The sequence below is a fragment of the Oncorhynchus clarkii genome, chromosome 17, assembly GCF_045791955.1.
Source record: "Oncorhynchus clarkii lewisi isolate Uvic-CL-2024 chromosome 17, UVic_Ocla_1.0, whole genome shotgun sequence".
NCBI classification, from domain to species: Eukaryota; Metazoa; Chordata; class Actinopteri; order Salmoniformes; family Salmonidae; genus Oncorhynchus; species Oncorhynchus clarkii.
This window is the reverse complement of record NC_092163.1, coordinates 29,584,174-29,656,262: the sequence shown is the minus strand read 5'-3', so window position 1 is coordinate 29,656,262 and position 72,089 is coordinate 29,584,174. Positions and strand designations below refer to the sequence as shown.

Below are 72,089 nucleotides of genomic sequence, written 5' to 3'. Positions count from 1 at the left end.
GGTTTCATGATGCTTGTATCTATATGGCGGCATGTAGCCTAGTGGTTGGAGTGTTGGACTAGTAACTGAAAGGTTTGCAAGATCAAATCCCCAAGCTGACAAGGTAAAAATCTGTCCCTGAACAAGGCAGTTATTGAAAATAAGAATTTGTTTCTTAACTGACTTGCCTAGTTAAATAAATCTGAAAAAATAAAGAAAATAAACCAAAGTAGATAGTTCTATACATCAGTTGGGGTCTCTATAAGCTTCAATATGAGGTCATAACCCTAGCATGAAAGTACATCCTTGTAGCTGTGTGGGCTAATGTAGTCCAACTGTTTGTCTTGGGGCTAAGTTGAGCAATGGCCATGGGGTAATTTGAGGCAATGGCAAGTTGAGCAAATTAAGTGTTTGCTTCCCAGGTGTAATGCAAGGCATTATTGCTGGGATATGACGTAACAACAGGGCCTGGCCTACGGTAAAAGTGTTTTTACAAAGTGTGATTTTGAGGCCGATCATCAGCAACTTTACCATTTGTATCCCGGGAAATGCAGTTTGGTCATATCAGTAAAATTATTGGGCACCTGTTCACTTAAAAATATAGCATTAGCTTTCTGTGACTGCTCATTACGTTCATTATGTGACTGCTCACAATGTTTTACATAATGAAGCCCAGGCGTCCCCATAAGGTCATAACCTACAGTTGTAAACATTAGATCCTGCAACTCCTCTGACGCATATGTAAAACCCTGTCGTGGAGATGCATGCCCTGGCCCAGTAATCCCAAAGGCTCCTTCGAAAGAGGTCAATGAATTTTAACTGGTTCTCAGCGCGTAGCCATGCATCTTCCCAAAAAGGCTGGCCTGCTTGGTAGACTTCTTTTAGACTTTTTTCTAAAGATGTGGATCCGCCCCTGCCTGATTCCATATCTTAAACATTGCCCGAGCACATGATCTGGCTGGTATTTCTCTGTCGATTAGCAGACAACGAGTGAGGAGCAGCTTTTTAGCCTGCAGGAAAAAGTGGAAGATAAACGTTGTTCCTGTCAATCAAAAACTACAGAGGTAAGTAACTCTGGAAGCTTGAATGGCTTTTCTGTCTTTGAAGGATATGGAAGACAAATCAACCAACAAAAGCATTAGTCATGAAACTGCACATTTGCTCAGCTTTTTTTATATCACTCAAGAAGAGCATTTACTTTAACACTGTAAAAAAGATTGAGTTGTTTCAACTTATTATTATTAAGTAACTGGTTCCACAGGATTTTTTTTGTTAGCGACAATTTGAGAAAACGTTGGCAAGAATTCAGTCAACTTAAAATGCGTTTTTCAAATTGTCTCAATTAGAAATTGTTATTGGGGCATCTTATCAACAAAAAAAAGGCGGTGGAATTCGCTACACACATACAATGTTTTCAACTTACATATTTGACACATGATACATGATTACATTGAGCATGTTCATTTATACAGTAATTCATATTCAACGTGTTCTCACCTGAGATTTGAACTTACAACCTTTTGATTCACGGCAATCCTATCTTCTTGCTACGCCACCATGTCGGTGTCAATGACTGATTTCACCTGTATTGCTACACTTTGCACTTCAAAGTCAATCTCAGCTCTTTGAAAGTACACTCAAGAAAAACAATTGTATTTATCAATAGTGATTAAGGAGTAACATTAAAATAGCTGAAATAGGTCAATAAAATCAATGATGAGAGAAGTAAGATTAACTGATAATTGACATTTCCAATTAAATGAATTTCCAATTAAATGAATTTCCAATTAAAATATTTATGTGGATGTACAAAAGTAAAACCATTAATACTGACAGCAAAATTTAAAAATAGCAAATTTAGCATTGACATGTGACACAAAATCAACGCAGCACTTTTGTCAAATTAATACTACTCCTTAAATAATGTTAATACATCTCTCTAAATCTCTGTAAAAGTCTTCATCCCTTAAACAATGTAAACTAGCTTTGATCCGATTATTGCTCACACAATCTCTATTTGGCGCAAAATTGAAAATGCCATCGAAATGGCATGCCCATACACCAATATTGCGATCTGTAGGGCAGCCTTTTGCATCCACCAATGGTCCAAATATGGCAGCCGTACCCTTGCTGATATCATGGATAGTAATGGTTTAAGAATATTCCATGATTTGAAAGGCACATACACATTACCAGACAACTCATTTTTTCTATATTTATATTTGGGCTCCCGAAAATACTAATCTCTATAATATACATTGAGGGTACAAAACATTAAGGACACCTGTTCTTTCCATGACGGACTGATCAGGTAAATCCAGGTGAAAGTTATGATCCCTTATTAATGTCACTTGTTAAATCAGAGTAGATGAAGGGGAGACGGGTTAAAGAAAGATTTTTAAGCCTTGAGACAATTGAGACATGGATTGTGTATGTGTGCCATTCAGAGGGTGAATGGGTAAGACAAAATATTTAAGTTCCTTTGAACGGGGTATGGTAGTAGGTGCCAGGTGCACCGGTTTGTGTAAAGAACTGCAACTCTGCTGGGTTTTTCACACTCAACAGTTTCCCATATGTATCAAAAATGCTCCACCACTCAAAGGATGTGGGAAGCATTGGAGTCTGTTGTGAGGACAAAAAGTATGGTCCACAGATCTAAGTGAATCTGAACAACCCTTTAATTGGAACAGTATATGGAAAAATATGACCTTGGCATCCAATAATCCGAACCATCAATTTATACATTTGAAGTTTGTTCACAGAATTGATTTAAAACCAATGAAATGTTTTATGGTGAAATTGGCCTCAAATGTTCACTGTGTCCCCTAAATCAGGTAGGCACATTCCTTCATATGATGTGGAAGTGCCCTGCAGTTAGAAGTGCATGAATGTAAATATTCAGTGCGTTGCATCTAATATGTTACTTAACGATGATAGCTCCTTGTATCTAAATTAATCAGAGACGATTACTGCTGGCTGGCAGCACTGCCGCAAAAAAAATATGTTGGCTATTAGAGGGCATTTAACTTACTCTCTCCCAATTCGCCAGTGGATACAGTTACTATTAGAAGTTATAACGTTTGAAATATCAACAGCGAGAATGAATGGCGCTAGTCAAGAAACAATTGAGGCCTGGACAAATACACTTGACTCTAATGAATAATCTCCGCTAAAGCCCAACACATACAAACAAAATATATATATACAAACAAAATATATACACACATTTTTTGCTTTCAGGACCATGGGGAAGGGGTGGTATGCAGAGGGGGAGACATGTTGGATGGGTGGGGTTGGGGGAATGAGATTGGGGGTGAAGGCTCACTTCTGTTTGTTCCTTTAATACAACATTTCACTACATAATATGATCATAATGATCAATACTTTGTGTTTATGTACCTCTACCACCCCAATGAAAAAAAGGCTAAATAAATACATTTTTGGTCACAAAAAATGTACTATTAAACTCTGGTCAAAAAGCTATTTCATCATACATATTATGAATGGTTTAAAATGCTTTTTGTATGGTGGAGACTATTTACGCATTGGATAGTTAAGACTATATAAAAAGCAAAAGGCTTTGCATGCATTCCTTAATTTTTTTGGGGTCTCAAACAGCATATGGGGCAAATAATGCAAATTACCTGCAGAGTAAAGATAATATAAACCAATTAATTTAATTGAAAATTTCACATCTTAAATTGAGCACATTAATTTAACTTTGACATAAATTAAATTCTTATTTTTTAATGGTATATTTTCTTCATATAAATTCATGGCAATACAATTCAAACTGTACAAGGTATTTAATAAGTACCACACGATTCAATTGATTTATGTTAGACAGCTTTGATTTGATTTGTTTGTGAATATTTTACTTCATGATTATAACCCTATACTCACACAGGGTTATAATCCACCATGATCATCCAGATTGAAATGTCTTTATGTTCATTTCCTGTAACTGTTAACCTCAGTCTTTTGTAAATTTCATAACAACTAGGTATTATGATTCCAAATAAAATATAATTTAAAATTAACGGAACTAGGGACATTTAGAGGAAATGCTATTGCTAATCAATCATGACATTTATTCTAGCTTTACAAGTATTGAAGGCACTTAAGGGGGCGGTATCCCAGACACATATTAAGACTTATCTAGGATTTAAAAGCATTTATTTCATGGAGATTCAAGTTGTATTTGTCATATGCACAAGTACAGTGAAATCCTTAACTTGCAAGCCCTACCCAACAGTGCAGTTGCAAAGTTGGGTCGGAGCATGCAAGACGGAAGCGATACAGTACGGCATCATCGTGTATTCTCCATTGAGTTTGATTTTTTGTCCAGCACTCGGATTAATTTGTGTCCTAGAAACCGCCCCTAGATGTCTATTTGAAGACTATTATTGAGACTACTTCCTTTTCATAAAGTAAAGCTCCCACAGAAAGCTTCATCCAAGCTGAAAGAAACCATATAGAGAAGTTATGCTGAGGACAGTCAAAACAATCCAAGGCCTGAGATTGTATTCAAAATGTTCCCATTGTAGCACTTGCATGTTGGATACAATTACAGAATTGATCTAGATATCTATCTTTAAAAATCTATGTAAAGCTTTATTTAAGAAATTGATATGTGCTGATTATTAGATGTTTGTATTTTTTTTTGCTGTGCATGCGGTCAGTTTTGTGCCAATTATATTTGATTTTCCATACAATAACAAGCTTGAACTGCTGGGTAAATTGTGACATTCAAATTCTTTATCTGATATGAATATGTTTACAACCACAATACAATCAAAATGGGCTCTAATAGTCTTCCATAGGCCTACTTTCTAACACTCTGTCCTCACTACAGTCTTTAGGCCGACCTTGCCGACAGAAAAACACAGAGATGAATTCCCTGTTTCTCCTGAGCTGTCTAAGCTCCACCTGGTTTCTCTTGGTATACTCGCACATGGTACTGGAGGACAAGCTATCCACCAATAAGTCTTCTTTCTCGAGTATACAGAATGGGAGCCTGTCAGATGCTCCACCCATCGTCATTGTAGGTCAGTTAATCATTAGGTCTGGCATATAATCAGTGTGTGGAATAAAAATAAATGGGCTGCTAAAAATCACTCCATTCTTTGATATGTGATGATATCTTGTGCCCTTTTGCTGTTATATGCAGGAAATATTATTGTAAAATGCAGATATATTTTGCTTGGGTATTTTAAGTATTCCAAGGTTGACTTCAAAAGCAAAGCTGTCAAAATGACTAACACCAATCTCGTGAAATGAAAATATGAAAATATGTCAAATACATTTGTTTTTCAGAGTTGCCCAAAACGGCAAAGAAAAAAATCAAGAAACCAAGAAAGGTAACTATGTTCTGAAAATAAGTCAAAATTATTAATGTTTGTGTCATATTGATAAGTTGGTGGAAATAAGTCTAAAATACACATAGCCAATAGTGTAAAAAAAGAAGCTTATTGTGACATTGAATGTAAAAACATTTCAGTGTGAATGAAGGCATGTTTCTACTTGACGAAAAGTATGAGTCAAGTGGTAACACTTTACAATAAGGGTACATTATTAAACATGAGTAAATGCAGGAGTTAACACGAATACATAATATATTAATGCATTTACAAATTGACTAGACTATTGCTAAAGACATTCATGACCATATTAGCAAAGAGGTGAAAATTGCTTCAAATAGCTTGTATGCTAATTAAGTTCATGTTATCTAAATATTAGTTTAGTCACTTTGCAGGGCCCTACGTAAAGTATAAACTTTTCTGAATTTACTAAGGAGGGCCCTATTGTAAAGGGAACACTATTAATACTTTGTTGTAGGCTATTCATCATTAATAATGGCATTCATTCATGTTCATTGATGTACCCTTAGTGTAAGTGCAGGCAAGGCTAAATCATTAACCTCCTTTCACAGAACAAATTCAGCGTCAAAAACAAACGTCCACCTCCTCCCGCCAACTGCGTGCCATTGTGGGGAAGCTGCAAAACCCCTAATAATGTGTGCTGTGAGTACTGCGCTTTCTGCCACTGCCGCCTTTTCAAGACTGTGTGCTATTGTCGAATGGGAAATCCGCGGTGTTGAAGACATGAAAGAAACATAACAGAATTTTGGCATATTCACAAGGAGAGAAAATGTCTGAGTAGGCTTATCATACCATCTTGTTTGATGTCTCACTTCTGAGGATAATGGCCAAGATTAATTGAGGACAGAGCCTACATGTGTAGGCCTAAAACCACACAAATCCTTCGACTATCATTCCAAATTTGAGACATTACAAATAATTGGAATAATATTTCTCATATTAGGTAACATTTTTTAATAAAAAGCGGCACCATAATGGTGTACTAGAGACTAGTTGACCCTTTCATTCAAATCTGTTCAATTAAACATTTGTGTCCTTTAAGTAGGCTACCTTTCCATAAATGGAGAAGTTGTCCTAGTCCAAGGCCTATTAAATCATAGCCTATATTAGTGGATATATATTTTTCAATTATATTCTATTAATAAAGACTTTGTTGTGAAACATGTACATGAAGCAATAGCTTCCACATCATGCCAGTGCTGTAAAATAGTTGGATTTACTGTCTTGAGTAGTCCAGGGGCCAAATTGTCTGGCTCTTTGATAAAACATGGCAAGCACCTTAAAAGAAGCACAAATTGTGTTCCCCTACCTGGTTTTCAAAGATTGATGCTGCTAGTGTTCATAACCTCATAATGATCAGCAGTGTAGTATTGCATGCATGTGATCACTTGACCGACAGCAGAAATTAAACTAGCACTGGAGAAATACAAATGTTTTATAGTTCTATATTAATATGACATGTTATTTACAGAAAGACAAACTGGCAAAAGCACTCAAGGAGCCAAAATGTCTGTTCTTAAGTAAAAAAATAACTGTACAATATTTACTACGAGGCATTTACTGAGGGCCATTAGTACTGAATTTTTCTATGGCATATGGCTTGTATTAACACTTATTTTATTGATGTAACGAAAAATCTAATCAACACATATTTTGAAATAAACTTCTATTTACATTTTTGGTAACTTTATTTATGTGCATTGAAGTCATCTTCACATTTAAACGCATTTGAACTGCTGCGCTTGTTTAGATCATGGCTGTGAATCATCATACTGCAGCAGTACTGGACGCCTGGTTTCTATTGCACTTGTGTTGCACCCACGAAAGCGTAAATCATAGTCCACAGACGCTGAAATGGGATAGTCCTGCGTCTCATTGCGACTTAACTACGCAGCTCTGAGACCAACATCTACAGGAGCAAAGGCCAAATGCACACCTCCCCACAATACGCAACCAACGCAGCTCCGGTATGTGTCCTCTTCATTTGAATGTGTAGACAGTTGGAGAAATTGCTTGAGCTGCTCTGAGAATTTGCTGTGCATAAGCATACACGTTTTGGAATATTATGACTACACTTAAAAAAAGCCCAAATGCTACAAAAATATTACCCATCTCATCAGTTTATCCTTAGGGGTTCAAGCAGCGAAGCTGCGAGAAACCTTATTATATTTGTTGGCGTTGGTTATTAGGGTTTCAAGCAGCGAAGCTGGGTTAAACCTTATTGTATTTTTTGGCATTCTTTTTATTCTTCTTCTGTAAGAAGAAATTCCCATGCAAATTCCCATGAGATGGTAAGACTTACAAGGTTGAGCAAAAAAGGTTAACGACCAAGGGCCACACCCTCTCAAGCAATGCTATGTAAATTGGCCACAAGTGATTGAAGATGCAAACTCTGAAAAGTCCCACTGCTCACCCCATGAAACCTAGAATCCGGAAATTTGGTACATAGTTCCCTCTCCTCACAAGGAACACATTTGCCTCAAGGACCCACAAGGTCCGCCATTTAGAATTTTCCGCCATTAAGAATTTTGTGAAAAACATTTAAAACGCTACTCCTCTGGCAGAGAATGACCGATCTGAATGAAACTTGATATATAGCATCTATTAACCAAAGTCTCTTAACACAACATTTTCTAGGCTAGTATGTCAAACAACAATACTGACCAATAAGCATTCAAGTGGGCATGACCTGGCACAAATGTATATGAGGATATTAGTATTGTAACAACTTGGTACACATGTTCCAAACATTGTCAAGACTCAACATTTGCAAGCACGTTCAGATCGACCACATGGAATTTGGCACACACTCAGGGATATGAGTCTAGCTAACCTGTAAAGTTCGTTTCAGTTTGGCTTCATGGTGGCACTGTCAGACAGGCAAAACTATTCATGCAGGTTCACAAGCTCATAGCAGCCATATAGTTTGAGCTAGTGTCCTGGAAAAGACATGGGTACATAGATTCTATATAGAACATTTGGTGCCAACGGTCCCGCGGTTCTGGAGAAAATACATTTAAAGTAGTCAACATCACTGAAAATGGTTCAAAATGCATCAAAAGCAAATTGCATGATCTGTTCGATGTTAAGGTCAGATATTTGGCAAGCGTGATAAGGAGTACAGAAGCAGCTCATCCACGCCCATTTGTCTTGATGGTGGTGCTATGGGGCTAAAGCTTGAACCCCGGTATGAGGATTCAGTATGAGGATAGTATGAGGATTCAGCTGATTATATGTCACCTTTTAGTTTGCTTGAACTTTGAGGTATCAAATTTTACTGTGAAATGCTTACTTACAAGCCCTTACCCAACAACGCAGTTCAAGAAATAGAGTTAAGAAAATATTTACTAAATAAATAAAGTAAAAATAAATAAAGTAAAAAATAAAATAAAAAGTAACACAATAAATTAACAATAACGAGGCTATATAGAGGGGGTACAGTTAAGTTGAGGTAATTTGTACATGTAGGTAAGGGTAAAGTGACTATGCATAAATAACAAACTGCGAGTAGCAGCAGTGTAAAAACAAAGCAAAGTAAATAGCCCAGGTGGCCATTTGATTAATTGTTCAGCAGTCTTATGGCTTAGGGGTAAAAGCTGTTAAGGAGCCTTTTGGACCTAGACTTGGCGCTCCGGTATCTGTACCAGTTGCATTGTGAGAACAGACTTGGGTGACTGGAGGCTTTGACCATTTTTGGGGCTTTCCTCTGACACGCCTAGTATATAGGTCCTGGATTGCAGGAAGCTTGATCCCAGTGATGTACTGGGCCATACACATTACTCTCTGTAGCGTCTTATGGTCAGATGCCGAGCAGTTGCCATACCAGGCAGTGATGCAACCAGTCAGGATTCTCTCGATGGAGCAGCTGTAGAACTTTGAGGATCTGGGGACCCATGCCAAATGTTTTCAGTCTCCTGAGGGGGAAATGGTATTGTTGTGCCCACTTCACAAATGTCTTGGTGTGTTTGGACCATGACAGTTTGTTGGCGTGGTGGACACCAAGGAACTTGAAATTCTCGACCCGCTCCACTACAGACACGTAGATGTGAATAGGGGCGTATTTCCTGTAGTCCACGATCAGCTCCTTTGTCTTGGTCATGTTGAAAGGTTATTGTCCTAGCACCACACTACCAGGTCTCTGACCTCCTCCCTATAGGCTGTATCATTTTTTTGGTGATCAGGCCTACCACTGTTGTGTCGTAAGCAAAGTTAATGATGGTGTTGGAATCGTGCTTGGCAACGCAGTCGTGGGTGAATAGGGAGTACAGGAGAGGACTAAGCACGCACCACTGAGCATTGAGGGCTCTATGGTGTTGAACGCTGAGCTGTAGTCAATGAATAGCATTCTCACATAGGTGTTCCCTTTGTCCACATGGGAAAGGGCATTGAGCTCTAGCCTTTAGCTCAGTGCTGGTGACTGTGGTGGTATAGTCCTCAATGCCATTGGATCAATCCCGGGAACATATTACAGTCTTGTGCTAGCAAAACAGTCCTGTAGCGTAGCATCCACGTCATCTGACGACTTCCGTATTGAGCGAGTCACTGGCACTTCCTGCTTTAGTTTGTGCTTATAAGCAGGAATCAGGAGGATATAATTATGGTCAGATTTGTCAAATGGAGACGGGAGAGCTTTGTACGCATCTCTGTGTGTGGAGTAAAGGTGGTCTAGAGTTTTTTTTCCTTTGCTTGCACATGTGACATGCTGGTAGAAATGAGGTAAAAACTTATTTAAGTTTGCCTGCATTAAAGTCCCCGGCCACTAGGAGGGCCACTTCTGGATGAGCATTTTCTTGCTTGCTTATGGCCTTAAATAAATAGACGTCTAAGAAAAATATAGATGAAAACACCCTTGGTAGATAGTGTGGTCTACAGCTTATCATGAGGTACTCTACCCCAGACAAGCAATACCTTGAGACTTCCTTAATATTAGACATCCTTCACCAGCTGTTATTGACAAATAGACACACCAACACCACCCCTCATCTTACCAGACGTAGCTGTTCTGTCCTGTCGATGCACGGAAAACCCAGCCAACTGTATATTATCTGTGTCATCGTTCAGCCATTACTCTGTGAATGGCTGAACGATGTTAAGATGTTACAGTTTTTAATGTCCCGTTGGTAGGATTATCTTGAACGGAGATCATCCAGTTTATTCTCCAGTGATTGCACGTTGGCCAATAGAACAGATGGTAGAGGCGTGTAACCCACTTGCTGACTAATTCTCACAAGGCACCCGATCTCCACCCCCGTCTTTTCTTCACACGAATAACGGGATTTGGGCCTGGTCTCGGAGAAGCAGTATATCATTCGCGTCGGACTCATTAAAGAAAAATATCTTCATCCAGTTTGAGGTGAGTAATCGCTGTTCTGATATCCAGAAGCTCTTTTTTGGTCGTAAGACGTTAGCAGCAACATTACGTACAAAATTAGTTAAACAACGCGAAAAAACACACACAACAGCACTGTTGGTTAGGAGCCCGTAAAACAGCAGCCATCACCTCCGGTGCCATTGTCCTCCCAGTGAAATAGTTACTGGTATCAAAACTCTTTAGGCACAATTCAGAATCCACAGCCGCAGAGTTGTGATAGACCAGCAGTCCATTATGACATATTGTAACTAAACTCAGCAAAAAAATAAAAATGTCCCTTTTCAGGACCCTGTCTTTCAAAGATAATTCGTAAAAATAATAATAATGGGGAAGATAGGCGACACCTGGAGGGGGGTGGAGACAAGCATATAGACAGGTGAAACAGATCAGGGGGTGACAATGATACACTTTTTGTGTATAGGTAGCCTCAGCAAAAACAAAACGTTCCTTTTTCAGGACCTCGTCTTTCAAAGATATTTGGATTTTTATGAATTAAGTTCACAGATCTTCATTGTAAAGGGTTTAAACACTGTTTCCCATGCTTGTTCAATGAACCATAAACAATTAATGAACATGCAGCTGTGGAGCGGTCTTTAAGACACTAACAGCTTACAGACGGTAGGCAATTAAAGGTCACAGTTATGAAAACTTAGGACCCTAAAGAGGCCTTTCCACTGACTCTGAAAAACACCAAAAGAAAGATACCCCAAATCCCTGCTCATCTGCGTGAACGTGCCTTAGGCATGTTGCAAGAAGGCATGAGGACTGCAGATGTGGCCAGGGCAATAAATTACAAAGTCCGTACTTTGAGACGCCTAAGACAGTGCTACAGGGAGCCCGAACAGACAGCTGATCGTCCTCGCAGTGGCAGACCACCTGTACCAACACCTGCACAGGATCGGTACATCTGAACATCACACCTGTGGGACAGGTACAAGATGGCAACAACAACTGCCCGAGTTACACCAGGATTGCACAATTCCTCCATCAGTGCTCGGACTGTCCGCAATAGGCTGAGAGAGGCTGGACGGAGGGCTTATAGGCCTGTTGTAAGGCAGGTCCTCACCAGACATCACCGGCAACAACGTCGCCTATGGGCACAAACCCACCGTCGCTGGACCACACAGGACTGGCAAAAAGTGCTCTTCACTGACGAGTCGCGGTTTTGTCTCACCAGAGGTGATGGTCGGATTCGCGTTTATCGTCGAAGGAATGAGCGTTACACCGAGGCCTGTACTCTGGAGCGGGATCGATATGGAGGTGGAGTCATGGCCTGGGGCGATGTGTCACAGCATCATCGGACTAAGCTTGTTGTCATTGAAGGCAATCTCAACGCTGTGTATTACAGGAAAGATATCCTCCTCCCTCATGTGGTACCCTTACTGCAGGCTCATCCTGACATGACCCTCCAGCATGACAATGCCATACTGCTCGTTCTGCGCGTGATTTCCTGCAAGACAGGAATGTCAGTGTTCTGCCATGGCCAGCGAAGAGCCCGGATCTCAATTCTATTGAACACGTCTGGGACCTGTTGGATCGGAGTGTGAGGGCCATTCCCCCAGAAATGTCCGGGAACTTGCAGGTGCCTTGGTGGAAGAGTGGGGTAACATCTCACAGCAAGAACTGGCAAATTTGGTGCAGTCCATGAGGAGGAGATGCACTGCAGTACTTAATGCAGCTGGTGGCCACACCAGATACCGACTGTTACTTTTGATATTGAACCTCCCCTTTTGTTCAGGGACACATTATTCAATTTCTGTTTGTCACGTCTGTGGAACTTGTTCAGTTTATGTATCAGTTGTTGAATCTTATGTTCATACAAATATTTACACATGTTAAGTTTGCTGAAAATAAACGCAGTTGACAGTGAGAGGACGTTTCTTTTTTTGCTGAGTTTGCCTCCCAGAGAACTAAGAAAGTATGAAAGCCAATTGTCCAATATTCTAGAACATTGCTGTGGAGACTCAGACACTTTCAATGACAAAACCTTACGGTAAAACAGCATTGCGGAGATCAAAGTCAGACCAGTGGCTCTCATGATAGAGGACTGAGCTGCTCAGAGCAGTGTAATGAGCTGGGCTGTAAACATTGACCAGGCCCAGCCAGTACAAGTCATAAAAGTGAGGAGCCAAAACACATCAACGGGAGGGAGTGACACTTTGGGTACCACAGGCAGCAGCTGTTTCCCATTCACAGGCAAAATAAAAGAATCTTAGAAAAAGGTTGATTGAGCAGTTTCGTGCCCCAGGAAAACACTTTGGCAGCAATTTCAACGTTTCAGTATGTCTAATGGCCCACAGGGTACTTTGGTTATCCCTAAAGTTACCCCTTGCATTCCCAACCTTACAAAAAAAGATTTCAGATTTGAAAGTGCAGTAACTGCAGTCGACTGCAGTATTTTGGACGCAGTAATTGCAGAATACTGCAGTTATACTGCACTCTGACTGCAATCTTTTTTCGTATGTACGTGGTCTTTTGATAGATGTTTAAAATGCTCAAATAAACAACCTGTAACACTTTATATTAAAGGTACCCATTATAAAGGTTGAGGTAAATGTGTATTTACCTCATATTTAAAACCATTTTACCACAGATAGATCATCTTTGATTACACCATGGCATTGTTGAATACTAATTTCTGACTGTCTTGAAGGGCATTCTAGAGTGTGCATTATTTCCCTATTGCATGATGTAATTCAATGGCTAAGTTCTTACATGTTCTATTTGAACTTCTTTTGAAAGCAAAAGTCAAATTGGAAACCTTAACTTCATTGTTGAATTAGATTTTCATAATAGTAAAGTTGGATGATGGTTTGCTTAGCTTAACTAGTAAGTCTATTTGTTTGGTTACTAAGGCAACTACTGTAACCATCTAGCTAGTTGTCACATTTGTCTGTTCAGTGCCTGCCAAATAATGAACCAATATTAACCTGTAGCTGACCTGGTCAGTCTCATGGAAAGAGCTGGTGTTCTTAATGTCTTGTACACTGTATGTAAGGTAATATCGATTTTGTACACAGTCTTACCTAGTTATTACCATAGGTGTGTACATAAGGTGTTCCATATCTGCAGGTGAACTGTATAAAGGTCCCCCTTCACCCTCTGGTGGCATGGATAACTTAATGTCTCTAGAGAAACCTGGGTTTAGATTTTTACAAGAACGACTACCTTTTAGAGAATACGCACCAATACAGCTGTGGGTGTAGATTGAGTATCAGAGTTCTGTGTTGCAGTATTTATACCAGGGGCTGATTTTTATATGCACAAAAAAACAAGTTATTTTAGCTGGGGTCAAAATGACCTGAAAGTAAAAAAATAAAAAAAAAAGTAAAGTCCATATTGATAATTTATATTGCGAACAAGTTGATTGACAAAGTAATGAAACATTTAATAAACCACCTTTAGGTGGTAAGCAAAGGTAAGCAAGCCCTGCGCGATCCAGAACGGTTCATATTTCTGTAGCACGAGGCAGCTTGATGCAGAAATACACCTCCTCGACAGGACGTTAGTCTATTGCAGGGCCTTCCAATCTATATTCTTAATGGTGAGTTCCAAGCAGAGAAGCATCCTGTCCCATTTATACAGTCTTTGGTATGACTCGGCGAGGGATTAAACTCACAACCTTCCAATCTCAGGGCGGACACTAACCAAGCCACTGAGTCGGTGCCAATAACGGAGAAAAAAAACTCCATTATTCAATTAGCTGATGGATCCTCCGGAGCCAAGTAGCATTGAATCAAAAGCAAAATCTGTAAGTTGATGGGAGATTGCAGTGTACATTTGAATTAATAGCGTTCATCCACGCAATCCCCCAACGAATAGCTTTGCATAATTCCAGTTTGGTTCAAACATGGCAATTTTCACCTGTTTGGAATAGACTTAAGCAAAAGGCAGACAAATTGCAGTAATGAAGTGTCCTGGCAGAATCTGTCATTTTCAATTGAGGGGTCCGGCAGGTTGCGTGGAGTTGCCCTCTGCATTGCTGCCAGAATTGCATTATTTCAACTCTTGCATTGCATTTGCCATGCAGTAATCCAACAAAAGTAAATAAAAGAGAATTACAACCCAGTAAAATGTGATCGTTATTGCATCACATTTCACAATAGTACAACTCCTGTATGAAATGCAACACTTGAGATATACATGATGTAACCGCAAAACATGGCAGTATAGTTGACCTGACCACACCCCATTCTCTCACAGCTCACAACACTGGCAAGATAAAGCTAAATAAAAACAGAATAGGGAAGTCACTACAGATGTTCTAGAACTGAGTAAGTATACTTGAAGCCAGGCAAGAACTGCTTTGGTGGTACTTTGGTGGATTTTCCTTAAGACAATATGAAACCAGCACTTATTGCCATATTAGCCACTACATTGTAAACCTGAATAGTACAGGGATTGGTGCTTTCAACTAAAAATAAATCAGGCTTTTAAAGAGGGAATGCAATCTATAACAAGATGGGGGCTTTTAGAAGCCATTTAGCACTTGTTACTTGAAAGGCAATGGAGCTCTGGTTAGAATCTAAAGGCAAGTGCATACAGTGGGCAAGAAAATTTGAATGCAAGTTGAAGCAGGGCATCAGCAAAAATGTCCTAGCCACCAGAAGACTCCTGGGAATCTACCCCTACCACACCATGACTCTGGGCCGCTGCTTGGCCACCTATCTGACAAACTTTTCAATAGTGGTAGTGGTCGGGCTTGAAGGGTCCTTCGCAGTTAAGTCCAGGCATTTGCCTGCTTATCTGACAGCTTAGTCAGCTTGACGCCGAGCTTGTCGAGATGGGCGGTAGCCACCTCCTCATCCAGCTGCAGAAAGAAGAGAAAAAGGACATTACAAGTCAAATTCAGAATAACGTTATCTTACACGGGGAGAAAACGTATTGTAATGGGTTCAATCGTCACGCAAATCACATTTTCCCCTGAAAACAAAAACATGCTTGGCTGCGCCCCAAGCAGTTAGGTCAAAATCGCAGGAAAAATGCCAAAACTGGTCTCAATGCCAGTCTTAAGAACAGACATAATTCAAAAAGGAGCTGTCAAAAAAGGCTGAACAGGTCAAGCAGGAAAAGAATGAGGGATATCAGTGGTGGTTCTTATGTTTGACAGACCATGTACTCTTAAACAAAATAAATAAATAAATAAAACTACATTCTTAAGGCAATAGACTGACCTCGAACCATCCCTGGCTTTGTTCCAAACTTCCCACAAGCATATCTCTTGCGCTCAGCTCTGAGTGTATGGCTTCAGTTAAAGGCCTTAAGATGTTCACCACAACCCATGTGTCACTCAATTTAAAATGACTGCGCAGTGCTCAATTTCAGCTCCAAGTACAAAGAGCCTCATTTCGGTTACCTATTACAGGGTTAATCAAAGCCATTATTCCCATTCAGCCTAGTTTCAATTTCTTTGAATAGTCACAAGACATCATATAATATACAGCGGGGCAAAAAAGTATTTAGTCAGCCACGAATTGTGCAAGTTCTCCCACTTAAAAAGATGAGAGGCCTGTAATTTTCATCATAGGTACACTTCAACTATGACAGACAAAATGAGAAAATAAAATCCAGAAAATCACATTGTAGGATTTTTTATGAATTTATTTGCAAATTATGGTGGAAAATAAGTATTTGGTCACCTACAAACAAGCAAGATTTCTGGCTCTCACAGACCTGTAACTTCTTCTTTAAGAGGCTCCTCTGTCCTCCACTCGTTACCTGTATTAACGGCACCTGTTTGAACTTGTTATCAGTATAAAAGACACCTGTCCACAACCTCAAACAGTCACACTCCAAACTCCACTATGGCCAAGACCAAAGTGCTGTCAAAGGACACCAGAAACAAAATTGTAGACCTGCACCAGGCTGGGAAGACTGAATCTGCAATAGGTAAGCAGCTTGGTGTGAAGAAAGCAACTGTGGGAGCAATTATTAGGAAATGGAAGACATACAAGACCACTGATAATCGCCCTCGATCTGGGGCTCCACACAAGATCTCACCCCGTGGGGTCAAAATGATCACAAGAACGGTGAGCAAAAATCCCAAAACCACACGGGGGACCTAGTGAATGACCTGCAGGGAGCTGGGACCAAAGTAACAAAGCCTACCATCAGTAACACACTACGCCGCCAGGGACTCAAATCCTGCAGTGCCAGACGTGTCCCCCTGCTTAAGCCAGTACATGTCCAGGCCCATCTGAAGTTTGCTAGAGAGCATTTGGATGATCCAGAAGAAGATTGGGAGAATGTCATATGGTCAGATGAAACCAAAATATAACTTTTTGGTAAAAACTCAACTGGAGGACAAAGAATGCTGAGTTGCATGCAAAGAACACCATACCTACTGTGAAGCATGGGGGTGGAAACATCATGCTTTGGGGCTGTTTTTCTGCAAAGGGACCAGGACGACTGATCCGTGTAAAGGAAAGAATGAATGGGGCCATGTATCGTGAGATTTTGAGTGAAAACCTCCTTCCATCAGCAAGGGCATTGAAGATGAAACGTGGCTGGGTCTTTCAGCATGACAATGATCCCAAACACACCGCCCGGGCAACGAAGGAGTGGCTTCGTAAGAAGCATTTCAAGGTCTTGGAGTGGCCTAGCCAGTCTCCAGATCTCAACCCCATAGAAAATCTTTGGAGGGAGTTGAAAGTCCGTGTTGCCTAGCAACAGCCCCAAAACATCACTGCTCTATAGGAGATCTGCATGGAGGAATACCAGCAACAGTGTGTGAAAACCTTGTGAAGACTTACAGAAAACGTTTGACCTCTGTCATTGCCAACAAAGGGTATATAACAAAGCATTGAGATAAACTTTTGTTATTGACCAAATACTTATTTTCCACCATAATTTGCAAATAAATTCATTAAAAATCCTACAATGTGATTTTCTGGATTTTTTTTCTCATTTTGTCTGTCATAGTTGAAGTGTACCTATGATGAAAATTACAGGCCTCATCTTTTTAAGTGGGAGAACTTGCAATTGGTGGCTGACTAAATACTTTTTTGCCCCACTGTATTTCAACCAGGAGTTAGTGGGGTCAATTTCAGAATACAGTGACACTACATTTTTCCCTATTAAACTGCAGGCAAAGAAAACCTAGAACTCTTTACAGGTTGTGAAAAAAGCATATATAGGATACTCACAACTAAATAGCTACAGAATACAGGTCTGTCAATCTAATGATGAAAAGACAAATGCATTTACGTCGCTTCTCTTATAAATAGCTCACCTTTTTGGGCAAGTGGAGGACTCCCAGGGAGTACTTGGTAGTGTTCTTCCACAGCTCAATCTGGTCCAACACTTGGTTAGTGAAAGAGTTGCTCATGACGAAACCGGGGATGGCGCAGCCCAGGTTGACCAGTCTGCCCTCGGCCAGGACAATGATGTAGCGACCGCTCTTCATGCGGTAGCGGTCCACCTGGCAGGAGAACGGTAGTTTAGGACAAAACTGGAGAACTAAATTACAGAAGACAACATAACGTACATAGCACATCTAGGGTGTGTGTGTGTGGGGGGGGGGGGGGGGGGGGTTTAGTCCAACCTGCGGCTTGATGTTGATCTTCTCGGCGGAGTTGGCGTTGAGCCAGTTCAGGTCAATCTCACAGTCGAAGTGGCCGATATTGCAAACGATGGAGTCGTCTTTCATTTGCTCAAAGTGTCTGGGGAGAACACCAGTGCATTCATTAATTCAACTGCGAAAGAGGACAAGTACAATAGAGTGTCTAGTTTGAGAAAGACACCTCACAAGTCCTCAACTGGCAGCTTCATTAAATATAAATATATCATTTTTTTTTACCTTAAATTTAACTAGGTAAATTCTTATTTACAATGACGGCCTACCAAAAGGCAAAAAAGGCTTCCTGCGGGGAAGGGGGCCTGGGATAAAACATTTATACAATATAAATATAGGACAAAAACACACATCACAACAAGAGAGAACACAACACTACATAAATGGAGACCTAAGACAACATAGCAAGACAGCAACACATGACAAGACAGCATGGTAGCAACACAACATGGTACACACATTATTGGGCACAGAGAACAGCACAAAGGGCAAGGCAGAGACAACAATACATCACACAAAGCAGCCACAACTATCAGTAAGAGTGTCCATTATTGAGTCTTTGAATGAAGAGATTGAGATAAAACTGTCCAGTTTGAGTGTTTGTTGCAGCTTGTTCCAGTCGCTAGCTGCAGCGAACTGAAAAGAGGAGCGACCCAGAGATGTGTGTGCTTTGGGGACCTTTAACAGAATGTGACTGGCAGAACGGGTGTTGTATGTGAAGGATGAGGTCTGCAGTAGATGTCTCAGACAGGGGGGAGTGAGGCCTAAGAGGGTTTTATAAATAAGCATCAACCAGTGAGTATTGCGACAGGTATACAGAGATGACCAGTTTACAGTTTGGCAGCTGGGGTGAAAGAGGAGCGATTACAATAGAGAAAACCAAGTCTAGATTGAACTTTGGCCTGCAGCTTTGATATGTGCTGAGAGAAGGACAGTGTACCATCTAGCCATACTCCCAAGTACTTGTATGAGGTGACTACCTCAAGCTTTAAACCCTCAGAGGTAGTAATAACATCTGTGGGAGGAGGGGCATTCGTCTTATCAAACCACATGACCTTTGTTTTGGAGGTGTTCAGAACAAGGTTAAGGGTAGAGAAAACTTGTTGGACACCAAGAAAGCTTTGTTGTAGGGCAATTAACGCAAAATCCGGAGAGGGGACAGCTGAGTAAAAGACTATCATCAGCAAATAAATGGATGAGAGAGCTTCCTACTGCCTGAGCTATATTGTTGATGTAAGTTGAGAAAAGCGTGGGGCCTAGGATCGAGCCTTGGGGTACTCCCTTGGTGGCAGCCAGTGGCTGACAGCAGATTCTGACTTTATACACTGCACTCTTTGAGCGAGGTAGTTAGCTAACCAGCCCAAAGTCCCCTCAGACACCAATACTCCTTAGCCGGTCCACAAGAATGGAATGGACTACCTTATCAAAAGCTTTGGCCAAGTCAAAAAAACAACAGCACAATTTGCTTAGAATTAAGGGCGATGGTGACATCATTGAGGACTTTTAAGGTTGCAGTGACACATCCATAACCTGAGCGGAAACCAGATTGCATACCCGAGAGAATACTATAGACATCAAGAAAGCCAGTCAGTTGATTATCAAAAGTGTTGGAAAAACTTGTCAATAAACAGGCCTATAATAGTTAGGATCAGATTTATCTACCCCTTTAAATAAGGACGAACCGTGGCTGCTTTCCAAGCAATGGGAAACTCCCCAGAAAAGGAGAGACAGTACCTGCAAAACACCAGTCTCAACGTCAACAGTGAAGAGACGACTCTGGGATGCTGGCCTTCTAGGCAGAGTTGCAAAGAAAAAGCTATATCTCAGACTGGTCAATAGAAATAAAAGATTAAGATGGGCAAAAGAACACAGACACTGAACAGTGGAAGATTGGAAAAAAGTATTATGGACAGACGAATCTAAGTTTGAGGTGTTTGGATCACAAAGACAAACATTTGTGAGACGCAGAAAAAATTAAGATGCTGGAGAGTCAAGCATGGTGGAGGCAATGTGATGGTGTGCTTTGGTGGTGGTAAAGTGGGAGATTTGTACAGCGTAAAAGGGATCTTGAAGAAGGAAAGCTATCACTCCATTTTGCAACGCCATGCCATACCCTGTGGACGGCGCTTAATTGGAGCCAATTTCCTCCTACAACATGACCCAAAGCACAGCTCTAAACTATGTAAGAACTATTTAGGGAAGAAGCAGTCAGCTGTTATTCTGTCTATAATGGAGTGGCCAGCACAGTCACCAGATCCCAACCCTACTGAGCTGTTGTGGGTGCAGCTTGACCGTAAGAAGTGCCCATCAAGCCAATCCAACTTGTGGGAGGTGCGTCAGGAAGCATGGGGTGAAATCTCTTCAGATTACCACAACAAATTGACAATTTGAATGCCAAAGGTCTGCAAGGCTGTAATTGTTGCAAATGGAGGATTCTTTGACGAAAGCAAAGTTTGAAGGACACAATTATTATTTTAATAAAAAATAATTATTTATAACCTTGTCAACGTCTTGACTACATTTCCTATTCATTTCATGCATGTTTTCATGGAAAAACAAGGACATTTAAGTGTCATTGTCATGTGGTTAATAAAAAAAGTATATCTAAATGATAGTGACAAATCTAAAAGTTACTTCTATTGCCATCCATGTAGAAATAGCCTACATAAAGTAAACAAATAAAAACATTGCAGCCTGCAGATATAAAAACAGCCTAATAAAAAAAGCCTATAAAAAATTAAAATAAATCCTATATAAAAAATTTAAAAAAACATATTTGCAACACATGGCCTGTCTGCAAAAAAACGTATTGACTTGGTCCGGCCCGAACCTTTCGCTAGGAAACGTGCAGCATTGTATAAAATATTCTAGGCCCTCGTATCCAGTGAGCTCAGGGCAGACACAGCTGTAGGCTATTTGTGCAAGGGATAAGAAGTAAATCAGGTATTTTATGGCGTTTCACCTGGATCAGAGCATAACATTTTTCCCCTTTCATGCAGTGGTTATCGAAAGGGAGAGAGATGGAAATATTGCTCAAGTACATTGAACTACTGTCATTCTCAATGGATTCTATAAACAGACTTGGTTTTTCTTGTGGTTTGAAGTGAAGAAAAAATTACTTTAAGAAGCGCCACTGGTCATTAGTGGTCTTGAGTTAAGACAGATGTCCCAAATGTGCAAACATATAGGTCTACACTTGCGTGCAGGCCAGGTGGCATAGACCTACTTCTATATGCGTAATCAGGTCCGTGTCCTTACTCAACACTGACAGGAGCGCTCCAAAGTAAATACAATGAATACATTGAGAACTTATAAATGGAATGAAACAATGTACTACTTACTGGTGATCTATGTAATGGGGAATTGATAGACTAACAATAAAAGGGCAAACAATTCACACAATTAAGTTATGAAACAATGAATGTGGACAAAATGGCGGGAGAACGAATTCTGAGAGAGACATACCTTGTGCAACTTAGCCACACTCTTCTTATTGGACCGTGTCATCCCCGTGGCCTCCACAATGGCTTAGTCCAAAGAGACAGGAGCAAATCAGACAGGTGTCTTGTGTGCCATGAACAAAAACAATCTATTTGCGACTGCTCGTCCAACAGCCTATTGCCCAAACAAGCGATTAAATGGAGTTAGCCCAACTTGACTGCGTGTGTTTAACATGGGTTGCATGGTGTTCTACTAGACTCCAAAATGATACCTACTTGCCCAAAATGATGTCCTCACAGCCAGTGGTGGTCACAAAGATGTTCCCCTCCTTGCAAGCCTCCTCCATGGTGGTGACTTCATATCCTACAACAATCACAAAAGCCAACACAAAAGCAATGTACAACATTGCTTTTACACTTAAGCTTGATACTACCTCTGCTGCAGTGAACAAATGACATGGGGTCAAACAGAAAATGTTTGCATATTATGTACAGCAATTATAAATGGACTTCAACTTAAAACAAATTCTTCAGATCATATTTGCTAGGCACCCAAGATAACTGAACGCACACCTATAACAAATCTCCAATAATATTTTGAGAATGTAAATTAAATCTGAACAATAACATAATCAAACTGAAAAGGATCCGGACCCTCCACGGCAGCCTGCAGGGCATTGATGGGGTCCACCTCTGTGACGAAGACACGGGCACCGAACCCACGGAGGACCTGGATGCAGCCCTAGACAACGTCACCGTAGCCAGCAACAACCGCCACCTTTCCATCAATCATCACGTCGGTGGCCCGCTTGATCCCGTCAATCAGACTCTCTGCAGCCATACAGTTTGTCGAACTTGCTCTGGAGGGAGAGAGAGAGAAATTATCTATAGAGAGGGAGTCAATACCGCTGCTTACTCAGGAGGGTGATCACGTACAGTACCATTATTTTATGGCACTTTAAGAACTGATGAGTCAAGCATGGCCCTACTAAGGGAGGATGATGGGGTCTACCTTGGTGACTGAGTCATTGACCTGGGACCTTGAGCTCGCTGTTCTTCATCATCTTGTACAGGTTGTGCACCACTGTGGTGGTCCCCTCAGACACCTTGATTCCCAAAGGAGACAATTTGACAATCTTTAATTAGCACTTTTTTTAAATGGCATCCACATGTGGTAGGTGGCGCCATCATAAAGGTCACAAAATTATCAGGGCCTTAGCCTGATCTCTTCTCAGAGAACTAATATGAATGTCAGGTTAACATTTCAAACAGGAGTCAAGACTTCCCTCCTTAGGAACATCATTACCAAGGGACTGTGTTTAAAGTTAAGAGTTCCTGCTGCATGTTGCTTACCAAGCACCTTAAGTTCATCCGCAGTTCTCAGTATTGACTCTGGAGTAATGCCGCCACCTAGTGTACAAGACTGAGAAATACAGCCCTGCTGACAACCATAGCAGTATCACCCTTGCAATTTGGGGGAGGCATATTTCCATAGCTGAACCACACTAAATTAGATCTGAGAATACTAGTGTACAGGACTAGTGTGGAAAGGCTGTGCCTATTAAAATACCTCTAGTGTTTCGCATTGGGGCATAAAGTAAACCAATTTTACATTGCACGGTTACCCCATCACTCATTTATTTAGATTGCTGGCTAAAGTGTGTCTTTGCTGTTTAAAGAAAATAGAAACCATGGATTAGTCTCCCAGCCAATACAAAACTCTGGATGGAACAGTAATTCCTTTAAAAGCTCTTACAGGATGCAACACACCCTAAAATCAAACTTAACTTGCCACACAGCTGAACAAAAAGGCAAACCAACAAAGGCTTGACCGGATAAGGTAAATGATTATGACAAATAACTGTGACAAGTCAAATGCAGGGGCATTGGCTAAATATCAAACCTCATGTTTACATTTTTGTAAGGCGAAAGCAAAATGGGAGCTCCACTACTACACGGTATTTCACTTCAGTACCCTTCGGATCCAGTTAGGGCCAAGGGGGAGGGAGCGAATTGGGACATGTGAATACCACTGTCATCCTTAGCCCTTCAATGTTTGCAGCAATATGGTGCCCTGCTTCTTTAATTAAGCAGCAGTATGAGAGGCCTGAGGCCCTGAAAGTTGTAAGTCAGAGATAGCTAGGTCCCATACCTGACAGCAGTATGGGGTACTTCTTGTGGGTGAGGTCGCCGCTGTCATCCAGGATCATGTTGAGGGGCTGGCCGTCCTTCCAGTAGACGGTCTGCTCAATGCACCACACGTACTCCTCGTCGGTCATCCCCTTCCAGGCATAGACTGCAATGAGAGAGGAGCGTGAGAATCAGGGTTGATGAGCGCTTTGCAATGGCATCAGACACAATGGATGCATTCAGTGAGGATGAAGCAGGATAAAAAAATGTTTTAACAAAGCAGGCACTACCAATTGGGAAAGTTCATTTTCATATTCCATTTTTAAAACGCTATACCAATTGTACCAAATGAATGTAACCCAGGCAATAGGACAATAATACAGGCATTTGAGTGCACACCAGGGCCTGGTTTCCGATAGCGATGGAACTTAGGCTTGCGAGTGTTAAGGATGCATCCTTCCGAAGATGTAACATGTCTTTCCCAAAACACCACTCAGAGAAATGTTCACTAAGTGCGTCGTCGAGGCACGTGTCAAAACTAATAGGATCAAATGAAAGGCAGCGCTGCTCTCGGATCAGCCTTCTCCATTAAAATTGTACCTTAATATTATAATTATTCCACAATACTGACGAGGGATACGCGCAGAGATATCACCTATAGCTCAGTTACCTTAGCTTAAATACCAACATAGACGGATAGTCATGTCTTGAGTTGAAACAAGGTAAAGTTAACTTTAGTGAAGCAAGTTATACATTCTTGGCCTTGAAAATCGAACTATTGTCGTTGACAACTGAAGTGTGAAGAGCTTTCCAACACTTGTTTCACACATAATGGCCACGTTTCAGGCAATTTCTTAGCAGTCACACTGTGCAGATGAAAACTGGAGCAGTGCTACTCAGGAATCAAATCAACATATGACATTCAAGCCGTAGAACAGTGAGTGGCTGAAACTCTGCTATAAACCAAACCAAATAAGCACCCCACTGTGATGAAGACGCTGCTACTCCTCTGGCTTTGTAACTTCTCCCCCAGGACACCACCCCCCAAGTACTACATCACTACATGTGGAAAAATCAGTGTGGCAAGTTCAGGGCCAAATAGTTACTCAGCAAATATCCTCTAGTATTTCACTGATTGAAACACTACAGCAGGGGTAACATTGCGCTCTGGAGTGATGAATGTTTGGCAAGGAATATAGGCCTACTCACAAATTAAAAGGAATTGGACTGTGCAACACTCCCCGTTTGGGTAAACATGTTCTGGTTTATCGAGAGTTCTATAATTAACAAATCACAATACAAGTCCATAGAGTGAACAACAGGCTTACATGCTGACCAAACCAGATGCGCGCATGTTGATTTTGTACCCCCACACCAGACACGATCAGGACACGCAGGATGAAATATCAAAACAAACAACCAATTATATTAAATTTGGGGACAGGTCGAAAAGCATTAAACATTTATAGCAATTTAGCTAGCTAGCCTGCTGTTGCTAGCTAATTTGTCCTGGGATATAAACATTGGGTTGTTGTTTTACCTGAAATGTTTCATGCATGTTAACATCAGAAGCCTCCTCCCTAAATTTGTTTAATTCACTGCTTTAGCACACTCCACTAACCCTGATGTCCTAGTCGTGTCTGAATCCTGGCTAAGGAAGAAAAAAAAAATTTCCATCCCCAACTACAACTTTTCTGCCGAGATAGAACTGCCAAAGGGGGTGGAGTTGCAATCTACTGCAGAGATAGCCTACAGAGTTCATGCTATACAGGTCTGTGCCCAAACAGTTCGAGCTTCTACTATTAAAAATCCACCATTCCAGAAATAAGTCTCTCACTGTTGCCGCTTGTTATAGACCCCCTCAGCCCCCAGCTGTGCCCTGGACACCATATGTGAATTAATTGCCCCCCATTTAGCTTCAGAGTTTGTACTGTTAGGTGACCTAAACTGGGATATGCTCAACACCCCGGCCTTCCTACAATCTAAGCTAGATGAACTCATTTTCTCACACAAATTATCAAGGAACCCACCAGGTACAATCCCAAATCCATAAACACGACACCCTCATAGATATCAGCCTGACCAATCTGCCCTCAATCTGCCCTCAATCTGCCCTCTGCTGTCTTCAACCAGGATCTCAGCGATCACTGCCTCATTGCCTGTGTCCGTAATGGGTCCGTAAGCTTTGCAGGCCTTTATTTCATATGGGTATTAAGCATTTTCCAACCTTGCAATAACTATCTTTCACATGGACACTGAAAAGATCCGCAAATGGCTGTATGTGGTATGGATCAAGGACAGGAGAGGTGTTCGAACAGAGGTGCTTAAAGGAAGGCGCACAGGTAGGTCTAATGAAAAACAATGTTTCATATGCTCTTTTTAATCACATTAATAGGCAGGGATTTGTCAGTCAGAGTGAGCTTGATAAGGTGAAAGAATCATTTTCATAGCATCACTTTCATATACTGTACATTAACGTCTTATGGCTGGGGAGCAGTATTGAGTAGCTTGGATGAATAAGATGCCCAGAGTAAACTGCCTGCAACTCAGGCCCAGAAGCTAAGATATGCATAGTATTAGTAGATTCGGATAGAAAACACTCGGAAGTTTCTAAAACTGTTTGAATGATGTCTGTGAGTATAACAGAACTCACATTGCAGGCAAAAACCTGAGACAAAAAATCCAACCAGGAAGTGGGAAATCTGAGGTTTGTAGTTTTTCAACTCATTGCCTATCGAATATACAGTGTCTATGGGGTCATATTGCACTTCCTAAGGCTTCCACTAGATGTCAACAGTCTTTAGAACCTTTTTCATGCTTCTACTATGAAGGAGGGGGGAATGAGAGCTCTTTCAATCAGGTGTCTGGCATGAGCTGATCACGCGTGCTGCCGTGAGAGCGACCTGCGTGCATTTCTAAAGACAAAGTAATTCTCCGGTTGAAACATTATTGGAGATTTATGTTAAAAACATCCTAAAGATTGATTCTTTACATTGTTTGACATGTTTCTACGAACTGTAATGGAATTTTTTGACTTTTAAGTAGTAGCCATAAGTAGTTCAGAGTTTGTACTGCACCCTCATAGATATCATCCTGACCAACCTGTCCTCTAAATACACCTCTATTGTCTTCAACCAGGATCACAGCGATCACTGCCTCATTGCCTGCGTCCGTAATGGGTCCGCGGGCAAACGACTACCCCTCATCACAGTCAAACGCTCCCTAAAACACTTGAGCGAGCAGGCCTTTCTAATCAACCTGACCCGGGTATCCTGTAAAGATATTGACCTGATTCCATCAGTAGAGGATGCCTGGTTATTCTTTGAAAGTGCATTCCTAACCATCTTAAATAAGCATTCCCCATTCAAAAAATGCAGAACTATTAGCATCTAATAGCCCCCGCGATATGCAACTTTTCAGGGAAGTTAGGAACTTATCGGCAGACTCAATAGCCTTGGTTTCTCAAATGACTGCCTCACCTGGTTCACCAACTATTTCTCAGATAGAGTTCAATGTGTCAAATCGGAGGGCCTGTTGTCCGGACCTCTGGCAGTCTCTATGGGGGTGCCACAGGGTTCAATTCTAGGGTCGACTCTTCTCTGTATACATCAATAATGTCGCTCTTGTGACTGGTGATTCTCTGATCCACCTCTACGCAGACGACTCCATTCTATATACTTCTGGCCCTTCTTTGGACACTGTTAACTAACCATACAACTCTCCTTCCGTAGCCTCCAACTGCTCTTAAATGCAAGTAAAACTAAATGCATGCTCTTCAACCGATCGCTGCCCGCACATGCCCGCCTGCACAGCATCACTTCTCTGGACGGTTCTGACTTACAATATGTGGACAACTACAAATACCTAGGTGTCTGGTTAGACTGTAAACTCTCCTTCCAGACTCACATTAAACATTCATCTCCAATCCAAAATGAAATCTAGAAATCGACTTCCTATTTCGCAACAAAGCATCCTTTACTCATGCTGCCAAACATGCCCTCGTAAAACTGACCATCCTACCGATCCTTGACTTCGGCGATGTAATTTACAAAATAGCCTCCAACACTATACTCAGCAAATTGGATGCAGTCTATCACAGTGCCATCTGTTGTCACCAAAGCCCCATATACTACCCACCACTGCGACCTGTATGCTCTCGTTGGCGGGCCCTCGCTTTATAATCGTCGCCAAGCCCACTGGCTCCAGGTCATCTATAAGTCCTTACTAGGTAAAGCCCCGTCTTCTCAGCTCACTGGTCACCATAGCAGCACCCACCCGTAGCACGCGCTCCAGCAGATATATTTCACTGGTCACTTCCAAAGCCAACTCCTCATTTGGCCACCTTTCCTTCCAGTTCTCGGCTGCCAATGACTGGAACGAATTGCAAAAATCACTTAAGCTGGAGACTCATATCTCCCTCGCTATCTTTAAGCATCAGGTATCAGAGCAGCTTACAGATCATTGCACCTGTACATAGCCCATCCAACTACCTCATCCCCATATTGTTCTTTTTTTATATATATTTTTAATTGCGCCCCAGCATCTCTACTTGCACATTAATCTTCTGCACATCTACCACTTCAGTGTTTATTTGCGAAATTGTAATTATTTTGCCACTACGGCCTATTTATTGCCTTACCTCCCTAATCTTACTTAATTTGCACACAATGTATATAGACTTCTATTGTGTTATTGACTGTATGTTTGTTTATTCCATATGTAACCCTGTGTTGTTGTTTGTGTCACACTGCTTTGCTTTATCTTGGCCAGGTCGCAGTTGTAAATGAGAACTTGGTCACCTTGTTGAATAAAGGTGAAATAAAAAAATACTGTATGTGGGAATGTCTTATGTCTGTTTTACATTTAGTGTTGGTACATGGAATATTCCTCAACTGCATATGTCATGAATTGCTATTGAAAATAGAAGTATTATGTTCAACTGACATTTTCAGATATGATTTTGACAAACACACTTTGGTGCTTACAATTCATTCTCTATTGTCATATATTTGGTGGGCACTGTCATCTGTGATCTTTGTGATATTACTTTCTTTAAGCACGTACTGATGAAACTGTCAAAAAAAAAATGTTGTAAAGTCTACAAACACTTGACATTTATTCACTCTATGATAGGGCTGGATCCTATATGCTACTTTTATTATTGTCCTGTAAATGGTTCAGTGCCTATAATTTAGGCTGTGTGTAGAATGGGGTATAAAGTAAATTACATCTACTACTAAATTACTACTAGATTATAGTGAAAACAGTATACAAAAACAGCATACAAATTTGGCTTGTGTATTCATTTACCTATAACTAATCAGAATTCCATTATGTTTACATAAAAAAGAGAGTACTTCAAAATGAGAAGATCCTGCCATGGAAAAGATGACTGGGTGGACAAAGTGTAAAGGAGGGTAAATAACTCACACCATGCAGCAGGACACCTTCAGTCTTTGTAATGCAGGTTTGTTAGTTATATTTTCAATAATGAATGGTTAGCTGTTATGTGACAATTAGATGGCCAAAAAAGTTGCACAGAACTTCCAACATCCCCTCCCAAATTGATATGGAACCTTCAAAGACACATGGAGCAACTGCAAAAAGAAATGGCTGAGGATATACTAAAAATGTCTGGTATGTAATGACATTTAACTCAAAGTAAATTCTTCATTTTTATGTAGTTGTGTCGGACAGCCATATGTTCAGTTCATGCCTTTGATTTTCAGAGTTCAACAAAGCCAACAACTGCTTCATGTGTGCCACTGATAAAGAATCTGAATGTGGCCCAAAGACTGACTGGGTTAGTAACTTAATTTAACATGTTTATAATCTTCTGACAACAGTGACGGCATGTAAGACAATTTATGATATAACACAATGGATGGCTAATTCATCATTGATATTATTTATAATGTGTTACACTTTGTTTTGTTTGCCAACGGTGGTTCCATGTGCTGTAACTAGGAATGAAGACAAAATAGTTCAACAGAGTAAAGAACAAACTGGAAGTGCAGTCTTTGTTGTTGAAAATGTATGCTATACCCCATCCACACTGAAGAGGCTCTGAAATGTACATTCGCCAGGGATAAAGACAAAGTTAACACTGAAATGTTTCATACTTATTTGAAGTTAAGTGTCTGTTGACATGCTGGAAAAGATTAAAGGTCTACAATTTCTGTTTAATTTGTCAATATTAAATTTGTATTAATTGATTTACTGGCCACCATTACTGTGGTTACATGTATAATGGTCAATACAGTATATGTATTGACCAGCAAACCCACTGCAGCCTACCTCACTAGTTCACTCTCCATCCCTGCTTTGGACAATTAATAGCACGACTCTCGTACTTTGCCCTTTTCCTTTATGGTTGATATTAACGACGAAAGGAGATATGTCTCTCTCCTATTGTGTACCGCTATTAAATACTGTGGAAAAATAAAAAACAGGGAAAATAAGTACTTAGAACTACCAATTATTATAGCTAAATATTAAAGAAAAGGGTAAACAACACTGGACACCCTAATTGTCAAACTAATAATAATGTACAACAATATAGAAGAGACATAACTAGAGATTATGCAATATGGGTGTATATCCACTGCACGCTTCTTAGGTGTGTAATTGACATGACCACAGAGCTATTGAAATTTAAAACTATGAAAAATGTACGTTACACCGCGTGATTTTACAGTACACAAACTGTCACGTTTGTCGTAAAGAGGAGACCAAAGCGTAGCATGATTAGAATACATTATTCTTTTAATGAAGGAAGAACACTTAAACAAACTAACGTGAAGCTATGAACAACGAGTGCAGACACAGGCTGCACTGTGGTGCCGGCACGGGGACACACATCTCAGGGCGAGTGGGAAGAGCTAGAACAGGGCGTACTGGACTGCCGAGGCGCACTATAGACCTGGGGCATGGTGCCGGAACTGGTTGTACCGGGCTGAGGACACGCACCTCTGGGCGAGTGCGGGGAGGAGGAACAGGGCGTACTGGGCTCTGGAGGCGCACAGGAAGCCTGGTGTTGGCACTGGTGGTACTGGGCTGGTGACACGCACCTCAGGACAAGTGCGGGGAGGAGGCACAGGATACACTGGACCGTGGAGACGCATTGGAGATCCAGAACATAGAGCTGGCTCAATACGTCCTGGATGGATGCCCATTCTAGCCCGGCAAATGCGAGGAGCTGGAATAGAGCGCACCGGGCAAGAATAGCGCACCAGAGACACCATGCGCATCTCTGCATAACACAGTGCCTGACCAGTTACACGCTCCCAACGGTAAGCACGAGGAGTTGGCTCAGGTCTCCTACCTGACTCAGCCAATCTCCTCGTGTGCCTCCCCCAAAAACAATCTTGGGGCTGCCTCTCGTGCAAGCCGTGTACCTTCATATCGTCACTGTTCCTCTATTCTCCTGTATTTCTCCTCGTAGTATCGCCTTACCACTTTCGCTGACTCTAACTCCTCCTTAGGACGGCGATACTCTCCCAGCTGTGTCCAGGGTCCTGCTCCATCTAATACCTCCTCCCAGGTCCATTTTCCCATTAATTGCTGTTCCTCCTTTTCACGCTGCTTGGTCCTGGTTTGGTGGGTTATTCTGTGACGTTCGTCGTAAAGAGGAGACCAAAGCGCAACGTGATTAGAATACATTATTTTTTTTAATGAAGGAAGAACACTTAACCTCTTGGATCTCTAGGGGCGCTATTTCATTTTTGGATAAAAAACGTTCCCGTTTTAAGCGCAATATTTTGTCACGAAAAGATGCTCGACTATGCATATTATTGACCGTTTTGGAAAGAAAACACTCTGAAGTTTCAGAATCTGCAAAGATATTGTCTGTAAGTGCCCCAGAACTCATTCTACAGGCGAAACCAAGATGATACGTCAACCAGGAAATTAGCAGAATCTCTGAAGCTCTGTTTTCCATTGTCTCCTTATATGGCTGTGATTGCGCAAGGAATGAGCCTACACTTTCTGTCGTTTCCCCAAGGTGTTTGCAGCATTGTGACGTATTTGTAGGCATATCATTGGAAGATTGACCATAAGAGACTACATTTTCCAAGTGTCCGCCTGGTGTCCCTGCGTCGAAATTGGAGCGCAAAGCCAGGTACAATTATTTTTCCATTTGAGAGCAAGGAGACACCAGGCTTCCACGAAGGATATATCATCGAAGAGATATGTGGAAAAACACCTTGAGGATTGATTCTAAACCACGTTTGCCATGTTTCAGTCAATATTATGGAGTTAATTTGGAAAAAAGTTCGCGTTTTGAGGGCTGAATTTTCGTTTTTTTTTTTTTGGTAGCCAAATGTGACGTACAAAACGGAGCTATTTCTAATACACAAAGAATCTTTTTGGAAAAACTGAGCATCTGCTATCTAACTGAGAGTCTCCTCATTGAAAACATCAGAAGTTCTTCAAAGGTAAGTTATTTTATTTGAAGGCTTTACTTGTTTTTGTGATAGTTGCCTGCTAAATGCTAACGCTAATGCTAACGCTAAATGCTACTGTTACACAAATGATTGTTTTCCTATGGTTGAAAAGCATATTTTGAAAATCTGAGATGACAGTGTTGTTAACAAAAGGCTAAGCTTGAGAGATAGCATATTTATTTCATTTCATTTGCGATTTTCATGAATAGTTAACATTGCGTTATGGTAATGAGCTTAGGTCTATAAATAGAATCCCGGATCCGGGTTTGGTCGTCGCAACAGGTTAAACAAACTGACCAAAACAACAAAATGAATGGGACACTATGACCAACGAGTGCAGACACAGGCAACTACACATAGACAATAACCCACAAACTATCCAAGGCATATGGCTACCTAAACATGGTCCCCAATCAGAGACAACGATAAACAGCTGCCTCTGATTGAGAACCAATCTAGGCAACCATAGACATAAAAACACCTAGACTGGGAAAAAATCCATAAACATACAAAAACCCTAGACAGGATAAAAACACATATATCGCCCTCGTCACACCCTGACCTAACCAAAATAATAAAGAAAACAAAGATAACTAAGGTCAGGGTGTGACACAAACAAGAGTGCAATATAGAAGGGTACATTCTGCACCATGTTTGAAGTCAGAAGGTCACATGACCAAGGAGTTATTGAAATTTAACATTTTGAAAAATGAATGTAAAAATGTGTGAGATGAAAGTGGACAAACTAAAAGGTGTGCAATGTGTAGGCCCACTGAGTGGACATTCTGAACCTTGTTTGAAGTCAGAAAGTCACATGACCAAGGAGCTATTGAAATTTTACATTTTGAAAAATTCATGTAAATCTTGTGAGAGGAAAATTGACAAACTAAAGGGTGTGCAATATCGAAGGGTAGTCAGTGGACATTCTCTACCTTGTTTGAGTCATTAGGTCACATGACCAATGAGCTATTGAAATTCGAATGTAAAAAAAGTTTGTACTTTATTTACGCTCCCTAACTAATTCAGCTAGGAATACAAAATGCTGCTCACATTTCCACATGTTTATTAGCTTTGGAAAGCGAATTAATGTCCAAATCGTGAAAATATGACCTGTGGACTGTGGCTTAAGTGGTTTGAAAGCGCGAATATCCGTTGAAAATCCCACTTGAAACTGTCTTTACCTCGGTGTGTCCAGCCTACCTTTGATTTGACAGCATGCACATGCGCAGTTCGGCGCTAGACGAGCGTTATACTCGCTGACGTGTTTATGCGCATGAGTTTAGCTAGCCTACGTCGCCTACAAGCGTTATCCTGTGGAGAAGCATCTTCTGCCCATCTTCATACTGTACTGTCTTTGGAAGATATCACACTAATATTTCCCTTCATTGCCTGTGCCAGACTCCAGGGTGACATACTGCCTGTCAATCAAGAAAAACTGGCGGCGTCGCACACTGCAAAGACTTGCACATCATCATCTGCACATCTATCACTCCAGTGTTAATGCTAAATTGTAAATATTTCGCCACTATGGCCTATTTATTGCCTTACCCAAATCTACTATATTTGCACACACTGTAAATAGATGTTTCTATTGTGCTATTGACTGTACGTTTGTTTATCCCATGTGTGACTGTTGTTTTTGTCGCACTGCATCGCTTTATCTTGGCCAGGTCGCAGTTGTAAATGAGAACTTATTCTCAACTGGCCTACCTGGTTAAATAAGGTGAAATGAAAAATAAAACAACGTAGGTAACTTAGTACCGAGCTCAGAAAACAAACGAAAGCACCATGCTCGACTAAATGGATTACAACCACCGAGAACATAGTTCAATCTTCTGAAATAAACCATGATTGACTGAGGACAAGTGTTGTGTGCATGTCGACTCGATTTATTTTGTGATGTAACAAAACTCTTTACCTTCTACAACATATGTGAATTGCATGCCAAAACTGCTGTTACTGGTTATGCATGGGCAAGGCTTTGTAAAAATAACAAAAGCCTGCAGGTAAATGGACCGTGTTCCGTCCGAACTGGATTATACAAGTTTATAAATGCCAGTGCACATTTGCAGATGTCTGGTTAGCCGACTGTCCAATGATAACTAATTAGCTAGCCATCACTTGATATAAATCAGCTAAAATAGTGCCAAGCTAGCCAAATGTGCAGTCTAAAATCTGTTACTCGACATTAGCCTTGCTGGTTAGCCACCCGTTAATCCACAATCAATGAAGGGCTTAAAGTTCGCCTGTATGATAAAGAATATAAATCATGTACATTCATACTGACCGACTTTGAAGTGAAGTTTCTCAGACATTATGGTTTATTTTTGATGTCACCGTCTTGATATGTGTGGTTGTTGCTACCTGGCTTTGGACAGAGAGGGTATAATATTTGTGAACTTGAATTTAAGTATCAGTCAATTTGCTTGCTTGTAATATTCATGAGGTCTCCGTGCCAACTTCAACATTACGCTTCCAATTGGCTGAGAATGTTCCTGCCCCGTACGAAAGAAAGCGAGTTCGTTTTGCATGGACCGGTGCCACGGGAGATAGTTTGGAAATAAAGACAATTCTCATTGGTCGTTAAGTAAAATCTCGACCCGGGGTAAAGGGCCATGCAAAACGATCTGGCTCTTAGCCACAGAGAGTGGCAGCCAAAAACAGTTTCATACCACAACCTCTTTTATTGAATAGTTAATAATTGGGTGGTAGTTAGCCTAGTTGCAAGAGTGTTATGCCAGTAACTGAAAGGTTGCTGGTTCGAATACCTAAGCTGACAAGGTGAAAAATCTGTCTGTGCCCTTGAGCATGGCACATAACCCTAATTCGTTCCAGGGGTGCCTTACTAGTACGGCTGACCCAGTAAAACAACACATTTCACTACACCTATCTGGTGTATGTGACAATAAACATGTGTTTTATAGCACTACTATTACATAGTAATAACCAAAAACAAATCACGACATGCCTACCTTCAGTTTCACAATCCCCTTATACATCATTTAATGTAGTAGGTCTATGATAAGTGTTCTATTTAATTATATCCCCTTTTTAGGTATTCTGTGTTTGATAAATGGGTTTATAATTCATGAGGAAATCACATGACACATTTGAACTGCAACACCCCATTCATGATATAACCTCAAACTGGCTGTGTGTCATGGTGAAACATTGTTTGATTGACCATAGATTTCCATTCCAGTCATGAAATTCCCTTTAAAAACAACCTACAGGGAGGGATTAAAAATCAACATTGCCTCTATGTGGATGTGTACATATTTATGTGCAGACATATTTTCTATGCACTTAAGGCATTTTACATCAAGAAAGAAGTTTGGCAAAGACGATGGATGAAAAAGTAAAACACTGTTTGCAGTGTGGAGGTTGAACAGCAATGCTGACCTAGCTATAATGGGACCCCCCCCCCCCCCCTCCATATACTCAAAAAGCTTATTTCTCTCAAAAGTTGAGCAGAAATGTGTTTATATCCGTGTTAGTGAGCATTTAGCCAATGCCAAGATAATCCAAACACCTGACAGGTGTGACATGTAAAGAAGCTGATTAAACAGCATATTCATTACACGGGTGCACCTTGTGCTGGGGACAATAAAAGGCTGCTCTAAAATGTGCAGTTTTGTCACACAACACAATGCCACAGATGTCTCAAGTTTTCAGGGAGTGTGCAATTGTCATGCTGACTGCAGGAACGTCCATCAGAGCTGTTGCCAGATACAGTTGAAGTCGGAAGTTTACATACACCTTAGCAAAATAGATACACTCAATTAGTATTTGGTAGCATTGCCTTTAAATTGTTTAACTTGGGTCAGACATTTCAGGTAGCCTTCCACAAGCTTCCCACAATAAGTTGGGTGAATTTTGGCCCATTCCTTCTGACAGTTGATGTAACTGAGTCAGGTTTGTAGGCCTCCTTGCTCACACACGCTTTTTCAGTTCTGACCACAAATTTTCTATGGGATTGAGGACAGGGCTTTGTGATGGCCACTCCAATACCTTGACTTTGTTGTCCTTAAGCCATTTTGCCACAACTTTGGAAGTATACTTGGGGTCATTGTCCATTTGGAAGAACCATTTGCGACCAAGCTTTAACTTCCTGACTGATTTCTTGAGATGTTGCTTCAAATATATCCACATACTTCTCCTTCCTCATGATGTCATCGATTTTGTGAAGTGCACCAGTACCTCAGGCAGCAAAACACACCCACAACATAATGCTGCCACCCCCGTGCTTCATGTTTGGGATGGTGTTCTTCGGCTTGCAAGACTCCACCTTTTCCCTCCAAACATAACGATGGTCATTATGGCCAAACAGTTCTATTGTTGTTTCATCAGACCAGAGGACATTTCTCCAAAAAGTACGATCTTTGTCCCCATGTGCAGTTGCAAACTGTAGTCTGGCTTTTGTTGTGGCAGTTTTTGAGCAGTGGCTTCTTCCTTGCTGAGCCGCCTTTCAGGTGATGTTGATATAGGACTCATTTTACTGTGGATATAGATGGTTTTGTACATGTTTCCTCCAGCATCTTCACAAGGTCCTTTGCTGTTGTTCTGGGATTGATTTGAACTTTTCGCACCAAAGTACATTAATCTCTGGGAGACAGAACGCGTCTCCTTCCTGAGTGGCTGCGTGGTCCGATGGTGTTTATACATGCGTACTATTGTTTGTACAGATGAACGTGGTACCTTCAGGTGTTTGGAAATTGCTCCCAAGGATGAACCAGACTTGTGGAGGTCTACATTTTTTTCCTGAGGTCTGGGCTGATTTCTTTTGATTTTCCCATGTCAAGGAAATAGGCACTGAGTTTGAAGGTAGGCCTTGAAATACATCCACAGGTGCACCTCCAATTGACTCAAGTTATGTCAATTAGCCTATCAGAGGTTTCTAAAGAGCATGACATCATTTTCTGGAATTGTCCAAACTGTTTAAAGGCACAGTCAACTTAGTTTATGCAAACTTCTGACCCACTGGAATTGTGATACAGTGAATTATAAGTGAAATAATCTGTCTGTAAACAATTGTTGGAAAAATGACCCGTGTCATGCACAAAGTAGATGTCCTAACCGACTTAACAATAGTTTAACAAGAAATTTGTGGAGTGGTTGAAAAACAAGTTTTAATGACTTCCACTGTAAATGAACATTACATTCTCTACCATAAGCCTCCTCCAAAGTCATTTTAGAGAATATGGCAGTATTTCCAACCGGCCTCACAACCACAGACCACGTGTAACCACGCCAGCCCAGGACCTCCACATCCGGTTTCTTCACCTGTGGGATCGTTTGAGACCAGCCACCTGGACAGCTGATGAAACTGAGTGTTTTTGTCTGTAATAAAGCCCTTTTGTGTTGGAAAAACTAAAGTGTTATTGGCTCCTTAGTGGGTGGGTTTTATGTCCTCCCAGGCCCACCCATGGCTGCGCCCCTGCCCAGTGATGTGAAATCCATAGATTAGGGCCTAATTAAGTAATGTCAATTGACTGATTTCCTGTACTGTAACTCAGTAAAATCATTGAAATTGGTGCATGTTGCATTTACATTTGTTCAGCATACAATAATATAATTTATTCAAATGAGAACTTTTTAACTTGGACCTTGTCAACAGAATTATTAATATTTGACAAAAATAAGGTAATAACTACCACTGTAGTTCCCTTCCATTCCAAACAATAATACTTTTAGTATTTCGGTTAAAACATGGTACATGATCAGACTTTTTCAGCAGATGACTGTGGTTTAAGAATAGCCCTTGCCCAACCATAACCCTTGACCCAACACTTACTATTACACGAACCTTGGCCCTCTCAATAGCATTGATCTCATCACAAGTGCTTGCCATAACTCTGACCAACAGTTCTTGATAAAGGAATTCACAGATTGTCTTAGCTTAAAAAAGGAAACAAACAGTGCACAACTTGGCAAAATGTTTAATTTAGGTGTTCCGTTAAAACAAGGGAAAGTTGTGATAGGCAGGGTAGGAAGACGGACCAAAGAAAAACAGGAACCAGATCGCAAGGGACAGCCCTGTGTACAAACACACACAACCTATGGTATATCAGAGCATGTCAAACATAACATAATGCTGTCATACATTAGTTAATTTCCCCTTCTGAAGGTGGAATTTAGACAAAATTGACATTTAAAACATAGAAAATATGAAATCTGAAGCAGCATGTCAAATTAAAAAACAGTGGGGTAAGTTGACAAACTCAGGAAAGCCATAAGTTAAATAAACCTCACTGCCTGTAATTTGGAGTCTGAATACAATCAATTTATTCTCGCTTCACACACACATCAAATTCCATTACTCTGAGAAGCCCAAACACCCTAATATATATATTTTTACCTCCTATAGTGTTAATGTTTCTTAAAGATGAAAATGAACAAACACTCACAGAGGCAGACATAATCTCACTCAGTCACTTCAGTTTGAACAGATACAGTATAGACATATGATGAGAAATGTCATTGTGTTCTCAAAATGTAACTAGTTGGTTAGGTTGTCACATCAAAGAAAAGGTAACCGTGTGAACCATCACCCAGAGAAGCATTTCAAGGATACCTTGTGGAGTTGCCCTCATAGATATGTGCACGTTTGAAAGCCAGAGTATCTGGAAGAATATTCATGATATAGTTCAATAAATCCTGCCCAAATAAAATTTAAGACCAACACCAATAGCCCTAAAGATGGGAATCAAATTCTCCCCGCTGGACATCGCTATTAATAAATATCATGTACAATAGGTATATTTTAAGTGCATATTTTGATAAATGGATTAAATAACAGCGGATTGCCATGTGAACACATGACGCCAAGGGGATATTGTGCATCAACAACAAAAATTTATACAGGGAATTGTAATATCTTCCAACGTATTGTCGCACTACACATAAAACGGGTATGAGGTATTAGAAATTCTACATTGAAGCTTATTGTCAGTGTTGAGGAGTCATTTTTACACTTTCTTTTCAAAATATATTCTGTGCACTAAGAGAAGGGGGGTGGAAGGAGTGAAGCAATGCTTTACAGTAGAGAACGAGTTGGGGGACTTAAAGAACAGTTTGGTCGCTCCAGAGATTTGGAGTTTTCAGTGGTTGAAGGTACAACATGCCATTGTCCCTCTTTAGGAGGCTGAGCTTGACAGTAAGCGAAAGGTTGTCAAGTTTTTTTAAGTCTCCGTTTATTCAGACTTTTCCTATTCCTTTCTGAAACACATACCATAGTTCTTCTTTTCCACCTATAGAAGGTATGGAGTAAAAGCAGTGACTAGTTGGCGGCCCATGCCTCCAGATCCTTCATGTCGTCATCATCTTCCTCCTTTGCTGTAAGAATGAACCACATTCGATAAAATTAGTAAGATTTTTTTTTAATCGGCCTATAAAGATCGACAAAAAAACTTTCAGGTTTGAATAGAAGTCAGGTAGCGTTACACTGACTGGTGAAATACTGGTTGGAAACGGTAAAAACCTTATACTACTGGGAAGACTACCGTTTACAGGTAGATGTTTTCAGAATAAAAAATGTGTGTGTGTGTAGACAGTATTTTATCATTTCAAATCAATTCCCGTCAGTGTACTTCAGAGACATGAGCTAGCATTAAAGCTGGCTAAGCTTTAGTGGCTAAGCCAATATATCCATTACCTGCTGGTCTTACAGGTAAGGATGTGGAGGGCACATTTGGCAGCGGTACATTATCTGTGCCAGTGATTTCCAGGAGATTTTTGTCTAGTTCCTCTTGTTCCAGTTCTTCCAATTCTGCTAAGAGATCATCCTACACAAAGAAAGAAAAAATAATTAAGGGTTAGACAGGTCTATAACGTCCAAATAAGATAAGGATACATTTCAAAACAACAACGACGAACACCTTTAGTCTGATTCGGTATGGCAGTGGTTCCCAGGCAGTGGTTCCCAGGCAGTGGTTCCCAGGCAGTGGTTCCCAAAATTGGGGTGTCAGAAATGTTCAGTTGTTCAACTAACCCATGTCAGCTAACATTTTTAACCCATTATGTTTGGGTATCACATGATATCACAATAATACACATAAGCCATGGTAAAATGTGTAGAATTTCAGGAGCTTTAAAGCTGCAACATTTTCTTTCTGGCAACAAGAGCAGTGTGCAGTTTCTGTCATGGACAGAGCTTGTACCCATAGAAATAAACGTGGCACAGGTTGCTGAAGTCTCATGGGTCGCGAGGTGGAGGTTTGGGACTAAGCCAATAAATGACAATATCCATCCAGACCATTGCCACCTAGGAAATGTGTGGTGTGACCAGACCTTCTCAAATGGGGATGTTGAAAAAGTTTGGGAAGCACTGCGGTAAAGGAAACATCCTAGCTCAGCTTACCTCATCAAATTCCTCTCCGAACCCTACAGGTTTAGAAATAGCGTCAGAGATTTCTTGAGCCAGCTCCTGCTGCTCTGTGATGTCCTGCATTAAGTCATCCACTTTGTCTATGTCCCTATGGGCAAAAACACAAAAGACCATTTAATAATTCATAGCAAATTCAGGAAAGAATAATAGTGACATTTTGAACGTTTTTCTGGCAGAAGCCATTTTATGATATTATTACACCATAAGGTGAAATTATGCGATTTCCAAACATTTACATTGAGAGGATGTAGGAAAGAGATATGGAAAATCAACCTCACTGCAGATATTTATGGAAGTTACTTTGCATTCTGAATAATGAAGCATGTATAATAAAGTGTGAAAATGCGTAACAGAGTGTACAAAACATTATGAACACCTTCCTAATATTGAGTGGCACTCCTTTTTGCCCTCAGAACAGCCTCAATTTTTCAGGGCATGGACTCTACAAGGTGTCGAAAGAGTTCCACAGGGATGCTGGCCCATGTTGACTCCAATGCTTGGCTGGAAGTCCATTCGGTGGTGGACTATTCTTGATACACACGGGAAACTATTGAGTGTGAAAAACCCAGCCACTCAAAAGGCACTTAAATCCTTTGTTTTGCCCATTCACACCCCGAATGGCACACATTTAAGCCATGTCTCAAGGCTTAAAAATTCATCTTTATGTCTCTCCTGACTAAGCCCCATCAATGCCGGGCGGGCGGGGGGGGTTCTACTAAGCGATATGGAATTGTTTTAAGGTCATACCAAGGATCGTTTAGCTTTGATTTAGAATTGTAAAAAAATATATAAAACAATTATTTGATAAATTACATTAGGCCTTACTATTTTAATCCATTCTTTTTTTTTTTACTGGTACCGGGGGAACTTCAGACGAGTCTTGTGAGGCGTCCCTCAGCAAAACAACCGGCATGTTTGTGAGAGTCGCACCTTTCATATTAGTGTGTAGCCCAAACTGTTCGGACGCTACAGACAGAAGTTGGCAGATCAGCTGTATCGACTTCAGAAGAGTCCCAACATGCTTGTGAGGGTTGTAGAGCAAAAGGAACACCATGGTGTTTGTGAGAGTCTCATCTTTCCATAGAGGGGTCATAATAGTTTATAGGTCAAACGTTTGAACACCACATATGATTTTGTGAGAAGACCAATTTTCGGGATGTCTCATGGTCTGACAAACACCGCTCTAGCTCTGGCACGTTTCACCGCAGATGCGGAAGTGCGACATCGGCGGATGTGGGGTGGATTGAGACGCAGCCAATGCAAAAAAACAAATATCTTTAGCTTAAACTGACAGAATGATTTGATTTTGATTATGCTAATTAGATTTCCGCGGCGGAAAACGACTCTAGGGGTTTAACCTGTCTCCTCCACTTCATCTACACTGATTGAAGTGGATTTAACAGGTGCCATCAATAAGGGATCATTGCATTCACCTGGTCAGTCTATGTCATGGAAAGAGCAGTTGCTCCTAATGTTTTGTACACTCAATATGTACCATTGACTTGCATTGGAATTGTGACACAAATTATAAAAAGTTTGCATTTGAAACAATGGCCAGGTAAACAAAACCAAAGCATTGGTTACTTTCATACCTGGTCCATAGACTGCTCACAGGGTAATTAAGTCCATATGTAATTTTGTAATTTGGGTGTAGAAAATACTCCAAGCCTCAGCTCCATACTACTTGTCAAACAGAGAACTGATACTATATACTCGTTGTTAGGGTGGGATTGGTTTGGGGGGGGGGGTCCGTCGATGGCTTTTTACCACTTCTTTGGACTCCTTGTCTCACTCATTAGCTAGGTTTCTGCAAAATTAAAATATGAACATTTTCACACTAGTGATGTGTTTCCATCAAATTGACTTGTTGCAGATAAAAGGCTGTGCATGAGGACGTAGCACACGTAAAAAATACTTTAACGGTTAAAGTTAAATGGGTTTCATTGCATATTCAAGGTTTAGTCACACACACAAAAAATCCTAGACAAACGTGAAGTAGAACATTAATGTTGGCCTAGGTCAGAGGCACCTCAGTGTGTGTGTGTGCGCGCCAAGGTTATTATAGTTATGTTTAAATGAGTTTTTTATTTCTATTAAAAATTCTGTTAAGTTTCAGTAAGTTTTCAAGCCTGATTTAATAGTTTAATAGTTTGTATTTAGTTTGAGTTTTTATTACATTTCTATTGTATGCTAGTACTATTTTGTTTTTAGTTTTAGAGTTAGGGAAAGAAATTAGCAGATTTCTTCCCTGTTAGCTAGTGATAGCTGGTGATAGTGATGCAGAAGCTAAGCCTATCTCCTGGCAGCATTTACCCGCCAGATCCAGAAGCTTGCAAACCCTATTAGAAAAAAAAGCTTAAACCACATTTGATTTTGGCCAAAAGTTTACAGAAAAAAAAATCTACAGCTGAACATAATCCATGATGGTTTAAATTTAATTTAGTTTGAGTCAAAGTTAAGTTTCAGTATAGTTTTAGTTTTTCAAAACGGGTTTGTAAATGATTTCCTTTCAGGTTACGAAAGTTTTTTTCAGTTTATTATTATTATAATTATAATAATAATAATAATAATAATAATAAAAGTGACGGTGGCCCTTACATGTTTTCATGGGCTGCCTTCATGGCCTTGGCGGCAAAGCCCATGTTCTTCAGCACTTCGGTGTTGGTGTTGGCGTTCTCTAGCGCCTCCCTCTGGAACTCAATGGTGGACAGCGTGCCGTCGATCTGGCCCAACTGTTGCTCGTACCGCTTTTTCCGTTTCAAGGCCTGCAGAGCAGCTGGATGCAAGAGGAGAGGAAGGAGAAGCGACTGTGAGAGGTTGTGGGATGGGAATACTAATGGAGCAGAAAAGCCCTAAAGCACTGCAAGAGGAAATAGAAAATCTAACATTGTTGTTCAACTGATTCGTTTCTTTGGTTGGTTTTGGCTAAGTCAGTATTCACTGGGTGACCATGTATAAGCTTACAATAAGAAAGCTTACACAAGTTTACAATATGTACTTAATTGAGGTGAGACAGGCTGAAGTATCTTCGATGTGATAAGATGGTTTTACTTTGTAGCTTGTAGATTTCTGCATCACATCTTATTTGATTGAGCACATCTGTCACTCCAGACAATTTACATTTAAAAAATGCTGAAAGTACTTTTTGAAGACACCATTTTCCTGCAACATTTGTGACCAAAAATTATACAAAATATGTATTATGTCTTACTGTCCTGTGGCTTCAGCTTGCTTCTGTTTTTTGGGTTGAGCTAAGCTACTCCATAAACATAGGCTAGCTAGCATAATGACCTATTGACATGTCAGGGACATCACCTGATGTGCAAATATTTCCCCTGCTACTACAACTAAGGCAACCTGAAGGCACTACCACCAGCTTCACTACCACCCCATATAGTCCACTCGAGCATGTGGTTACCTATCATTTAGCCTCAGTTCCATGCTTCCTGCATGCATGTTAATGCGGACGAGACTTAGGAGAATGGTAACGCGAGACTACCAATCATTAAGCACTAAAAGAATCAACTCTATTGATTATCTGAACAGTCACATAGTTTGAAGGACTGCGTGAGCTAGACTGCATAACACCTCCATCAAAAGTTCCCTTAGAGAGAGAGAAGCAGAAACATGGAAATCGACCGTCCAAGATCGGTTACAGCTTAATCGCATTTCCAGAAGAAAACTGAGGTGTGTATATTTCTATTGCTTTAATGTTGTTTTACTATCTGACAGAGCGTAGGCCTCTCTTTTACTGCACACAACCTAATTGTGTTATGTGTCAAGTCTAATCACCACTCCAATCATAGCTGCTCTACTATTACACCTCAACAATGTTTGGCCTGAGGGGAAAGGGTCCAAAGTTGCAATTGTGCCCCTTAAGTTGCACGCAGAGCGGCGGGCGGGTTGTCCCATTGATTTAATGAATCCTAGGCAGGGGGGCTCTGCAGTGCTCGTGTCTGTGGAAGACACTCAGCTGAGGGCGGAGAAAATAGTACGGGTTTTGAGCCCGACAAAATACGCCTACATTGTGTAGAGACCAACGATCCCGTTTGTTGTCAGCTCGAATGTTGGTCATTACAACATTGTTTGATTGGATGTCAAGATGAACTCCGCTCATTGGTCAACCATGCGCTGCAGCCGCTTAAGACTCCGCTAATTAAATCTTTAGGCCCTGTGCCAGAGGCGCAGCTTACCGGAGATAGCACCACGAACCGCACCGCTTGCAAAACTGCTTGCGTTTAGCCACCCTCCTCCCATTGAAGTTTATGAGACCTTCGCCGTTTACTGCGGCCCATCTGTAAGCACCCATCTGGTTTATTCTCTATTATTGAAGCGGCGCCGTCTTTGACCAAATCACAGTAGAAAATGTAGCCTGTGTGGTGAAACCTCAGCACGTACATCCAACTTGCCCACACTAGCTAGCTAGCTGGCTAACTATCAGTTTACAGAGTCACGTTTAACAATAAAAATCATTGTTTTGTAATCTAAATTTTGATTCATAATTTATCTTGCATGTAAATTGGTTTTTATGCATGCTTATGGTGTTATAACGATTCACTTTTTGCATGTCGATAATGTTAATTTTGTTGTCGTGGTCACTGGCAGTAGTCGCTCATGCGTTAAACAATGATGTACATATAAACCCTGGATTTCGATTGCTATTTATGGCCAATGATAGGCTTTGAAACCACCGGTCATCAATATTGGCACTCCTGGGAAAGAGCAGTACTCTATCAGGATTCTAGAATAATTAAATGTTAAGGACAAAATTACATATTTAAAAGAATATGTGGGGACAGTAACATTAGTACTTGCTAAACATGATAATTTAAGGATTTATTTTTATTTTTATGTTAAACTTACATAATATAATTTTTAAGTATGCATTAAGGTGTATGTAATAGAATAAATGTGGCAATAACAAATGTAGACATTAATGAATGCATTTCTATAGCTTCCATGACGGTGGGGGAGTGTCAAGGTGGAGGCACTGTGGCTTCAAAACAGTGCCTCCTGTTTGTCATCTAGTGTAATATACACTACATTTCAAAAGTTTGGGGTCACTTAGAAATGTCCTTGTTTGTGAAAGAAAAGCAATTTTTTGACCATTAAAATAACATAAAATTGATCAGAAATACAGTGTAGACATTGTTAATGTTGTAAATTACTATAATAGCTGGAAATGGGTGATTTTTTTTATGGATTATCTACATAGGCGTACAGAGGCCCATTATCAGCAACCATCACTCCTGTGTTCCAAAGGCACGTTGTGTTAGCTAATCCAAGTTTATCATTTTAAAAGGCTAATTGATCATTAGAAAACCCTTTGCAATTATGTTAGCACAGCTGAAAACTGTTGTTCTGATTAAAGAAGCAATCAAACTGGCCTTCTTTAGACTAGTTGACCAGTCTCAATGTCAACAGTGAAGAGGCGACTCCGGGATGCTGGCCTTCTAAGCAGAGTTCCTCTGTCCAGTGTCTGTGTTTTTTTGCCCATCTTAATCTTTTCTTTTTATATGCCAGATATGGCTTTTTCTTCGCAACTCTGCCTAGAAGACCAGCATCCCGGAGTCGCCTCTTCACTGTTGACGTTGAGGCTGGTGTTTTAAGGGTACTATTTAATGAAGCTGCCAGTTGAGGACTTGTGGGGCGTATGTTTCTCAAACTAGACACGCTAATGTCCTTGTCCTCTTGCTCAGTTGTGCACCGTGGCCTTCCACTCCTCTTTCTATTCTGGTTAGAGCCAGTTTGCACTGTTCTGTGAAGGGAGTAGGGCAAGTGGAGGAAGGAAAATGGCATCCCTTGAGAAGTCAAGAACAGGATGTCAGGAGAAGTGCAGTATTATCATAAGGAGACGTACAGTGTATTCAGACCCCTTGACTTTACCCAATTTGTTACGTTACAGCCTTTTTCTAAAATGGAAATAAAAATATATTTTTAAATCAACACACAATACCCCATAATGACAAAGCAAACAGTTTTTTTCTAAAATCTTTGCAAAATGTATTTAAAAAACCTGAAATATCACATTTACCCTTTACTCAGTACTTTGTTGAAGCACCATTGGCAGCGATTACAGAGTCTTCTTGGGTTCTACAAGCTTGGCACATCTGAATGCCACAAGGACATTCAGAGACTTGTCTCCAAGCCACTCATGTTGTTTTGGCTGTGTGCTTAGGGTCGATGTCCTGTTGGAAGAAAAAAACAACAACCGTTGCCCCAGTTCTCATCAAGGATCTCTCTGATCTCTCCCCGTTCATCTTTCCCTCGGTCATGACTAGTCAACCAGTCCCTGCCACTGAAAAACATCCCCACAGCATGATCGTGCTACCACCAGGCTTCAAAGTAGGGATGGTACCAGGTTTCCTCCAGACGTGCCGCTTGGCATTCAGGCCGAAGAGTTCAATCTCGGTTTCATTAGACCAGAGAATCTTGTTTCCCATGGTTTGAGAGTCTTTAGGTGCCTTTGTAGCAAACTCCAAGTGATGTGCCTTTTACTAAGGAGTGGCTTCCATCTGGCCCCCTACCATAAAGGCCTGACTGGTGGAGTGCTGCAGAGATGGTTGTCCTTCTGGAAGGTTCTCTCATCTCCACAGAGAAACTCTGGAGCTCTGTCAGAGTGACCATCGGGTTCTTGGTCAACTCCCTGATCAAAGGCCCTTCTCCCTCGATTGCTCAGTTTTTCCAGGTGGCCGGCTCTAGGAAGAGTCATGGTGGTTCCAATTTTTTCCATTTAAAAATGGAGGCCATTTTGTTGGACCCTACTCGGAGCTCTAAGGACAATTCCTTCAACCTCATGGCTTGGTTTTTGCTCTGACATGCACTGTCCACTGTGGGACCTTTATGTAGACAGGTATGTTTCTTTCCAAATCATGTCCAATCAATTGAATTTACCACAGGTGGACTCCAATCAAGTTGTAGAATCACCTCAAGGATGATCAATGGAAACAGGATGCAGGGTCTGAAAACGTATGTAAATTTTATTTTTTTATTTTTTATTTCATACATTTGCAAAGATTTTTAAAAACCTGTTATTGCTTTGTTATTATGGGGTGTTGCATGTAGATTAGGGGAAAAAATGTATTGAATCACTTTTGGAATAAGGCTGTAACATACTCTTGGAATATGGAGGAGGAATGGAGGGGGGGAAAAGAAAGGCAGAGGAGGTTGAAGAGAGGGAGGAAAAGGCTGTACTTCAAATCAGTTAAAATGGTGAAAAAAAGGGAGATGGTTTGTTAAAAGAAGAATAGTAGAAAGTGTAAGTAGATAGAGTGAGCTGTACGCCGGATCGAAGACGGGAGGAGAAATGGAAGTGAGTGAGGGCAGAAGGTTTGGTGGTGAAGTTCTCGAAAACACGAGTCTTGCACCGAGGGTCTGGATAAAGACGAGCCTGTGACGGTCAGTGTGACATTTTTTTTTTTTTTAAATGTACCCTTGCCTTTTGGCTGATCCATTGCGGTTTCAGGGTGGGAAAAACAGAGTTGTTGTTGTGGAATCAGTGAAGGTAACCAATAGTGGTCTGGTGATAATTGTTTGTGTTTCTAGTGGTCAGAGGGAGCAGGCACATCACGTTAAACGAATGCGGATAAGAGATGTGAATTGTTTTGCTCTCAAGAAAAGGGTGCCATTGAAAATAGATTACTGGAGGTAGCGGTAAATGTGAAAGTTGACCAACTGAAGGGGAAAGTTTCCCGGTGTTTGTGATGCTCGTCGTTTGGTGCGATGCAGACGGGGTGGCATGAGTGGTGAAACAGAAGAGTCGTCTGTTCTTTTGAGTTTTGATGTTCTATAAGTTATCCTGTATGAGCTTTTGCTCCAAATATATTGCATTGTTACAGGTGTCAAGCTTATGTGCATGTGGCAGCAGTGTGGCAGCAGTGTGTACGAGAGAGGTTCCTAGATGTGAGAAGTGTGCAGAAGGGCATGAGACAAAGGAATGTGTAGCATTGGGGAAAGTAATGGTAAGTGTTAATTTTAGGGGTGGAAAACACTGCACACTGCTGCTCATGCCCCCAGGTGATAATTATTTATAACAATGTCTCGACCCTTAGGTCTTCCTCAGGCATCCATATCCCTGGTGGGGGTAGAAGGTCCTATATGTAGGGGCAGTACACAGTGACATCACTTCCTGAACCAGGAGGTAAAAAGGAGGTTCACAATATTAACATTCAATGCATCAAAACATATGATCATAAACAAGGAACATGATCAATATTTACAGTAATATACATACACATACAATATTCAATTGGTAGGGTATTTGTTGAATATTAAAAAACAATCTCTATTGTGACATACAGCAGGTCAGCCACCAGAGGGAGACTCATCGAGGCCTGGTTACAGACGGAGTATACATGACGAGGCGATGGCTCCCTCTGCTGGACATGCCAGGTCTAGACGGGCTCTCCGGCCAGGACTAATTGGGGCTGATTGTGGTTTGTGAGTAAATCAAGGGCTGATTGCTCACCAGCTGGACGGGTCCCATAAAGCTGCCAGAAGGGCAGCACACGGGAGAAGGGACTGGGGGAAGAAAGGTTATTCCCGTATAGTTGGGGACTGTTCCAGAGGTAAAAGGAGGGAGTTCAGTTTTGTGTTCCCCACAGGATACAGCAAGACCCAGAGCCCAGAAGACAGTATCCCGGAGAGGGTTTCATGGGGGAGACCTATTCTTTTCTTTTGGTTTATTATTCAAATAAACACTCTTGAAACCGAGCTAATCCTACTCTGTCCATGTCTGATCTGTCTAAACGTTTTGACCAAACCCCCTGGTCTGCCACACTATATATACACACACTACCGGTCAAAGGTTTTAGAACACCTACTCATTCAAGGGTTTTTCTTAATTTTTTTTTACAATTTTCTACATTGTAGAATAATAGTGAAGACATCAAAACAATGAAGTAACATATACAATCATGTAGTAACCACAGAGAAGGAAAAGCAGCCAACAAGTGCTCAGCATATGTGGTAACTCCTTCAAGACTGTTGGAAAAGCATTCCAGGTGAAGCTGGTTGAGAGAATGCCAAGAGTGAGCAAAGCCGTCATCAAGGCAAAGGGTGGCTATTTGAAGAATCTCAAATATAAAATATATTTAGATTTGTTTAACACCTTTTTGGTTAGTACATGATTCCATGTGTTATTTCATAGTTTTGATGTCTTCACTATTATTCTACAGTGTAGAAAATTGTAAAAAGAAAAGAAAAACACCACTTCAGCAGCATCTGGTCTCCTATCCAGGGACCTACCAGGTTCCCGAGCCTGTGTAGTAGAGGTCCACCGATTAACTTGGAATCGCCCTAATTTTCATAACAAATCGGTAATCTGCATTTTTGGACGCCGATTACATTGCACTGCACGAGGAGACTGCGTGGCAGGCTGACCACCTGTTACGCGAGTGCAGCAAGGAGCCAAGGTAAGTTGCTAGCTAGCATTGAACTCATCTTAACATAATCACTAGCTAACTATACATGGTTGATGAAATTACTAGTTTAACTAGCTTGTCCTGCGTTGCAAATAATCAATGCGGTGCCTGTTAATTTATCATCGAATCACAGCCTACTTCACCAAACAGGTTGATTTAACAAGCGCATTCGCAAAAAAAAAGCACTATCATTGCACCAATGCACCTAACCATAAAACATCAATGCCTTTCTTAAAATCAAAACACAAGTATATATATTTTTTAAACCTGCATATTTAGTTAAAAGAAATTCATATTAGCAGGCAATATTAACTAGGGAAATTGTGTCACTTCTCTGGCATTCTGTGTAAGTAGAGTCAGGGTATTGCAGCAGTTTGGGCCGCCTGGCTCATTGCAAACTGTGTGAAGACCATTTCTTCCTAACAAAGACCATAATTAATTTGCCAGAATTTTACATAATTATGACCTAACATTGAAGGTTGTGCAAAGTAACAGCAATATTTAGACTTATGGATGCCACCCGTTCGATAAAATACGTATTTCACTGAAAGAACAAACATTTTGTTTTCTAAATGATAGTTTCTGGATTTTACCATATTAATGACCTAAGGCTCGCATTTCTGTGTTTGTTATATTATAATTAAGTCTATGATTTGATATAGCAGTCTGACTGAGCGGTGGTAGGCAGCAGCAGGCTCGTAAGCATTCATTCAAACAGCACTTTCCGATGCTTGAAGCACAGCGCTTTTTATGACATCAGCGCTTTTTAAGCCTATCAACTGCTGCGATTAGGCTGGCAATACTATAGCGCCTATAAGAAAGTCCAATAGTCAAAGGTATTTGAAATACAAATGGTATAGAGAGAAATAGTCCTATAATAACAACAACCTAAAACTTCTTAACTGGGAATATTGAAGACTCATGTTAAAAGGAACCACCAGCTTCCATAGGTTCTCATGTTCTAAGCAAGGAACTTAAAACGTTAGCTTTTAAACATGGCACATATTGCACTTTTACTTTCTTCTCCAACACTGTGTTTTTGCATTATTTAAACAGTAGGTGGCGGCAACACACCTTGTAAGTTTAGTCTGCCAAATCAAATTTATTGGGCACATACACAAGGTTTGCAGATGTTAATGCGAGTGTAGGGAAATGCTTGTAACTAAATGCTGCATAGTTTCCTAAGGACTCGAAGCAAGGCGACCATCTCTATCTGCGCCATCTTGTCAATAAACCACAAAGACGACAAGAGACAAGTGGGGGTACTCAGCGGCGTTCCACTATCTGTTTGAAAAGTGCTTCAGAGTTGGTTCAGGGAATACTTTCCATGACCAAATATTCCTTGTGTCTACCTCGACACTATGTTGTCAATTATTCTGAATTTTGATCGGGTTGTTAGAGTACATGATACATTTAGGTTTTAACTAAAGCAAACATTCCTCTCTGAAAGGCTTGCAGGAACAGCCACTTTCATGACAGGTTGTATGTAGGCTTGTTTGTACAACAGTGTGTTACATATTCAGAATAGTTAAGGTAACAAGTCACTTAGGAAGAGGCACAAAGTCTTAGGACCATGTCGTCCATGACATGATGTACAACATCAGGGGCCATGAAATGGCTTCAGAGTAGGCTGGACAATAGAACGAGTCAAAATTCACCCAAGGATAAAAAAAAAAATGGCAAAATAACATTGGCTAAACTGGAACACTGGCGCGAGCCCATAGCAAATGAATGGAATCTAATGTTCGCAGAGCCTGTTTTGTCTAAATGGCACCAACTTTTTTTTTTTTTTTGCCTTTTTATTTAACCACTACAATCTGTTCCTAGGACAAAACTGAAAAAAAAGCACTTGTGTTGAAGGTAAACATCCGCACCTCTATGGTGCCAAGTGTGCTTATGTCTGCATAACGAGAAAGTAGGGGGGAAATTGAAAATGTTGACTAGTTCTGGTCTAGCGATCGATGACAGGAGAGTGCGCTGCCCAATCTTATGTAAATTAGGAAAAGGAGATTATCCGGATAAAAATGGTGTCCGACTTGAAAAAAAAATCTAAATATACACATTGTGAGATATTTGGCAAATATACCAGCATGCCTCTCCATAGGAAAACAATGGGGGGAGCTCAGCGTTCCAATGGCAAAAGGTATTTTGGGGCTAGCATTTGATACATATGCTGCCCAGACTTACATATTTAGAAAAATGAGATTCTCATGATTAAAATAGTGTTCAGTTTGAAAAAAAAATTATCTAAATAAACACATTGCAAGATATTTGGCAAAATAGAGAGACATACCTATTTTCCCTATAGGAAACAATGTGACGAATTCAGGGTTCCATGAGTCATTTTTTGTTGTTGTTTACATTTGAACGACCAGCAACGTGGGCAGGTCTCATTGCCAACAGTAATAAAACAAGCAGTGTGACGTGTCACAATAGGCTGGGAATAGAACCTAAGGAAGGCGAGATAGTGCCACTGTACTCAATATAACTAATAGGAGCTGGCATGGCGAAAAATACCCTTAAATAAGGCCTGTTTTTTCGTGATTACTTCAAAACTACGGCAAGCAGCGGCGGATGCAATTAAGTAGTTTTGTTTTAATCAGAAAAAGGCATTGTGTCCAGCCTATTTAGATAAGTAACGTTAGCCTGAAAGTTTCACTGATAAGGGTATAGCTAGCTAGTACAGTAGGCTACATAGCTATATAACGTAGGCTAGCTAGCTACTAACCTATAAATAAAACAGCAATATTTTTACGGTATCAAATCAGTAAGATATTTAACCACCTGGCATATTGCTCAATAATTGGCAACCTACCATACTCGGCTAAATAGCTAGCTACAGGCTCACACACAGGCTTTAAGTTAGCAGCTAGCGTTAGCTCGAACTATCTCGCTAACTATCAACTTCCTTCTTCCTGTCAAGTTGTTGGCTAACAAGCGAGCCAGACAGCTAATACACTAAGAGCGCATCTCTGATAGGTCTCACCTCTTTTATTTTTTGTGCCATTCTTTTTCGCAGTGAGGAGTTCCTGGTCAATCTTTTTCTCCAGAAATTCCTGTTTCTTCGTCAACATTTCCTCTGTGTCTCGAAGTCGCTGAATCGCCTCCTGAGGGCTAGTCATTTTATCCCCTTTACCTCCAGTGCCAAATAACTTCCCGAACAAAGACATATTTGCGCTAAATAACAACAATGATTTATACTACAAGTGCAATGTTAGAAACTAGTCTCGTATCTTTTCACTCGCACAGCTGAACTGATGTTGTTGATATTTGTTCTTGATCTTTCTGACCAGGCCAGAGATACTGTGTTAGAGAGAATTCCGATCTAGAAGCACGGTTTCGACTGCTCCTACAGTTTTGCTTTAGTACTGCAGTTTAATTGACGCCCGGCTCAGAACGACAAAATAGAAAGACAGACGGCCACATAGAGAAGTGGAGGGCAGTAAGTGTTCTGTTTAAAAAAAAAAAAAAATATTATTATTGGAGAAAAATCAGTATACATATAAGAAGGATACAAACAGACAACGATAACATACGCTAGGGGGTATAAACAAATGACAGATTCTACAAAGACCTTAAAAGATGCTCACATATTTATTGTTTTAACAGCTTTCGTATTAGAATAATGTATAATGGTCTTAATGTGCTGCTCGAATTCCTTATAGAAAACACAGGGCAGTGTTCTGTCATTATGCACTAGTGATGTGCGGGTTGACTCATAACTAGACAATTTTAACAACGCTTTTTCTGATTAATATTATTCATTGCATCTGCCATGAAGCCCAGTTTCATAATACTTCCATATGTCCCAACTGCTTGCTTTTTGAAGTAATTGCAAAAAAAACAGGCCTTATTTTAGGGTAATATGCCAGCTCCTATTAGTTCAACAGAGCACATTATCACTTAAAGTAGAACTGACAGCATTTTAGCAACATGCAATCTTATTCAGATCTGATCATATACACCCCCAGGAAGAATGACGTTTTAAAAAACATTTTATGACAAGTGAGCACTTAGATATGGTCATTTTCACAAATTCTTAAAACTGAATAAGAACTTCTGTCTCATCCAGTCTACGCAGACAGGTGTTCCATAGCCAATCAGAGCTACAGTAGGACTTTATTTTCCACACAGGCCTGCCATCATTCACTTTGAACTGGATTGTGTGTTTACAGGCAGTTGCAACAGAGCGACTTTAGATCATTAGAACACATTAGCCAAAAAATACACCAGAATGGATTTCTGCAAATATGTCAATACCACTTGAGAGTCCTCTTACATTTGGGAACTTTACAGTCCTATTGATCAAACAACCATGAAAAGGTAGTCTCTCCCCCTCAGTTATGCACATCAACAACAAAAAGATCAACAACTAATGCTAGCCAGAGAAAGATGAGCTAAAATCTAACGAAGGAACATTAGATAAACCCTCTTAAACTTTTTTCAGTTAGTTGGCCGTCAAAATTGCACTGATAAACAATGAGGAATTGTAGCCGGCTCGTCCTTCTGCAGCTTGCCTGCTGAAGTTGGCTAGCTTGCTAGCTAGCTATTTCCAGACAAATGATAGAACGTCTCACTCTGACCATTTTACTCACCCTATCAGAGCTGGTTAGGCTATCTACAAGTTATTGTTTGTGACTAACTATTAATTTAGCTCTGGTATCAGTTGTTGATAAGCAAACAATCAAACTTTACATGGTGTGGTGGTGGTTGGGTCACAGATGTTAGGTGATAGTGATGGAGAAGGAAGTGAAGTATAGGGCATAGCAATACAAATCAAGGGGGGAGTAGGTAAGAGAAAAAGAAAGTGGGAGAGAAAGGGAGTAGGGGTTTGAATGGGAGCGAGAGGTTTATGGAGGCGGTGATGAAGAAAAGGAAGTTTGAGGAAAGCAACATAGTTTCCAATGCCAGCGTCAGTTCTGAGGTAGAGAGTGCCAAGGAAGGGCAAGACAAGTCTTGAGGGGAGCATGGAGGTGAGGAGGAGCATAAAGTGATTCTGAAGTTTAGGGAGGAAGGGGAGATGGGGCGATGAGTCCGATAAGGTTGACAGCTGTGATAAAAGAGTTGATCGGGGAAGTTGTCTATGGTAAAGTGTTAAGAGATGGGAGCTTGTTAGTGCTCTGTAAGGACATGGTGCAGAGGGAAAATCTCTGATTGAAGCAAATAGTGAAGTGAAAGGTGGTGTCGAGCAGCTGGACTGATCAAGCAGGGAAGTAGTAGATTAAAAGGGTGATAACAGGAGTGCCTGTGAGTGTTAGCACTAAAGAGGTAAGCAACAACTTAAGAGGAGGCGTTCTAGTTCATTTTCGAAGATTGCAAGCAACAAGGGATGTGATTAGGGTAGATAGCCAGGCTATTCTGTTACACATCAAGGACAGTGTACTGCCAAATAAAGTTATTATTAATATATGAGTTATTATGTGAGGGCTTATGGGGGGGCTCATGGTGTGGCATATGGTGGGTGCGATGCAAGGAAACAGGCAGTGGAGGTGCAATAAGTGAGAGTGGAGAGAAGGGTGTCATATGCTGAGGCAGTGAGGATGGTCCAGGTACAGGGAGATACAGGTTCAAGGGAGAGGGTTAGGAGCATCTAGAACTGAGATTACAGGGCAGGTGGGCGGCGATATGGTATACATAGATAAGAGAAAGTTGTTGACATTCATAACAGGAGCTGTCAATAGCACTGCTAAAGTAGAGTCTAAAACAGAGAGGATTAAGCTAATAGTGAAAGCGGCTGGGAGACATCTGAGTATGAGAGGGTTGACATGGGAAGAGGTTCGAGATGACCTCAATCAGCCGAGGCTGGAGTCATGTATTACTGGATCTTAGTTATGGTGGTAATACTACAATGGAATGCTCGAAGCCTGTTGGCGAATGGGCATGAGTTCAAGCAGTTCATTGTGGATATGCCAGCTAAGCCTGATGTGATGTGCATGCAGGAAACATGGCTCAAACCTACTTTGGAGTTTATCACACAGGGATATGTACTGGTTTGTAGTGACAGAGATGGAGGGGGAGGGGGATGTGCCACCTTCATAGAGCAAGGACTTCCTCACAAGATGCTAGGCAAAGGTATTGAACAGGAATATGTGGTGGTGGTGGTGTGGTTGAGAGGAGGGGTGCTAGTGGTAGTGAACTACTATAATCCTTGTCAGACTTTGGACCTGGTTGCGCTGGAGAGAGTGGAGGGCAAGGATAGAAAATCTGATAGAATTGAAAGTTCTGGTGTGCCTGAATGATGGCCGAAGGACCAGGATTGATGTAGCCACAGGGAAAGAGTCTGCCTTGGACCTCCCTCTGGTATCTAATGCGATGGCAGGAATCTGTGAGTGGGAGGTATGGGAGGAGTCAACGTCATTACCCCATAGTATGCACAGTAGGCCAGAGGGAAGAGGCAGGTTGGTGTTTGGAAGGGCAAAGTGGGACCAATTTCAAGAGTTGAGTGAGCAGGCGATGGCTCAGGTGGAAATGAGAGAGGATGTGAATAGTATGAATAACTGTGAGAGAACAGCTTTAGTGGGGGCAGCTACCGTGGCTATACCTAAGAGTTCAGGGAGGAGGATGAGGAGGAGGAGGAAATCAGTCCCATGGTGGATGGACATTTAAAGTACAGGGCATTTAAAGTACTGAAAAGGATGCATAACTTCCAACATCTGATTCAGTATAAACAGGCCCAGGATCTGATGAGGCGAACTATCTGTCATGCAAAGAGGTCATGTTTGCGTCGGCTCTGAGACACTATTGGAAGGGTGACACCTGTGGGAGTAGTGTGGGGGATGATTAACCTCTATGGGATCAGTGTCCCCCCTGCAGGACGGTTGAGCTAACGTATGCTAATGTGATTAGCATGAGGTTGTAAGTAACAAAAAACATTTCCCAGGACATAGACATCTGATATGGGCAGAAAGCTTAAATTCTTGTTAATCTAATGTCCAATTTACAGTAGCTATTACAGTTAAATAATATCATGCTATTATTTGAGGAGAGTGCACAATTATGGACTTTAAAAATGCATTAATAAACCAATTAAGCACATTTGGACAGTCTTGATACAACATTTTGAACATATATGCAATGGTTCATTGGATCAGTCTAAAACTGCACATACACTGCTACCATCTAGTGGCCAAAATCTAAATTGTACCTGGGCTGGAATAATACATTATGGCCTTTCTCTTGCATTTCAAAGATGATGGTACAAAAAAAAAAAAAATCATGTGTTTTTCTTTGTATTATCTTTTACCAGCTCTAATGTGTTATATTCTCCTACATTAATTTCACATTTCCACAAACTTTAGTGTTTCCTTTCAAATGGTATCAATAATATGCATATCCTTGCTTCAGGTCCTGAGCTACAGGCAGTTAGATTTGGGTATGTCATTTTAGGCGAAAATGGGAAAAAAGGGTCCGATCCTTAATTAAAAAAGGATGGCCTAAGTATATAACATGATTGGCACGACCGTAATAATCATCTTGAAGTGCCATAAGTGTAAGCCAACATAATTCATTATTTTACATTAGCTTGTTAATTTCACTGATATGGCTTAATTGATCATAGCCCAAGCTCATTATAGTTGCAAATACCATGCAGCTGCACCAGGGGAATTTAAAACAAACATATTTTTTTGCAGGTCTTCTGTGTCTCCACATTTATGGAGGAACTAATTTACCATCAGGAAAATGTATCCCCATTCCCCATCTAAATACCTTCAACAATATAGCAACAAAAACTGACAAATACAGCTTTTTTTCTCCAATCTGGCAACCCTCATAAAATCCGACACAGCACTTGTATCCCAAAGTATTAAGTGAAAACAAGCATAGAAAACAGAATTGACATTGATAAAATAAAATAAAAAACGCAAGGCTACTATTATATTATAAGTATTTCGGGGACAACTTGGTTGATTAATAAATGTGGGACACTAAAAAGGCAGTGTAGAACATTATTGCCCAAAATGCATTGTTCCAATAACTTTCGAAATATTGTTCCAAAGTTTGCACCCCAAAAATGTATTTTCCTATGTATGAAGTCACACAAAAATGTGTATTTTCCTATGGATTAAGTTGCACAAAATGTTTTGTATTTTCACACTAGTTAAGCCACACAAAAACATACAAAATCTGATGAAATACTTTTGTAAATATTTGCACAAATTGAGTGTGAGATTATGTTGGCCTTTAGGGCATCTTTGCCCCCCCCTCCTTGTCGAGACATTTTTGTTCTTGTTCTCAATACACACAGCACAGTAACCTTAAAAACCTTAAAAACGTGGTCAGGTAGGCCTATAACGCAGTATTGTAGATTGGTGGAAAGCCCCATTGACTGAGGATGAGGGGTCACCATTATGTAGTTTGATGGAAATTATCCAACCATTATATAGAAATTATGTTGAATATAATAATAAATTACATTTATTAATCTGACTCCATTATTATGTGAATAAATGCAACAGGCACTGTGCGTCTCTGGAGGATCTAAAAAGATAGCGAATCATTGTATCACCCACTCAGTATGACAATAATGAACATGTCTAACTTCCGTTATGCAATTATTAAGAGATTAGATATAAATAGCTAATCCTGGCGACCAATTTTCTAGCATTTAATTTATCGAGTCAAGCAAATCAGAGATGTCAAAGTGTTACCCAAGCATATACTATGTATATAGTGTAAATAACAACTACTAATAGACCTACTAAATTATGTAGCCTATAATCAATCAAAGAATTACTCTGTAAAACCAGGAACTCAATTCAACTAATAGGATTTAATAGTCATGAAAGAATTGACACAAACAATTACAGTTTACATGAAATACATGATACGTAACAGAATAACACAGAGTGAATTACTATCACCAATAGGCTCAAATTTAAGGTGTTTACAAGTGTCTTCAGAATAATCTCTAAGAGAAACAACTATGTGTGTCTTATATATTTGATTAATTTAGCAGACTCGAGTATCCAGTGCAACTTTCAGTAGTGAGTGCATACATTTTCGTACTGGTCACCCATGGGAATTGAACCCACAACACTTGCGCTGTGCTCTACCAACTGAACCACACAGAACGCAGGAGCTTGGTAGCAAGTTCTCGAAGTAGAGTATGAACAAATTCACTGTCCTTTCAACCAAATTCAAGCAGAAACTCACGCCCAACCTGAATGAACATGTATTTGCATATTGCTAGTTAAAACAAAAGACAGGAAAACACATCCAGATTATAACCTAATCAACTCAATTTAAATGTTAGGAGCACACCCTTGAGTCACTCCATCTTTGAACTATCTGCTGTCCGACGAATAGAATAACAGTTTCCCTGTGACAATAAATCCATAGCACTTACAGTACAATAAAATATATAAAAAGTATCTTTATGAACTCTTGAAACAATCCAAACATGACAATTGAATTCTCTTATTAGAGCTTGCCACAAATAAGGTATGTTTGAACCTTGTGATAGCCCCCAGATTGTCTGCCATCCAAACAATGTCATAAATCGTGATTGAGTCATCACGCTGGGCCTCGCATGCCAGCCAGTCGTTAGAATATCACCTCCTCTCATTCTTCCACTACAGTAGCCATTTATGGAAAAGGAATGAAAAATCAAAGGGCCCACGCGGAGCACCGAAACCAATTATTATTTGTTACCCATACCTGTTAATTCAATATCATTAATCACAATGGTTAGCCGATGCAAATTAGGAAAACATTCAAACATTATTAATAGGACTACATTTACCCTAATTGGGAACACATATGGCACATGGAGAAGTCAAAGATTCCTAGTCAGGCTATTATTTGTCAAATCCAGATTAAATATAGGCCTTCATCTGTATCACACCTGTAGGAAATAGTGGGCTAAATCAATGAGAAATATAGCTGAAATGTTCAGGCTTTGTCATGTCTCCGTTCACTCGCTTCTTATTTCACCCGATCAATTCATCACGTTTCGGTCTGATCTTTCAGATTACTGCTGCCTCCTGTTAACCTGCTACTATGATACATTAATAGGCGAGGAGGTTTGTTAGCAAGCTATCAATGTGCATAATATATAGCAAGTGAAGCGAGAATAGGGAAATACATTTGGAGGACAGGACTAGCACATAACATTCTGAGAACCATTTGTTTCATAGAGCAGGAGTTTTCAAACTTTTCTTGCCCAGGGACCACCATATGTTAGCAAAATAATTAATTTCACATATTGTCTTATCATCAAGTGAATAATAATGGCAAGTAGAAGTAATCAACATTTTAAAATGAATAGATTTTGTAGTGTAAAATCTAACAGTCTATTAGCTACAAAGGTATCGTGGCGGCGTAGAAAAAAAGTTGCTAAAAAAATTAATAATTGAGCTGAGAGAAAATGTTGCAGTTTTAATACTCATTTTCTGCAATTCTATGCATTTTGTCATGTCTAATTCTATGTTCCTCTGCTCAAACGTCATAACAAAATCAATGGGCATGTGCATTGAATGTCCGGTTTTTGGAATTTTAGATACTCCCTGACTATCTAGTTTTATTTAACCTTTTATTTAACCAGGTAAATCAATTAAGAACAAATTCTTATTTACAATGACAACCTAGCAAGAAGCAAAAGGCCTCATGTGGGATCATTTTTTTTGTACTTTTGTACATCACGACAAACAATATCTGATTGTTAGTTGTCAAAGATGGTATTATTTAAAAGTATACAGGGGATGGGTCTAATCCTGAATGCTGATTGGTTAAAACCGCATTCTAGCCGGCGTCTATTCCACAAATTGCCACCGGCTAAATCTGTTTAGTCTGTTCCATCTGACTGCTCAATCCACTGTCTCATCAGCCCAGGCAGGCAATTTATAAACTTGATCTCCACTATAAAAAGCATTTAGACATTATCTCACATTTCTTTTAGACTAGCATTTCGTTTTCAATAGCAGAGATTTGTATAAACCTTGCTGTCTGTCTCTCTGACATTTGCAACACTGTTTCAATATTCAAATTCGATCTCCTGCTGTTGAGTTGAGTTGACAAAATTCTGAATCAGCTGGCATCATTTCTATGGATATATATATATTTTTTATATTTTGAAAAAGGTCAAACAAAATGCAGCTAATTTGCAGTCTTTCCAGCTTCAATTTGAAGTGATTGTGTTACTGTAGCTGTGTTGTTGGCTAGCTCCTCTGAACAACAGTGTCCTGACGAGTGAGCACATTTTCTATGCCATGCGAAATCGTGCCTCATTAGCTCATTGTTATGGATGTATTAAAAATAAATGTCACTAGAAAACAACTTAAACAAATGCAAATGTCACTACTTTGCTGTTATTCTGGCTAGCTAGCAAGCAAGAGATAAGAATATTGCCAGCCAGTACGGCACTGGAACATTTAGAACGAACGACTGGGTCGTGCCTATAGATGCAGAACAAAAAGACTGAACCACTTGGTCGTGTCCATAGATACAGAACAAATAGACTGAACGACTGGGTCGCGTTTATAGCAAGAGTTAGGAATGTTGCCTGCCAGTATGGCAATGGAACATTTAGAATGAAAATGTCCATAGATACAGAACTGAAAATTACCACTTAGAAAGCCCACCTAACAATTTTATATACAGAAAAAAGAACTGTAATTTGTGCCAATTTCCTCCATATTAAAAGGAATAGTTTGAGATTTTGGCATTGAAGCCATTTATGTACTTCCGCAGAGACAGATGAACAGGGACAGCAAGCATTCTAACTGTTCCTGTAGACTTCCAATCCTTGTGCTAACGCTAGTTAGCATTGGCTCATGAAACTACCTCTAACTGCCTTCATACTGGATGCAGAGACATAACAATGGTATCCACGGTGGTATTATTTTGCAGTTAGCAATATTCATAAAACAACATAATAATAATAATGATGATGATGATGAGAATAATAATAATAATACATTTGCGGACACCCTGCAGTACCACCCTGCAGTGTGGTGATCGTATGTTTTTTTGAATACACAACTTTCTGGGAATGGTGTAGGATATTTGCTTGGCTTTGGAACATTCTCAGCACATTTAAGGAACTTGACCAAAAAAAAACAATTTTCTTGGTGTTTCATTACTTTAACAGAACATTTCCTAAAAGTTCAAACATGGTTACATTTAGTTTAAATTTTGGTAATGTTATGGGAATGTTCTCCAACTGGGTTGACATTGGGAATGTTCTCAAATAGTTCAGAGATGTTAAGAAACAAAGTTCTTCTGTGGGAATTTCAGTATTTCAGCAACACGTTTCCTAGAGGTTTCCTATTGGTTATTTTTAAAGTCATGTTCTCAAATTGTTCAGAGAACATAACAAATAATGTTCTTTTGTGGGAATTTCAGTCCTTCAGCATAAAGTTTCCTACAGGTTTGCTCATGGTCAGGGTTGTAGTGCTGCCGGAGTGCAGGGGAGCGGCACTCCCTCACCTTTTTCAATTTGAGAATACATGGAGCTGGTAAAACTATTTCTGGAAACATTTATTCAGATAAATTCTAAATAAATTCTAGTTAATTATCACAAAAATTCCCCAAAAAATCCATGAAAAACGATAGAATGTCAAACCAAATAAATATGTAGAGTAGTGTAGAGGTAGGTAAATGGTGGTTTCTTCCCAGTCTTCTCTCTGGCAGTGGTGAGAATGATAAGAACTGTAGGCTATGTGTGTGCACTGCGAACGCTCGTCGGAGGTTTGACCCCTTTGGTTAATCAGAACATTGAAAAAAAAATCTTAATTCACGTGTGCCTTGATGTTCATAAAACTCCATGGACCCCCTCTTGCACAGTGGAACCTAGAACGATACTGTATATATTGTAGTGACCCACACAGGCAGCTGTGTGTTATGCTGTTAGTTGGTTGTGTTGTACTTACCAGTACCCAGTGTTCGCAGGGTCCGACATGCCATTGCAAGTTTAAGACCATGGAGCATTGCAAGTTCAAGACCATGTTTAGCCATTGTTCACTCTCTTACATCTGGTCTTCACAAGAGAATGTCATGGTTGTTTTATACGGGTATCTTTCATTTATTTGGCGTGGGCTACGGCCAACAGTAGCCTGTGTGGAGTTGGGCTAATAAATCGTGAATTCGTAAACTCAATTCTCTGTCTGGACAATTGTTCCTTTATGATCTAGCCAGGTCATTACAATATGATGGGATGTATGGACAGTATATGGATAGAATATGTAGTATATCTGAAGAATACGTAGGATAGAATACTATATGTACAGCAATAGTTAAATAGAATAGGCCTTGACGAGTATACATTATATACATATTAAGTGGGTAAAACATTATTAAAGTGACCAGTGGGGCATGCTCCCTCTGCTGTCTCCTGAAGTCTACGATCTGCTCCTTCGTTTTGTTGACGTTGAAGGAGAGGTTATTTTTCTGGCACCACACTGCCAGGTCTCTGACTTCCTCCCTATAGGCTGTCTCGTCAGCGGTCAGGCCAACCACCGTTGTGGAAGTCGTGGAAGAAACCAAGCACACACCCACGTGAGGCCCCGTGTTTATGGGTCAGTGTTTGAACCATTTAATTTGTCTGAAAAGACAAACTCTGCCTACCCGGTAGACTGGGAGATCTGTGGTTAAATTAAGTGTGCCTACTGCGCTGGCCAATCAGATAGCTCATATAACCGTGCCTACCTACAGCTTTCACGACCCATGACACAGAAAAGTTTGATACTAGCCTACTTGAGATTTCATAACTTTTAAAAACATGAGAGAATGTCAAAGAATACAGCAAAGAGCTGATGTTTTTATGAGTGAGTTCATGTCTAAGTTTAATTTAACACCGTCAACACTGTTTTTTATTCAACACTTTTACAAAACATAAAATGTGCTTCTCTTTACTTCCACTCGCGCTGCAGCTGCAATGAATGAGTAGCCAAGTGTATCAATAGACCAGCGTTTTGATTATTATTAGCAGCTCATGGTGTCTACTTTAATATCGAGGAGTATTTCACTTTCTATGGTTATCGGAACAACATAAATTTGTGCCTGAAGGGAAGGTGGAAGAATGTATCCCCTCTTTCTGGTCTCACCGGAAGAAAGAAAGGAAGGAAAGAGCAGGGACCGTAAGAGGCAGACCCTCTGCTGCTCTCTCCCTCCCTCCACTGAGACTTCAATGCCATGTTAAAAACAACTCGGAACTCGGAACAGAAATCTTGGACTCCCGACTTCAGTGCATTCAAGACAACTGGGAACTGAAAAAAAACAAGATCCGACTGGGAAAATCGTTTTGAATGGTCATCCAATTCGGAAACTGGCACCTTTCTAGAGCTCCGACTTTCTGACCTGAACGTCACTGAGTTCCCAATTGTCTTGACAGCACCATGACCATCAGATGCAGGTACCATCAGCCAAGTAAAATGAAAAAAACAAATTATTTCAATTTATCCTTTGCTGTGACTCGCAAGTGCTACACCAACTGATCAGTTATCAATGATTGAGTTTTGAAATGTATGCTCTGAGAAGAACAATATTGGCAGGCCAGTCATTTAACCAATATGATGTGATAATGTATCATTCCTACAGAACTGTTTTTATTAGTTTCATGTTACATTTTTTAAGTATTTTTTATTTATTTTTATCTTAGTGGTATATCTTGGCTTGCTTTTTGACTGCCAAAGTGATCTTGACTCAGAAAAGGTTGGTGACCAACGATGTAGATGAAAGGGGTAGACAGGTTTAAGAAGGATTTTTAAGCCTTGAGACAATTGAGACATGGATTGTGTAAAAAGATTACGTGCCTTTGAACAGTGTATGTATGATAGTAGGTGCTTTGCACACAGGTTTGTGTCAAGAACGGCAACGTTGCTGGGTTTTTCACACTCAACAGTTTCCCGTGTGTATCAAGAATGGTCCACCACCCATTGGACATCCAGCCAACTTGACACAACTGTGGGAAGTATTGGAGTCAACATGGTTCAGCATCCCTGTGGAACGCTTTTGACACCTTGTAGAGTCTATGACCTCACGAATTGAGGCTGTTCTGGGGGCAAAAGGGGGAGGGCTGCAAATGTATATTTTGCATTTGTGAAATTATTTTTATGTGATAGGAAAGTAAAGGGCTTTATGTTTCTAGAACCATTCACGGTTAGATGGATTATTTGGCTGTTTTGGCTGCCAGAGACATTCTACCTCTGAAAATAACATATAAGGTCCTTGGACCTTTAGGAGTAACAGGCTCCTTAAATGTACATCAAATTCTGTTTTATATTTTGCTTTGTACCCAAGTTGTTATTTTCTTGATGCCATTGGTTTTGGAATTAAACTGCTCCGGCTATTACCTAGTTCTGCTCTCCTGCGTCTGACTTCCCTGCCACGAGTAATGCACCCCTTACATTCTGTCAACCCACAAGGCTGTAATCACATCAACTGGCTACACACCGAGTGATAGACAAACTTGCGCACCACACAGACAGACCCGCAATATTGCTGAAAATATTTGGTAGATATTTTGTTAGTGGCTAACCAGAGGTTTGAAAAATGTCAATGTTGCGTTAATTAGATAGTAGCTGGGAGCTTGCGGTGTCTGATAGTTGTGAGATTTGTTTATGACAGTTTGCGATGGAACACGTGAAAAATTGCATGTATTTTTGGAATTGTTTGGCGAGCTACTCATAGGTGGACTGCGAGCTACTGGTATGTCATGGAAAGAGCAGTATTCCTAATGTTTTGTACACTCAGTGTACATTTCTTGTGTTTCCAAAACCGTATCATAAGCAATGTGTGTTAACATTTAGTGCAAGCGTCGTGGCTCCTAACAAAAGTCCCCCGGGAATAAGATACCCTCACCAATAGGCACTAAATGTAGTTAGCGTCTATGAATGGGCTATATTATACATGTATTTAGCTAGTTAACTAGTTCGGCTATCTTAGCTCAGTGACGAGTGCTAGCTTGGTGTGATCATAGCTAACCTTGCTAGCTAGCTAGCTAGCTAGCTCAATGACTCATTACCCTTTCTGTGTATAAGCATACAACAGAGCCTTAGCTATTCATTGAGTCTATTCCTCGTTTATGCTGTATGCTAACTAATCTAGCTAACATTTTATTTTTAGCACTTCACTGATGGAAAGCCAAGCGAAATATGTCCTAACTCTAGATGCGGGGAGCACATGGCTGGAACAACATCCTTCAGATGACCTCCAAACAAAAGGTAGCCAGCTATTTTAACAAAGTAGCTATCAGCCTAGCGTAACTGTGACTAACGTAAGTGAAGATGTAAATAATGACAGACCACATTTTGTTTATGATAATTTCATATATTGTTTGTCAGAGCGCTGTTTTAACATATTATGCTAACAGTACATAAGCTTACATAAGCAATTCATTTATATTTAATAATTTCAATTTTAACATGAGTATTGTTTTTATATGCAACGGATCCATCCCAAGATTTACATTTTTTATTTTTTTATTTAACCTTTATTTAACTAGGCAAGTCAGTTAATTAAGAACAAATGTATTCTTTACGATGACAGCCTACCCCGGCCAAACCCAGATGACGCTGGGCCAATTGTGCGCCACCCTATGGGACTCCCAATCACGGCTGGATGTGATACAGTCTGGATACACTATATGTGGACACCCCTTCAAATTAGTAGATTTGGCTATTTCAGATACAACCATTGCTGACAAGTGTATAAAATTGAGTACACAGCCATGCAATCTCCATAGACAAACATTGGCAGTAGATTGGCCTTACTGAAGAGTTTGGTGACTTTCAATGTGGCACCGTCATAGAATGCCACCTTTCCAACAGGTCAGTTCATAACATTTCTGCCCTGCTAGAGCTGCCCCAGTCAACTATACAGTAAGTGCTGTTGTTGTGTGGAAACATCTAGGAGCAACAAAGCAGCTGCGAAGTGGTAGGCCACACAAGATTACAGAACAGGGCCGATGAGTGCTGAAGCGCGCAGCGCTTAAAAAATCTTCTGTCCTCGGTTGCAACACTACAGAGTTCCAAACTTCCTCTGGAAGCAATGTCAGGACAAGAACTGTTCCATCGTACACAAGCCTAAAATCACCATGTGCAATGCCAAGCGTCAATGGAGTGGTGTTAAGCTCGCCACCATTGGACTCTGGAGCAGTGGAAATGCGTTGTCTGGAGTGATGAATCATGCTTCACCACCTGGCTGTCCGACGGACGAAACTGGGTTTGGCAGATGCCAGGAAAATGCTTCTTGCCTCAATGCATAGTGCCAATTGTAAAGTTTGGTGGAGGAGGAAATGGTCTGGGACTATTTTATGGTTCAGGCTAGGCCCCTTAGTTCCAGAGAAGGGAAATCTTAACGCTAATGCATTCAAAGACATTCTAGATTCTGTGGCCCTTTACTGTTTCAGCATGACAATGCACCCATCCACAAAGCCAGGTCCTTACAGATATGGTTTGTCGAGATTGGTTTAGAAGATCTTGACTGGCCAGCACAGAGCCCCGACCTCAACCCATTCGAAAACCGTTGGGATTAATTGGAACACTGACCGTGAGCCAGATATTTATCCCCTCACCCTCTTTGATCACGTGGAAATCCTTGATTGAGGACACATGATCCTCCACGGTCATGTCCCTCGCACTAAAGGGACAATTCACCTCCAGCACTCCACTCATGACATTTCCACAGGTAACTGCATCAGGCGAAGCTCCTAGAAAAGGTAGGCTGGGCCGCAAGAGTAGACGGCATCTGAGCAGGTGCCTATCTGGGAATTTCTTGAGGTACATTGATAGCATTTTGGCAGCATCATAGCTTATCGGCTTGGAAGATACTTGTTTTGGACTGCACAAATGCCACTTTTTTTGTATTTTTGTGACTTTGCTAAATTTAGATGCTGTGATTCTCCCTTCTCTCTCCTGGTGCCACTGCTCAGAGCTGCCTTGTTCCCATGTTTGGTGCCATCTTTCCCTGTGTATATCTAACAACATTTGAAGACCCACAGTGTGGTGGTCGAGGGGAAAAATGAGCAGAGAGAAATGACGGTCTGTTCATTACTTTAAGACATGAAGGTCAGTCAATCTGGAACATTTCAAGAACTTTGAAAGTTTCTTCAAGTGCAGTCGCAAAAACTATCAAGTGCTATGATGAAACTGGCTCTCATGAGGACCGCCACAGGAAAGGAAGACTCAGAGTTACCTCTGCTGCAGAGGATAAGTTCATTAGCGTTAACTGCACCTCAGATTGCAGCCCAAATTAATGCAGACACATCTCAATATCAACTTTTCATAGGAGACTGCGTGAATCAGGCCTTTATGGTCAAAATGCTGCAAAGAAGCCACCTCTAAAGGACACCAATAAGAAAAAAAGACTTTCTTGGGCCAAGAAACACGCGCAATGGACATTAGACTGGTGGAAATTAGTCCAAATTTGAGAGACGCAGAGTAGGTGAACGGATGATCTCCGCATGTGTGGTTCCCACCGTGAAGCATGGAGGAGGAGGTGTGATGGCGAGGGGGTGCTTTTAGAATTCAAGGCACACTTAACTAGCATGGCTACCACAGCATTTCTAGTGATATGCCATCCCATTTGGTTTGCGCGTAGTGGGACTATAATTTGTTTGTCAACAGGACAATGACCCAACACACCTCCAGGCTGTGTAAGAGTTATTTGATGAAGAAGGAGAGGGATGGAGTGGTGCATTAGATGACCTGGCCTCCACAATCACCCGTCCTCAGCCCAATTGAGATAGTGTTCTGATATCCAGAAGTAATTTTCTGTCATAAGAGACAGTAGCATCAACATTATGTTAAAAATAAGTTACAAACAATGCAAAATAGCACAATTGGTTAGGAGCCCGTTAAACGGCAGCCATCCCCTCCGGCGGCATTTTCCTGATGTGTTTTAAGCGTTCTTGTGGACTTCCATCTTTTTTTTCTATTAAAAAAGGGTGATTTTGATCACGAAAACCTGAGAAAATTGGGGGAAATTTTTACCTGGAAAAATGAAACAGAGAAAACGAAATTATGTAACGTGCTTTTTTTAAGAACCCTATGAATGCTATGCTCAGCTAACTTGTGTATCCTCCCTGGGGGCAGAGATGCTTAGGGGTGTTAGGTGATAAATATCAGAGGAAGAACTCAACGGACACTGAGAGCTTAAACCAAGTTTAATCATCCCAAAGGATCGAACAGCTGAACAGACAGACATATTCACACAAGCACGGATATTTAACCTTTTCTCCTATGCTGAGTCTCCTCCTACACAACTGAACAGCCAATGCATCTCTGTTACCCGACAGAACCTTAGTGATATCTGTCTTCCTCACTTCATCTGACCTGACCTGTTCCCCAAAGTGCTCACTCCAACCCAACTCACGGCTGTCATGGCTGCTACCAGACTGTCTCTTCTCCTCCCAGAGGATCCATCTAACAATAACATATCCTGACATAATGTAAATGTTATACATTACCCTTTCTCCCTCAGTGACATGAATATGTATATTTCATATTCTTAGAACCCAACAGGGGGCTGGGGCTCCCCCTTTCCGGCCAATGGTCTCTTTTCCCACTGATCCAGCTCCAGCCCAGAGGCCTTCACATTGTCCAAATCCATCGTAAAAAAATAGTTTGGTATTCATTTAAAACTTCAACTATGCCCCATTGTCTTCTGTGCTCTATTATTACATACTGCATATACTGTGGTATACTAGAAGGAGAGTGTATAAAAGTGTACTAGTCCTAGTGTTTATTTCTGATGAAATGTGTGATCTAACTGACGTACAATCCAAAATAATAAAGTTGATATAGTGGTACATCATACTAATCAGACAAATTGTTTTACTACATTTAATTTAGACTCTATTTTAGTTGCTTTGTTTAAGTAAACATTTTTAAACAGATTAAGCAAACCCCACAATTTTACTTGATGTAAAGTTACCATCTAGTTTAATTTGCTATTTAGTACATGAGAGGGCATCGTAGCATATCTTTATGTATTTCTTTGATGCTACAAAGTGAAGGATTTTGTGCATCATATTTTATCATGTGTTTCAGTGTGAAGGGTGTATTTAATATTGTGGAACAACACAAACACTTATGTGAAGGTGTGGGTACATAGGCAAAATAATCTGTTTGGAATTACAAAACCTTTTGAAAAATGTAAAACATTCAATTCTTTTTTCAATTAAAAACTTAAGTTATGCCTTTGAAAACAATCATATGGTCCTGTGGCTTCGCCCCTTAGAGCCTGTCTTTGTTGTTGCGTGAGTGACTGAGGTCTGTGGCTTTTCACGTCGAGGTCGCGGGAGAGCTGGTGTATGGCTGTGTAGAAAGGTCAGTGCAGGGACAGGCCCACTAGTGTGTCTGTCTGCCACTTTAGTCTAGCAGACTGTGGGGAACGTGTGAGAGGAAGAGTCACCCGGCTAAGGTTAAGAGCAGGGCATTGTCTGTGTGCCAAACTGCCAATCCATCATAGTATGTGGCTCTGTACCAATATCCATTCTATCATACCACCTTGAATAAAGCAATGTATTGGGCATGTATGGGTATTTTCTGCTAGTATAGATATTGGAATGTACCCAATGGTTAAATGACAACCAGACCACAAACATGTTTTCAGTTGTCCTCAATTCATCGAACATCCTCAGAATAGTAACAGTTTCCTAGTAGCATTTCAGAAGTGTAAAACATTTTTATCCAACTTCATTTTCATTATTATGAAATCAGCATATCCCCCCTCTACTGTTAGACAGCAGTTTGGCTTGTATTCCAGGCCGCTTCATAATAGTATGTGTGTAATGCGTTGCGCCCTTAGGTAGAATTAGTAAATTGCAACAACAAAAAAATTGTCAGTGCAGCTGTAGCCTTGCATTAAGCTCAGTATGACAGTGCCATATGTGTTGCACTGATGGGCATGACATGTGCCAGAATGAATGTGCTCAACAAGTATGGATTTCACATTATTGGGAAATCTGTGACCCAAATATGCGACACGTATCCTTCGCATAGAGTTGAGCAGGCTGTTGACTGTGGCCTGTGGAATGTTGTCCCACTCCTCTGCAATAGTTGTGTGAAATTGCTGGATATTGGCGGGAACTGGAACACACTGTTGTACATGTTGATCCAGAGCATCCCAACCCCACCACCATTATGGGGCACTCTGTTCACAACGTTGACATCAGAAAACCGCTCGTCCACACGATGCCAAATACGTGGTCTGTGGTTGTGAGGCCAGTTGGACGTACTGCCAAATTCTCTAAAACAATGTTTGAGGTGGCTTATGATAGAGAAATTAACATTTAATTTTCTGGCAACAGCTATGGTGACCATTGCGGCAGACAGCTTGCCAATTGCATGCTCACTCAAAACTTGAGACATCTGTGGCATTGTGTTGTGTGACAAAACTGCACATTTTAGTGGCCTTTTATTATCCCTAGCACCTGTGTAATGATCACGCTGTTTAATCAGCTTCTTGATATACCACACCTGACAGGTGGATGGATTATCTTAGCAAAGAACAGATGCTCACTAACATGGATGTAAACAAATTTGTGCACGACATTTGAGATAAATATGCTTATTGTGCACCTGAAAAATTTCTGGGAACTTTTATTTCAGCTCATGAAACATAGGACCAATATTTTACGTGTTGCGTTTATATTTTTGTTCAGTGTAGTAGGAAATCATTTCTGGTACTTGGTTAATAATTCAACATAGCTGGTAAATGGTTTCTAGTGATGCTTGATATAATGAATCCACATTTAGTAAATGTTTGGTCATTTCTATACGGTAAAATAGTGTTACCCAGCTTTTCTATTTAAATACTTTTTAATATAAACAAATAGATTGTGAATACATCCAATTGGTAGTTACAGTCTTGTCCCATCACTATAACTCCCCTAAAGACTTGGGAAGATCTGTCAGAACAAGAGCCGTGCGTCCTCCGAAACACGACCCTGCCAAGCCACACTGCTTCTGGACACACTGCTCTCTTAACCTGGAAGAAAGTCGCACCAATGTGTTGGGAGGA

General features: G+C 40.6%; 2 protein-coding genes across 2 annotated transcripts; both read right to left on the bottom strand.

Moving 5' to 3' along the window:
* Positions 1-15,121: 15,121 nt before the first annotated feature.
* Positions 15,122-31,431, bottom strand: LOC139369383 (adenosylhomocysteinase). The gene is given in 13 exon segments (XM_071108663.1): positions 15,122-15,460; positions 15,462-15,541; positions 17,963-18,151; positions 18,275-18,392; positions 22,021-22,108; positions 22,399-22,571; positions 22,573-22,604; positions 22,757-22,778; positions 22,780-22,850; positions 23,051-23,154; positions 23,897-24,040; positions 30,979-31,072; positions 31,330-31,431. Coding segments are annotated over 13 exon segments (1,266 nt in total). The 3' UTR covers positions 15,122-15,411.
* A 6,811-nt stretch (positions 31,432-38,242) lies between these two features.
* On the bottom strand, positions 38,243-53,479 carry LOC139370680 (charged multivesicular body protein 4b-like). Its single transcript, XM_071110303.1, has 5 exons — positions 53,113-53,479; positions 43,303-43,480; positions 40,678-40,792; positions 39,973-40,102; positions 38,243-39,653 (listed from the first exon to the last, which is right to left on the bottom strand). Exons 1-5 carry the CDS (start codon positions 53,294-53,296, stop codon positions 39,598-39,600), a joined length of 663 nt encoding a protein of 220 aa, XP_070966404.1. The 5' UTR covers positions 53,297-53,479; the 3' UTR covers positions 38,243-39,597.
* Positions 53,480-72,089: the final 18,610 nt, after the last annotated feature.

Coding starts and splice junctions, on each gene's coding strand:
- LOC139370680 (XM_071110303.1), bottom strand. CDS start 53,296: ATGTCTTTGTTCGGGAAGTTATTTGGCACTGGAGGTAAAGGGGATAAA. Junction 43,481..53,112: donor TGGCACAAAAAATAAAAGAG/GTGAGACCTATC, acceptor TCTTGCATCCAG/CTGCTCTGCAGGCCTTGAAA. Junction 40,793..43,302: donor AAGGCAGCCCATGAAAACAT/GTAAGGGCCACC, acceptor TTTTGCCCATAG/GGACATAGACAAAGTGGATG.